This window comes from Phragmites australis, chromosome 6 (genome assembly GCF_958298935.1).
Source record: "Phragmites australis chromosome 6, lpPhrAust1.1, whole genome shotgun sequence".
Taxonomy (NCBI): Eukaryota; Viridiplantae; Streptophyta; class Magnoliopsida; order Poales; family Poaceae; genus Phragmites; species Phragmites australis.
In genome coordinates, this window is record NC_084926.1 from 11,544,190 (window position 1) to 11,616,278 (window position 72,089).

The following is a 72,089-nucleotide window of genomic DNA, read 5'->3' on the forward strand; positions in this document are numbered from 1 at the left end:
ACGATAGAGAATCTGATGGGCGAATGAGTGGTGATTAGAGGACGATGCAACAACAACAAAGGAGCGGGTGGTATGACGCTAGGGTTTGAAAGCAGATATGCAATGCAAGCGTGCGATCATATGGACAGGCGAAAGAGTAGGGTGGGAAGATCGTTGGACAGAAATTTCAAGAGTGTTTCATGGAAGCAAAACGCGAGACATGGCATAGAGGACAAGACATCTTGCTCAGTTAAGAACTGACGACTAAATATTTTTTAAATATTAGAGATTATAATACTACTATCTATCTATATCAAATCGATTACGACCATTGTAATTATGGCCCACAATAATCAACAGCGTAGATTTATATCTTTTTCCACCAATTAACGTGGTACCTTTATCTTTTTAAAAGATAATAGATATTGTCAGCTACTGAATTTCGTGCAACCGCTAACTTAAAACCAAATAAAATTGGCTGCTTACAACTACAAAGATGACTACATGTCAAGTGCTCAGTTTCGAGCAAAAACCCCTGCCCTAGAACGCTAATAAAATTGGCTACCTTACAGCTAGGACCCCAAGCTACACGTGTACAACTATCACCAGAACAAGAGCAAAATGTCCACTAACTACAGCTGTGCTCCTCGATCCATGGATTTTCTAGCAAACACCAAACTGAACTGAAACTGCATCAACCCCTGATTCAAGATTTAGATTTCCAGATCCACAAGGATTACGCCAACATGGTGAGCCAACTGTAACAACACGGGGATGAAACCCAGACCAAAATTCCGCATGGTCACCATTATACTTCACAGTTTCTTGGCGCTTCCATATCCGGCAGCAGCCGGCTAGAGCCTTGGAAGTTCACCAGAAGTCGGGAATCCAGGATTTGTACTGATTCTCTGAGGAGTTGATAGCTGATACATCTCATCCAGTATAAAAAGTCCAGTGTTCAGGCACATCGTCTATGTGAAATTCTCGTCAAGGAACATGGCCTTCTACCCTGGAATATGTACCATAAGGAACCCTTTGCACAGTCCTTGGAAAATCTGGCTTGAAGCGCTTACTAAAATTTTGTGCCAACGACCTGTGGCAATAACATATTCATTCAAATCATTTGAAATAGAAGTTATAGTGGACAGACTAGGGAGACCAAAATCTAATCTGACGTATGGACATGTTTGTGGACATAACAAAAATTGCAAAACTACAACTTAGACTAACAAAAATCCATGTCAAATGGTGATTGGAACATTGCCATTCTATTCGCTATAACTAATACTGCCAAACATAGAACTAATACTGCCAGACTATCATCAAGCTCATGAACACTCCATCTTTCCTGTCCTATCAAATTCGACCACCACTTTGCTATATGGTAAAACTGTGGAAGCAACATAATCTAATGAAACTTGGACTTGGAACTTCTACTTACCAAAGTTGGATCCTACTGTTCAAGAAACATCTTGCAATTTCATTCAGTATAGAAGTTCTACTAAGCAGGTTCAACAAACCAATGTAGTTTTTCCTAGTAATACCAAACAGTTGCAGACCTACAGCACCAAAAGCCAAACAAATAATCACCTCGGAGAACCAGTCCGTTTCTGACCAAGTTGACCGAGCATCGATCTTAAAGTTCCAAGAGCCTCATCAGCAGCCTACAAATTGAAAACCATGTGAAAGTTCAACTCGGAAATATAACATGTAAACTACACCCAATCAAGGAAAGCCCATTAGATGTTTAAAAGTTACATCTACGCAATCTTTTTTCGCTAGTCACAGCTCAAAGCCAAAAATACAAACAGAAGATACTGTTTCTACTCCATAATGCATCCTTAGATATGTTAAATATCCACCAAACTAATGTGTCCACCACAAATGCAATGTTTGAGACATTTGCTTGCCAAAAACCTAGAAGATGGTTTGGTTGAAATAATAAACTACATGTGAACGCAATTGCACTATAACAAAAGGAAAACAAATTGGTACAGTGTGAGACTGCTTATTACCTGGAGCTTGGCCTCTTCCCATGTTATCCCAACTCCTTTGCCTAGAATTTGTCCACCAACTTCTACCTGAGCATAAGATTCTATCCCGGCTGAACCATCTGGAGGAGACGAACGAGCTTGAAAAACCAAGTTATATCCCTCAACCGTGCACTGCAATGCGGTTTCATATATATCATGTGCTTGGTAAAAGAACGCGGAGTCAAACTACTAACAATCAAGTTACTTACAAGTTCCTTGAGAGCAGCAACAGAACCTCCTGTTTTCCTGGAATTATTCTCCTCCATTTTCATAAAGCGAGATTCCTCGGAAGTAGTTGAAACTGGCAACATTTCATCCCTGGTATTTCCAGGGTACCCAAAAAAGTTCTGGTTGCTACCAAAACCATTTTCTTTCATATCAGTCATCTTATTTGGATCAGACGACAGGTATTTATCTGCGAGTAAATTTAAAATGTCAAAGTCAATACAACATGCAGTATTTGCATAAAACGTTGCAGCAATGCACAAAATACAACAAGAGCTGCAATAGGTGCCTCTTTCGGCAACACCAAATGAAACAAAGCTCTACCCAGAGATCGTTGTCAAAGAAACTAAACGTGTAAGCAGAACTATCAAGCACCATGAGGTGGCTATTGCTGAAACATGCTCAGGATGAAAGGTTCCAAGATGTTTGATGATACTGGAAGATAAAATTCAACTGATTCAACTCCAAACAGTATGAGATTTCACACCCCAAAAAACCATGAGTAAGAGTTTCTTGGTTGCCACAACAGTGATGACATAAATGTTATGTTATGTATGTGACAAGAAACTAGAAAGTCAAGTAGCACAAGCATGGACCACAAACTTACTGGCCAAATTTCTTAAAGACATCTCTGCAGCTTGACGCTGTGCTTCTCTCCTGGTCCTACCAATCCCTTCACTAACTTTTTCTCCAACAATCCAAACCTGAAGAAGGGGCGATAAACAAGAAAAAAAGGGAAATAACATAAGCACAGTAACATTATTACAAGCAGACAATAGTGCATTTCGTTCAGCAAAAGGTTTCCTTCAAATAGTCAGTGACAAAGCAAATACAGCAGTAAATTTCGGTTGTTGGTCAGGGTTATTCATCTCCTGTGAGAATTATATTGAGACATTACCAGGGTAGGCAATTTTACCACCAACAGATTCTGAATTTCACATCTGTTATCACAACTTCCAATTATTCTAGAGATGGACTTCTTGGTTTAATGAAATTGCTAATATGAAGAATTAGTCACCAAAAGAAGTTTTAATCTACCTCGATAGAGAACTGTAGTTCTGCAGTATCGCATAATGTTGACCTGTACTCCACCTAAACACAAAAGAAAATATCAATCAAGACTGACTACAAGAACAAGCCTTCTGACACATCTAGTATTGAAAGCTCAACACTACCTTAGATCCACACTTCAATGCAATCTCCTCTAATATGCCAGCAGAGGTCCCTGCATGTTGTGCTAAGTGTCTTCCTGATTCTAACTGGCTGTTTCTCTGGCTTGAGGGAACATGCCGAGCTGCTAGCTCCTCGCCTTCATGGCATAAACAAAGTTAAGCATAATCCATCCAAAAAGAACTAATCTTTATACTCTGCTACACTTGGCAAAAGTGAAATTAAATTTGTAGCCCATCAAATTGCATGCTTTCATAATTCTGCCACCATTAGTGAGAGCATATGTGAAAGAATTAATTATTCACCATTAAGGCATTAACTTTTCATGAAACAATCTGCCTCTTACTAGACATATCCAGTTGCATGATCATTAAAATGACTGATAGAAAGAACGCCTTATACTACAAATTACAGAAAAAGACATTATTTACCCATAAATGCACAGGTGTTATAACATTTTATGATGCCCAAATGCCCATTGAATTGAGTAATGCATTGAAGAAAAAACAACATAGAGGAGAATGAAAAAAAAGAGAGGTACAATGTGAAGCTGGAGCTATGCTCAGTACGTTGTGGACGCTTTCGTCGGCAAAGCTTACATGCGACGCAAGGCAGCTCAGCCCAAATCGACAAATTAGGATTGGCTAAGTCATTTGTTAGCAAGTTAGTTGGTTTGTTAGATAAAGATCAGATTTGATTAGTAATATAAGATTTGGTTGTTAGCTTCTCTTGTTAGGGCCAGCTATAAACAGGCCAGGCATGTCCATTCCAGAGTAAACAAAGAATAAGTTAGTCCACCTAAAATCACTGCTTAGAGCCTACATCAGGAGGGCAAGTACACTTCCCCTTTGCTTACCGATCTCTGCCCATATCATCTAGTATCAGAGACGCGATCTTGCGATCTGCGCCGCTACCTGCTGTTTCCTCCACCGAACCATGGCTATCACCAACGCCGACATTAAGTCTGCACCGGACAACTTGCTCGCCAAAATCACTACGGTGAAGAACGATCTTAACACCGTCAAGGGCGACCAGAGCCGGCTAGCTGTCGCCGTCAATCACCTGCAGACCGAGCAGTTGGAAACAGGTGACCACTCGGGCTCATCGACGACAGACATCAAGATCGGCATCTCCCATACTGTGGCCGCCACCAATACGTCCACACGCGTCCACAAGCTTCACTTCTCAGAATACAACGGCAAGGATGATCCCATCACGTGGCTTCATCGCTGCGAGCAATTTTTTCGCTCGCAGCTGACAACTAAGGAAGAAAAGGTCTGGATGGCTTCCTACTACATGACGAGCATGGCTCAGCAATAGTACTACCGCCTGGAACGCAATCATGGGGTACCGACCTGGCCACAATCCGTTGAGTTCGTCAATCGTAGATTCGGCCCCGCCGTCCGCAGCAATCCCTTCGGCGAGCTCACCCATTCCGTAGCCAAGTACTAGGAGAAATTTCTAAATCTCCTAGCCTGTTGCGACGATGTCTCTGAGCACCATCAGATTGCCATCTTTACAACCGGCCTACGCAATCCATTGAAGACTGACGTTGAGCTGCAAAATCTGGAGACCTTGGACGACGCCATGGGCTTGGCCCATGCTTTTGAGCGCCGCCTGGAGGTCGATGACGACGATTGGCAGGGTGGGCATCCTGCGCCCACATGCCATGTGCCCACAGCACCACAAGTGACGCCACCAGCGATGGTGGTGGCCACGTCGGCACTGAAAGGATCAGGCACATCCTCAACACTGACATCAAGTGTGCATGCTCCAACAGCTGCCGCTCAAACGACACCATCACCAGGACCAGGCACCCACTTCCATCGTCTCACGCAAGCAGAGATGGTGGAACGGCACCTTAACGGGCTTTGTTTCAATTGCCCAGAGAAGTTTTCCAAGGAGCATATGAAGCATTACACCATCAAGGGCATTTACTTGTTAGAGCTTGATGCACCAGATGACCCCGACGATGACGTTGGGACTGACGGTGAGCCGGATGTGGCGATCTCTTTGAATGCCCTCACTGGCGTCTCAACTAGCAGCACCATGCACTTGGAGGCCTCGATGGGCGCGTAGCGACTGCGTGCATTGGTGGATTCAGGATCCACTCATTCCTTCCTGTCGGTCAGCGCAATGCAGTGTCTCGACATTCCTTCCTGTCGGTCAGCGCAATGCAGTGTCTCGGTTTGCCAGCCACGCCGCAACCGAGACTTGGTGTGGGTGTCGCAAACAGAGACTACATCCCTTGCATGGGCATCCGCACGGCCACAACAGTCCTCATCGACAACGAGTTGTTTGTGATTGATTTCTACGTTATACCATTGGAGGGCGTGAGGATGGTGCTCGACGTGCACTGGCTCCGCACGCTCGACCCGATTCTATGGGATTTCGAGCGGCTATCCATGTCGTTCTGGCATGTCGACCATCGTGTGCAATGGGTCGGCGTGAAGGCTACCAATGTTCCTCAGGTGCACGCTTTGACGGCAAAGAATGTCCTTGCTTTGCTGTTGGAAGAATTTGGCGACATTTTCGCCACACCTCGGGGCTTGCCACCGCCTTGGTCCTTTGATCATCACATTCACTTGTTGCCCGGCACCACACCGGTGGTCGTGAGGCCATACAGGTACCATCGATTGCTCAAAGATGAGATCGAGCACTAGTGTGAAGAAATGCTAAAGCAAGGGATCATCCAGGCAAGCACGTCGACGTTCTCTTCCCCTGTGTTGTTAGTGTGAAAACAGGATGGCACATAGCGCTTTTGTGTCGACTACCACGCCCTCAATGCCAAGACGGTGAAAGACAGGTTCCCAATTCCGGTTGTCGATGAGCTTCTTGATGAATTGAAGGGCACTTGCATCTTCACCAAGCTGGATCTCCACAGCAGCTGCCACCAAGTTCGGAGGTACAGTCCGAACATTGAGAAGACGGCGTTTCGAATGCACCACAGCCACTTCGAGTTCCTGGTGATGTCATTCGATCTCACCAATGCGCCGTCAACATTTCAAGCATTGATGAATGACGTCCTCAAGCCCTTCATTCGCCGGTCCGTTCTTGTGTTTTTCGATGACATCTTGATTTATAGTCCTTGGGCGGAGCATCTGCATATTGTCCGGGCCGTATTACAACTCATGCATGACCATCGCCTCTTCCTCAAGCAATCCAAGTGTATTTTCGGGGCGCAGTCTGTGGGGTATCTCGGCCACACCATATCCAGCCAAGGCGTCGCCATGGATCTTGCCAAGGTGGAGGCCATGTGTACATGGCCACAACCTACCACAATGAAGGCAAGTGTGCGGGTTCCTCGGCCTCACAGGCTACTATCGGAAGTTTATCAGGTCCTATGGCGAATTGGCAGCACCATTGACCCAATTGCTTAAGCGGGAGGCCTTCCTCTGGACGCCTGCGACGGACACGATCTTCAACAACCTCAAGATGGCTCTCACTACAGGACCTGTGATGTAGCTTGCTAACTTTGACAAGCCGTTCAAGGTTGATTGCAACACATTCGGTTCAGGCTTCGGTGTTGTGCTACTGTTAGACCAGCGCCTCTCCACCATCCCGCAACACACATGGGTTAGAAAGCTTTTTGGCTACAACTTCACAGTGGAGTTCCGTCCCGGTCATCAAAACGCATCTGTGGATGCTCTGTCTCGCCGTGATGAAGACCGGGTTGTGACCCGTGCAATGTCCATGCCGAACTTTGAGCTGTATGCGTAGTTCAAGCAGGAGGTTGAAAATCTGTCGAAGCTTGTAGAGAAGTGCGCTGAAATCCAAGCCGGCAAGGCAGCAGAGAAGTGGTCCATGGCCGATGGCATGGTTCTCTATGTTGGACGCATTTTTGTGTCGAAGCCCTCATCGTTTTGGCCGCAGCTCTTGGCGATGGCGCACGGTATAGGCCATGAGGGAGTGCAAAAAACTTTGCATCATCTCCGCGCTTCCTTCTACACGCGCGCGCCAATCGGCTGGTCCGCGACGACATCAAATGTTGCACCACCTGCCAACACAACAAGACGGAGCATCTTCACCCTGCCGAACTCCTCCAACCTTTGGACGTGCATCGTGCGGTGTGGGAGGACATCGTGATGGATTTTGTCGAAGGCTTTTCTAAGGTTAGCTGCAAGTCGGTTGTCTTGACTGTCATCGACCGTTTCTCCAAATATGCCCACTTCATAGCATTTGGGCATCCTTACATCGCCATGACAGTCACTCAAGCTTTCTTCGACCAGATCGTGCGCCTACATGGATTTCCTTGCTCCATTATTTGTATTAGTGATCAGGACCCTGTCTTCACCAGCACATTCTGGTCCAAGTTGTTCAAATTGGTCGGTGTGCAGCTTCGCCTCAACTCGGCCTTCCACCCCCAAACAGACGGCCAATCTGAAGTGGTCAATCGCATGCTGGGCGTCTACCTATGATGCTTGCCGGGCAACCGTTCCCAGAGCTGGCTACAATGGCTACCAAGGGTGGAATTCTGCTTCAACTCCTATGAGACAACGCTCAAGGCCACACCGTTCCAAGTGGTTTACGATAGAGAACCACTGACGTTGGTCCCCTATCAAGCAGGCCTTACTCGCATGGCAACGTTGGACAAGCAATTGCAGGAGAGGCATTTGTTCATAGCTGACATCAAAGAACGGCTACTGCAAGCACAAGACCACATGAAGCTGGACCATGATGCGCACCATCGCGATGGTGAGTTTGCTGTTGGTGACTGGGTGTGGCTGCGTCTCCATCAACAATCGACTACCGCCATCAAATCACCAACGACGGCCAAATTGGTTCCTCGCTACTACAATGCGTTAATGGTGGAAGAACGCATTGGAGCGGTGGCGTACAGGCTATGGCTTCCGTCTTCAGCGAAAATTCGCAATGTGTTCCATGTGGTGTTCCTCAAACGTCACCATGGGACGCCTCCAGCAGCTTAAGTCCCTTTGCCACCCATCGTCAACGGTCGCACAGTACCGGCACCAGAGGCAGTGGTTTGCGCTCGGCTAAATCAGGGAGTCTGGGAGCTCCTTGTTCGCTGGGTGGGTTGCAGTGTAGTTGATGCCACATGGGAGCACCTACAGGACTTCACCACCAGTTATCTCGACTTCTAGCTCGAGGACGAGCTGTTTCACCAGGGGGGTAGAAGTGTTATGGACGCTTTTGTCGGCAAAGCTTATAGGCGACGCAAGGCAGCTCAGCCCAAATCGACAGATTAGGACCGGCTAAGTCATTTGTTAGCAAGTTATTTGGTTTGTTAGATAAAGATCAGATTTGGTTAGTTAGATAAGATTTGGTTGTTAGCTTCTCTTGTTAGGGTCGGCTATAAACAGGCTAGGCATCGTCCATTCCAGAGTAAGCAAAAAATAAGTTAGTCCACCTAAAATCACTGCTCAGAGCCTCCATCAAGAGGGCGAGTACGCTTACCCTTTGCTTACCGATCTCTGTCCATATCACAGTAGCACGTAGCAGAGGTGATGAGAACTAAGGGGTGAGCAAGGGGCCAAAGAGGGGGGAAAGGGAGAGTGAGATAGATTGATAACATCTTTCTTAGTGCTCATATGACTTGCATGTTGCATCATCACATTAAGTAGAGAGATAAGCATAAACAGATTGATCTAATCAAACCAACTAAACAATTAATAACCAACCTTATACCTAACTTCTCTTTATCTAACTTGAAAATAAAGCGCATGATATTTGGCTTATCTCTAAGCCTGGCCAATGCACATAATATAGGTGTGGCAACACATCACAAGAAAAGACATGAAAAGTGCCTCCCTCAAGATGAACATTAAAACTCGAATAAGGCGAATAAAACATACCAGAAAAGGATCTGTATTTTGGAGGTGCATGGTTCTGAAGCATGCGGCGATCCTCATTGCGTGGTAGCTGCGTCAAGCAGATGTTTGTCACCAAGTGTCTACGTGTCTACTTAGTAAACACAGACTCCAAAATTTTATTCAAAATCGCATACCTGAGAGGGAAACCTCTGGTTCTGATAGCTAAATCTATCAGAGGACATGGGATTATCCCCACCAAGAAAGAATGAAGAATGAGGTTGTTGCTTTTTCTCATAGAACATAGTATCAGATTCTAAAGAGAAACCTGCTGAACCTCTATTCAGATTACTTGAGTTCATGCTATCATCTGTGGGAAACCAATCTCCATGAGGTTGCACTGGAGGAACTGGAACTTGCACTGGCGGTATAACCGGGAGTGGAGGCGTAGGATCTCTTGTGTCTTGACCATGCTGTAATATGAGAAGCCTTCTCCTTGTGTCAGGATCCAACTCAGACTCAGGAACTTCACCCTCTTCTCTAGCTGGAGAACCTTGAAGTGGATCTGAAAAACCTGGTTGAACAATTGGTTGGTTGAATGGAGGCGGCATCATGCCAAGGGGTGGGGATAAAGGTGCCACTGAAGATGAAACAAAATTATGTGCAGGGGCTACTGGCATCACAAAGTTCGCTGCTGTTGGATGGAATGCTTGAGCATTGCTAGATGCTTCCTGCAAATAGTTAAGATGGATATAAGAGGAAGAAATCATGCAAACTGAAAAACAGATGGATATAAGAGGAGTTCATTTATTCTATACAAAATGCTTCCACAGTTGTTCAGCATCTCATGAGAAAAGTACTTCACGCTGAAATTGTACTGTCATGCATTTCAAATAAACAAAAAATCGCTCGAAGCAGACATCGAAGCCATAATTTTAGCAATTTGTTATCTCTACTGTTTAGTCGTGGAACAAATAGATCTATTTTATGAATTGATTTCATGCACTGCTAGAATCTAGGATGAACTACAAGTGGAAAAAAAAAATCTATAACACTGTTTGCTATGCATATGTGATATGGTGATGTGTGTAGTGCTACAATATAAGATGTTAAAACTTCTCAAATTTTAGCTTCAATTCTCTTAAATGTTATACCCTCTGATACCGCCACTCTTCATTTGTCAAGTGATTTGTAATGCCGTTACTTATAATATAATGGAACGAATTTTGGAAACTGCGCTAATAGTTGCCATGGATTACTCTTGGATGTCTAGCTTTTTGTGATTTAGGCAATTCAGGGAGAAAAAAAGACAGGAAAAGCACAAACCTTCATTCTCCTCTCAACCTCAGCATCTGCCATACCATCAAAAGGCAATGAATCTCTATTTCCATTCACTACTGCAGCATTCTCGTCCTAATGAAGATTAAAGATTTGTTACTTACTGAGAATTTTTTTTTCCGACGAATTACTTACTGAGAAATGAACACAGAAGCATCAAGTTTTCCCAAACTTACTTCTGTTATCAAATAATTGCCAACATCTGGAGCAGATGGGATATCATTTACTTCATCTTCATAAAGAACATAGCTAATCCTGGGCAAGAGACCTTCATCGAAGTCTCTGTCAATCGAGCCATGCAATTCTATGTCAACAAGTCAACTAGTCGTTGTTGCAGTATATGTTAGAGAAAGCAAATACACATAACAGTCTAGAGAAGCATTAGTTTGATAGTGAAAAAAGATGATAATCTTACTTGAAGAAGCTGCCTCTGACATTGCATGCAACATTTCTGGCGACACACAGAACCGGGATAGAACAGTTTGCCTATAAGTTGAAGAGGAATCCTGTTAGCGACAATATGATAATTTTGTATTGGTACAGGCCATGAACTTTCACCTCTGCTTGAGGAGCATAATATGGAGTGAACGCAGGAACCACATGAACTCTAGATTGATCTTTCTCATCCCAAACTTTCAGACGATCATCAATTACTAATGCCATTCCAGGATGGCAAGAACCATCATGGAAAACATTTAGCAAGGACTTCCTTAAACCTAGAAATGATAACTATGGCATTAACTTCAATCGGATGGAACTAGAACAGACCAACAAGAAAATGTGTGTAAAGTGAATTAATAGTTTGAGCTGCAATTTTGACAGCTTCCGATTATGACTAACATTTAGAAGGTTGTATTACGCTATGCCATTTTGTACTTGTTCAGAAACAAGACGAGTTACATACCAGATTTTACACACACCATTCGATCATTAAGTTGAACAGAGTTAATCAATCTTGAATCTGGATCAAGCAACCTCCACATTTCTAAAGCATAGTCTCTCTCAGCCATCGTACACACATAGACCTCAAAACGTTTGCGACCTCTTGCAATTAAGTAGCTGCGAAGGTCCTCCCAGGCTGGCCTTAACCGTACGAGAACGCTGGTATCCCTTATCTACAGAAAGCAGAACAAATCAGTCTAGCCGTTGCGAAATGCAAAAATAAAAGAAGCATGAAGTTTGCTCGCATCCATAGTCCTAACAATGAATCATTATTGTTGGACATTACTCATAGATATGCAGGCACAGGAAATTATAGACAGATCTACATCTCCATAATCTAAGAGCTTTTTCTTTTCTAGAGGACTTCACAAGCTTTTGCTTTGTCAGCATATGATGTGTGCAAATATAAACTATAACACGCGCGCGCGCGCACTAGAGAGAGAGAGAGAGAGAGAGATAGAGAATTTGACACTGCACAGAAACAGGTCCATCACGTTCCAGATAGTACAACTATAACACTCCCTTTGGAGTACTGATGTGCCAGAAAAACCCAAAAAGAAAGCACACCACACTATGTAGTTATAATGTATCTATGTGCTGATAAAGCTATGCTGCCAAGGGCAGATCTAAAGCAAGTTCAGGCAATATAACACATACCAGAGGATTTATTCTTGTCAAGATAATGTTTTTCTCTTGTAGTCTTATAACTGGACGTGTTATTGGTTGATGGTTATCAGACAATGGTGGAACAACCTCAGGTTGCGCTTTATACGCTTTTCCATCATCATAGACCTGATCACCTTCTATATATTGCTTTAGGATGGACTTATCATCTTGATACCTCTTGATCTCTGCTAACATACCACTTATGCGCTGCGGATCAGTCTCATTACTCAGCTTTCTTTGAAGTGCATCAATTCTGTCCTCAAAAGACCGTGATGTATTGGCGACAATCAATGTCTCATCAAGGTCAAAAACGATACCAAGGCACCGGAGATTTAACATGGTCAAGCAAGAATTATACAAACCAAATGGCAATTTATAGCCCCAGAAACATGCATGATTTGCCAAGTTTCTTCTGGAAGTCATTGCAACTAAATGCAGCTCTTCATCTCCTAGTGGAACAACTGCAGTCTGCAAGCACAAGAAATTAAAAAGTTAATATATATATACGGCGAGTCTATTATACGTCACCCTCCAGTTACAACTCAAACAACTGTCAATTACAATCTGCTAAATAGACCATTTACAACCGTGCGTCTAGAAGTATATAATTGCAAAACGAGAAGCTAACGAGTTACGTTTTAGATTGTACTATGATTACAATCGTGTTCCTTAGATTATACATCATTAGGCAAGGAATTCATTAGGAGTTACATTCATCTATAACGCAATTGCAACTCATTTTTTTTTATTTACGTTTGGTTATATCTCTCTGTCTTGCGGATTGTAACTCTATTATGTTTTAGATTATAACTATAGGTGGCGCAACAGTAAATAGAGTTGAGTCTAGGCACATAATATATATACAACACACACACATACATCTATATATATAAATATATATAATGTATATTAGTTTCCAAAACAAAGGCAGGAAAACGGAAGAGTGAGTGGAAGATGAAGATGGATGTTCTTTACATAAGGAATTGAGTCTCCAGGAGGTAACTACTATATGTTTTAACACTAACCATGCATGCCATCGCTATATCTTAAATTCTCGATGATATTTAAGAAATAGGGGGGGGGGGGTTGAAAAAACAGAACAAGGCTAGAACTAAGGTTCAAAATGGTAAAATCAGAATCAGCTGTCATTTCACTTGTGTATATCCTGAATTCTAACACAGCAAAGTATAATAGCGAAATGTTCATATCAAAGCAACAACAGTTCACCTTATGGAATTGCCAAAAAAAAAAATATTTCCCTATGAATTGCGGTACAAGGAAAACATTAGTACAGGTTCTTAACTTCAGTCCAACTGAAATAAATAAGCATTTTTTTCCCTAAAAAAATAAAGAAGCATTTGAGGGTAACAGTAAATTAATGCGACAGACTTAGGTGTCCTAGATTATGTTTATATGTTCCTTGAATTTGTTATCAGAAATCAGGAATCAAAATTCGGCGTCAATTAGAGTGATGAACCAATGCTAGCAATTGGTAATTAATGCTACGTCCAATTATGCAAAGTCCATGAGTATCAAACAAATGTCAATTTTCACAAGTCATCAGAATTGTGTGTCCCAATTCCAAAGCACAAGGCATTAAGACATCCAGTGGCTGATTTGCCTGATTCTGAAAATTTAATCTCTGTTTCTGAAGCCCTCCCAGTTAGCCTCAGTAAAGTCAAGTTGAAATTCAATAGTGCGATTATACAAATGAGTCCAAGTCCACATAACATCAAAGATACAAGTGAACCCTCGTGTAAGTTCGAGTCAGTGTCATCACTGATAAAGTATCAGTGCATTTTTAGTCATCCGTCCACATCCTATCAAAAAATTATCGTCCAAAGTGATTGTTCATGTACAATTAACATAATTATTCCAACACTAAATTAAATATAAGAATTAAGTCCCGGTAAACTTGATCATGTAAGAATAAAAAGATTCCATCCTTCAAACAGTCCATGTAAAATTAGAGATTCCTTCATATGTTCAGGTTATTCCTCTTTTTAGATTGTGTGGATGTGGATCTCTTTTTAGGTTAGGAATAATCTGTATATACCTTGTTGTCCCTGAGGCAAGCAGCGTGCATGGCGACGAGCGGCAGCGGCGCCACGTCGGCGGTGGGCGGCCTGGACTCCATGACGAGGCAACGGGCGCCGACGGCCACGGTGTGCATGACGGCGAGCGGCGGGCACCGCTCGCTGGGAGGGGAAAGGCGGTCAACGCGGATCTCTCGCGCCCACACCGCCACGGCAAGGCCCGCGCTCGCCTCGCCCTTGGGCCACACCTCCACCTCCCCGATCGAGGTGTTCCCGTAATAAACCATCGACTTGAACATTTTCTCTCTAGATCCAACAAAAACAACAACCAGATCCGGAGACGCCAAGCAGATCCTCAACTCAGGTCATGAGTTCGTTCAAGGGCGTCCTGGTTCTCACACAGGTAGATCCGCAAGACGCGCTTGCAGATCTGTTCTTACGAATCGTCCGAAACGAGAGGGAAAAAACACAAAAACAAGTAGGGGAAAGCAGATGTGTGTGGTCTTAGTGAACGATGCTTAAGATCGTGTTCGAATTCTTCACCGTTTCTGACCAGACTTGGTGTGTCAGGTGAGGATTCGCGGGGTGGCCTTGTCAGATCTGGGGGGAGTTCGTGCGCTACCGCGTCAATGGCGGCTGCCTGGTGGAAGGAGGATGGGGAGGAGAGGCGGGGAGGAGGGCAAGAGGCTTGAAACCCTAGCGTTTGATCGGATTGGGGGGACGGGTCTGCAGAGCAGAGGGATTTATTTTGGCAGGCGGCGGGGAGGTCAGGAAGGGTGCGGACGGATAGGTGGCATTATCGCCACGCAATTATTACGGAAATTATTTTTGCGTTTCCGGTTTGATTTTGCGTCTTCTTTTTCTGCTCGACTGAAGCGTTGGGTTCCGGCACGGCTCGTGCGTTATTGGCGGTAGTCAGGAGGGTGGTTGACTTCTTTTACTCTTCTTTTTATGGTTGGGTGGGTGGTTGGCCACTGGCCGTCCAAATTGGTGTCAAGAAACAAGAGAGATCGGCCGTCTTTTTCTCAGTGCATACTACTTTTACAATCCTTATGAAATAAAAGAAAATATAAGTCCTTAATATCAATAGAGAGTTTTGAAAGGATTATCCTTAGTTGCTGATGGGAATCTTATAGACCCGATTCTATATTAAAATTGAGCCGGTGTCGAACTACGATGATTACAAAATAACAACTATCGGATCAGCCAGTGAAAAAAGAACACCATTCGATATTTGTAACGTAGTCATTCCTCGTCCCCTCACTCGATCTCTCTTGATTCCCCCCGATCTCGTGCTTCTGTCGCACCCCGACCACCTCCACCTGGATCTACGCGGCCCCCGCACTGGCTCCTTCATCCATTGGATTCCGCACAAGCGTGCACCTCCGTCTTTCCTCGATGCCACACCTCACGCGTCCGCCGTCAGCCAAGCTCCGCCTACCTGCCCGGAGCCGATGCCTTCCATGAGTCTTAGCCCCCTAAGTGCGTTTGCACGGCCCTCCAACGTGCCCCAGCGTTCACCATCGCCTGTGACGCCTTCGACCGTTGCCTCATCGGATCCCAGCACGTCTTCCCTGGCATCCATTGCTACTAACTCGCCAATGTCAGATCAGGCCAGTGAAGAAAGAGCCCTCTTTCCACGGCCACCGCCATGGTGGCGCTCACTTCCCTCCAGGTACTCCTGTTTGTTCTTCCAATTTTCTCTTCCTCAATTTCATTAGGGGTTCTGTTGGATACTTTCTTTAGGGGTAGCATGAGTCTCTATCTAACAGATTCTTTCACATCTTTTCCTATCTGGTTCTAATCGATTTTCTCTTACCTATTGTCGTTAGTGATCTTCTATGTTTGATTTTCTTGTTCCTCTGCCACAGCAGGGTGGCAGACGGAACGTCTTGATCCTGGCGATGTTATCCCGAGACACACCGGATGATACGGGACGGGACCCGTGCAATTAATAGTCCCACGTCTCTCTGCTAAAACATGGCAGGAACTGACACTGCGAAGGGAGCAGTTGGGGATGTCAGGTCACGCACGCTCATTGAATGCGGTCTCGGACCTCTGACGGATTGACACCCCATCGGCGGGTGCCTCGGGGGTCTTTCTGAGTCGTCGGGGCACCGCGTGCTCGGGGGTACTGTTCACCTCCCCGAGCATTCTCTCCCGAGAATGCCTATCCTTGCCCTCGGGGTACCGGGTGCTCGGGGGTACTGTTCACCTCCCCGAGCATTCTCTTCTGAGCACTCTTGCACGAACCTTCGGGGAACCGAGTGCTCGGGGGCTGCCACGTGCAACCCCGAGCACTCTTTCCCGAGCACTTTTGCACAAATCTTTCGGGGAACCGAGAGCTCGGGGGCTGCCATGTGCAGCTCCGAGCACTCTCTCCCGGGCACTTTCACACTGACCCCTCGGGGAACCGAGCGCTCGGGGGCTACCGCACGCAGTCCCCGAGCACTCTCTCCCGGAACTTAGCTCTTCTGATCGTCGGGGGACTAGGGTGCTCGGGGGTGACCGGGCACTTCCCCGAGCACTTTCTTCCCGGAACTTAAGACTTTACGGATCATCGGGGAACTGGGGTGCTCGGGAACCAGGGACTGTGGCCCTGAGCACCTTCTCCCGGGACTTGAACTTTCCTCACCCCGCAGGAGGGACCTCGCGGGATAGTGACACGTGGCGGATGGCCGGCCTGGCCTCGGGACTCAGGGACCCCCGGTTTCTGATACACCGACAATGTGACTTCTGCCAATGTTTATTAAGTGCTATCATGAAATCTTCCATATCTAGTAGTGGTAGTTGCACATGATGCAAAGAGATCAAACATGTGTTCTATTGGTTTGTCTTTGCAGTAGTTGTAGGTACCTGCTGCCACTCGCTACAAACCTGGATTAGAACACAGGCTTGTCAGTAACCTCTTCTATTTATCTTAGCTAGTAATGATAACGTAAAACTGAATAACTGTACTGGTTGCATATAACAAAGGTTTCATATATTTGTAATTCACTATTATCAGCATTTGTCTCCAACTAAACTGTACAAGAGTAAAATGCTCTGTATTCATGGAGACGAAAATAAAGTTGAGTTTGGCCTCATGGGTTAAGATAGTTGAGTCAACAATATTTCTCATTTGAAAGTATGGTGCAATTTTCATACTAACTGGAAAATTGAAGTTGTTATTCCAACTTAATATGTTAACAATTAGTAATCTGTAAAATTATATTCTTGCATCTTTTTGAATAATAGTGGGTGAACATGATGTGGTGCAATCATCCATGTCTTGTAGTACTAGGTCTGATGGCTCTTCTGATTATAGGTCTAAGTGGATAGAGCTATTCCTTGTACTTTATCTATATCATGTAATATGAATAATAAATTATAATCTTGGTATTTAGATGGATAAACATTTTGAATGACCTATGCAACATTGTGCTATATTACAATTTGATGTTGTCTTTAATCATATCTATGTTGCTCGATGGATCTAAATCTGCAGAATTATTATCAATTGTTTTACTTCAAGTTGTCATTAGAGATTTAGTTCTATTATGTAAATATATCCTAAAACTTTTACATGTATCCAAAGCATCCATAATATCGCAAAATATATTTGTATATATTTGTATATTTGGGTCATGCAAAACATGGTCTTCAAGGCCGCAAAGCATTAACATAGATAAAGAGATAAATAAACTACGAGATAGAATTGATTATAGGCAAAGTATTGATTTATGAATCCAGGTGTAGTATAAGAAGTCAGAAAAGCATTCCCAAACATTCCCATCTTTGTGAAATATAGTTCTACACTTATATTTGCAGATAATTTTGATCTTTGTTGCTCGATGGATCTAAATCTGCAGAATTATCATCCATTGTTTTACTTTAAGTTATCATAATAGACATATTTCAATTATGTATCTATTTATCGAATTATAGAACTACCTCCACAACCATCTAAAGCAAGGTGAAAATCAGCAAGGGAAAAAGGAAGGAGATTCGAAAGGTAATAAAGTAGAATATCTCAAGTATATACAATATTTATTGTTTCTAATTACAATGATATTAATAAAGCAATATATTCTAGCTGTATGTGTTGCGTTTAATTGGTTGTATTAACATGATGCATCAAGTTCAAGCATTCTATTTTCTCGAGACATCCAAGATATGGAGATTGAACAACCAAAGTATCTATTGTTTCACCACAAAGCCATTTACAGTTCGTTTGACAATATACAACAACATAGACTCAACTATTACATCTTCATTGTTTATAGATTCCAAGATTCCAACAGCTTACTTAGTAAGAGAGACTTTGAGAGTATAATGATTGAACCGGAGGCACTACCTGTTTTGATACATACATTTAGCTGTTTCTAATTACACTTATTTCTATTACATCCCATTTGAAAATACACCTAGGTCCCCTATATGGGTTTTGGCTAATTGATGACAAATGATTAAGAGACTAACGTGTTTATTGAGGTTATGAATAGGTTTTACTCTCGATGGAGAAGTTAAACGACGATGATGTCCTTTAAAAGAAAAAAGAAGAAGTGACATGTAGTTACTAGAGCTCCGAGCCGAGCTCTCGGGATAGGTTTTTTGTTTTAACCCGGAGTTTCCGGGCCAACCCGGAAACTCCGGGTGACCGAAGTCTTCGAATTTTTCTCTGGTAGAGAGTCTTGTTTTGCACCTAAATATTTAATTCGGAGTCTCCGAGTTGACCCTGATATTCCGGAATTCTGTGTTCATTCGGACCCTCCGGGTAGGGTTCTGAACAGGCTTGTGACTGTGCGTGGCGTGTCAACCCGGAGTCTCCGGGTTGACCCGAATACTCCGGGTCAGTTCAAAAAGCACAGTAACAGCTAGTTTTTGGAGAGAGGGTATAAATACCTCTCACATTCTCCTTCATTTGCTGCTGAACTAGTCGTAGACAAACTTATTTATAGCCATTCAATAACCCTCATAACTCCTCTAAAGCCTTAAATCTTTGAAGATTTGGAGAGTAGGGTTGGGAGAGTGAGATTAAAGGGCTAGTGAGTTTAAATCCAATCTTGAGCACTTTGAGTTCATCGCCAAGCCGTCGATCCGCGTTCTTTACTCTTGTAACCTTGAGAGCTCCTAGATGGGTAGGCATTATCCAGAGAGCACCCAAGCTTGTGGAGTGCCTCAAAAAGTTTGTATTACCCCAACGATTTGAGTAAGTAACATACCTTGATCTTGGTGGTCGCTTAGGTGAGGAAAGGGTTGAAAGAGACACAACTTTTTGTGAGCTCCTCAACGGAGACGTATGCACTTCTTTGTGGAGTGGACGGACTTCGGGATACAAATTCACGTCTCCTTTACCTTTTTTTCACTCTTTCTTGTTCTAGTTGATTTTGCGCGATTTGCCTTGATCTACTTTCTTGTGAGTGTTTTGTTGCAGGTTGTTGATAAATAGGTCTTTAGACATCTATTAGAGTCTCTGGTAACTCATAGACTAAATTAGGTTTGCTTAAAAGGTCTTAGTTTTTCGATTTCCTAATCAGGCCGGAGTATCCGGGTCTGTATAACCCAGAGTCTCCAGATTTACCCGGAGCATCCAGACGTATTAATCTGCTGTGAAGTTTTTAAATTTCAAGAAACACCTATTCACCCCTCTTCCTCTAGGTGACATCTCGTACATTCATCATTACTGCTTGTAATTCTCCTTTGGATGATGATGAAGAAGATAAAAAAATCAAGCTCCTAGGCTAAAAAAGGAAAATACTAAGCATATACTTCTTACTCTTACCATATAACTACAATGCTGGTAATGGCATTGTCACAGAGAGTGCCTGCTAACCTTGTCAACTGCACATTATCTACTTTTTTTTTTCTTCTAATACGTTAATAATACTTCTACATCATCTCTTTTCCTATTAGAATTGGAGCACTTCGAGAAATAACTAGTATTACAATATGCCAACCTAAATGAAAAATATGATCCTCTCTTTAGCTGCAAATTTACATACTTATTCCCTATATTCAATGCAATAGTGCCATTCCAACAACAGGTATTTGTGGCAGTCACCTGCAGGCACGATATATTGTTTTGCTTTCCTCATCTAGGTCTCACTTGCAGGCACGATGGAGCCATATGCTGCACAATATGATCGGCAAGATCAAAATTTGGTGTATATAAGATCAGCTACACAATCTATGTGGTACAAATGGAACTATCTACCAAGAGCAGATTACGATGAAACTCTATTTGTGACAAAAATATGCATAAAGTTCCGATGAAATCTGTTCTCAAATGATGCACTTCACATAATGCCCTGGATAAGGGATGTCCCTAACATTTTGCTGTAAATATGATCAATATGATACACTTGAGAAGTATGTAGGTACCTATTTTGAAAAGAATTCAATGGAACTATATTTCGCACAAGACTATGTTTAAAGTTCCAATGAAATATGTTATTGCCAATCAAACTTTACGAAAGGCACCGCTATCAAAACGCAGCGTACAAAATCTTTTGCTCTGACATATGATTCATATGCATCATGCTATGTGTCTCAGTATACTGATTTATATTTCCAATGCTCTATGTTTGAGATCACTATCAATTACTTCAAGTGCATCCATGCACTACAAAAATCTCTCCTACATGATAGTGTAGCAGTCTGGATGACCAAGGGTGAATGAATTGAGTCATTCTAGCATATGGAGCCCACTATTAGTGACTTTAGGTGCCCAAACCTGCTACAGAGATGCCTCATTCCAGCATGTCACAAGTCCTTTTTTCCTATAAGATGCTCATATACCACCTTGATTGATCCAAGTTTACTTACAACAGTATTTTTTTTGGAGTTACTTACAACACCATCTAACAAGATTACCACCAACAAAGCCACAGTTCACAACAGATAAGTTAAATTTTGGCAAAAAAAAGTTGAATCCCTCCTAGCCAGAAAAAACCACCAAAGCCATCATTTAAGATGATAACTGACTACAATCAACAAATACACACAAAAGGATAGTACACATGGTTGCATTGAATATACATTCACAAAAAACCCTATTTCTTCTAAGAGAAGAGAAAAAACAAAGAGCCCAATTACCCAGAACGACTGGCCGAGACCTTTATCCTTTTTTCATTGTGAGCAAATAACATCTATAAATATACAATATCATTCCTCCACTGATCACCTATAATATTTACTCATGCTACCATTGCAACGATCCGTCAAAGACACAAGCAGTTCATAAAGATCTTTGTTAAAAAAAAAACCTAAGCTTCGAATACTTTCCTTAGCCCATTTAACTTACAATAATAAAAACACTCTATGGGCTGCGAAAATGATCGGCCACCGCATATGAACAAAATTCCATATAAGATCATGGTATAATAAATAGCACCATTTCACCCCAGGTTACCTACAGAATTAACTCAAGTATGCGTGTCAACAGTGCGCTTCTTTCCTACTCGATATGCAATTTTCACATGATATTGGGGGTAGACTAATCGTGAATCTACACGACTACGCAATTGAAGTATAAAACCAAGAAATTAGCGTGGCGTAAAAGTATCGAACTAATCAGTTGGTAAAGGGTGCAATCGAGCGTTAAGACATTAAGTCTACCTGCACGCCTACATCTTTATTAAGTGAACATCATAGATCTTAGCATAGTTAAAAAAAAAAGAATGGTTTGGCGTAACTAGTAGGCTTTGCATGATTTATCATACTATCGTTATAATCATATATGGTTGAGAGTTGAAGCATGTGAATTTAACCCTATTTTAAATACTATATCCGTTCTCAAATAGATGTCATTTTAGAAACCGGATAGATATCGTTTTAGGTTTTCGAAGTGATATTTTATCAAAATGTCCATATTAAAGGCTATTAGAAAATAAAGTTTTAATTTAATAAGTATGGTGAATTGATGGTTTATATACCATTGCATTGAATATAATAGAAATCGAGAGAGGTAAACATGTAATATATGGAGAAATTATTGCAACATTATTCTATGTGTTAAAAGCTAAAACATCATCTAAAAGAGAATAGATGTAGTAATTAACAGTGTAAAGACATAGATAATTAGCTTTATGAATTATGGAAAGCTTTAAAACCGAGAAGCAATCCTGAGGAATATGTTCAAGGGATTCCGGATTCCCCTTTCTTTTTTAAGCGACTTGTGTGACATATGTTGTAAAGCTGTTATTTCAATTATCAATTTCATCCCTTGCAAAAAAATATCAAGTTTGTAACGCTAAACACCGTTGCAATACAAACTTTAAACTGTACTTATTCACAAGCAGAAAAAACAAAGCCGACCTGATAGAAATGAATGCAAAAGTAGTGTAAGGCTCGCTATTGATTAATTAGATGCACAAAAACTGCATTTGCTAGCATGGTTTATGAGCTCCAGGTCAAAAAATATATTCACCTTTCCTAAATCTACATGAGACCACAAAGCCAGTATGACAAATTCACCACACCATGTAACACTTTTTTTCCTTACTTTTTTCTTGCTGATATTTCTTACAAGAATATGTAATCAAACGGAATTAAAGGGGAAAGAATATGGGGGGCAGTGGAACGAGGTTGAAGCTGATGGATGAAAGATGTCAATCAGCCGATGGCGTTGCTCTTTGTCGGGCCTTCCCATGTACAATTTAAATGAATCTGGCAGACCAAGGTCCGGAGTGCTGGCAGTGTATGTAAGTTGAAGATTCTGATCTCTAGCAGGCGCACCAAGGAGCAATCAAATCCAATCCCTGATTGCTGTGCACTCACCCACTATCTCCTATCTATACACAAACTACAGTTCTGCATGACAATGACTATCATACATATCCAGATTGATGCTATACTTTAACAGGAAAACCGAAGTTTTGAAATGTTCTGATTTGACCTCCACGGCCTGCTGTCACAATTACTAAGCCCCAGGCTGACCGACTCGGAGCTTGATCTCCCTCGTTGGGAAGGCAGATATTAGACTTGTGACTCTGTTTTGCTGGTGTCATGGGTTCTTCAGGCCAAGTCGCAGATGTCCTATCACCATTATGATTCGAATTGTTAGCTGTGATGTTGCTCTGGTGCTGAACATCTGACATTTCCTGTCCTTTAGCAGGTTTAGATTGCTGTACATGGTCATTCTCAGACCCACGATCCAGCTCCTCTTGATTCCTGGAGTTCATTCTAGAAGTCATTGTGGTGGTGGTAAAAGGCCAGGTAACAGCAACTGTCACACTCTCGCAGTGGAAGTGTTCATTGGTATTTGTGAGACAAACGACACCCTTCTTTCTACTTGGTTCGGAATCATCATTATTTCTCCAGATATATACATGGGAATCCTCACTTGCCGAGATAATATATCTCCCATTTCCAGCTAAACAAGCTGAAATTTGGCTGCTGGTGTTTCTGAACCCTGAAATGTGAAAAAAAAAAAACATAAGCACTCTGTAACTGGAATCAACCAGAAGAATAGAAGACACAAATTTAGCATGAGTTCCTTTTTTAATAAGAGACAGCGAGTGACATGCACAGGGAAATAAACTATGTAGAAGTTAACCCATCAATAGGGAGGAGCTATTTTAACATGTTAAGCGAACAATAGAGCCAATCATAGAAGGAAAGTGGAATCTGACATGTTCCAGCACTGTTCTTGAAAGGAAGAACAAGGCAGATACAATTGATCTTCAGTAGTCATAGTCAATAATGATTGCACCATGATCCGAACCCGTGTGGACATAACATAAAGAATGGTCGACAAAAAACTCTTACCTTTAAACCTGTGAACTAGTTCAAACCCATCAAGAACTCGGATCCGTGAATCTGCAGATGTGATAATGACCTTTGAAGAACTCCCTGGGACAAACTATTTGAGAAACCATTATTCAGTTTAAAACAGGAAAATTATCTCAGCTCCGGTGCAGTATGATTCACATCACATCAAAATGACTCTTCAAAGTAAGCACCTGAAATCCTGTGATTTTCTTCTGGCTGGATTTCCTTTTCTTATTTTGCAGATCAATTTGTTTTTTGTAGCAAAGCATATCATCTAGAAAGAGAAAATATAAGTTTAGGTTTGTAAGATTCAACACAGGAACTAAGGTCTCTGTAAGAGAGTTGGGAGAACACTACTAGAACGCAAGCTGGGAGAGAGAGGGGGGGAGAGAGTACCAGATGTATCATACAGATGACAACTGCCCTTGTGGGAGCCAATCAACGCACCCTGAGACAAGGTGTTAGGATGAGCATGCAATTAACTAGTAGCGACTGTAGACCAATTAAAAAATTAGGAGATAGATTGAACTCAAAACCTTTCCATCGGGGGTATAGCAGGCAGCAGTAACCATTTCATGTAGATCAACCCAATCAACAATTTCGCGCTTTGGAATACTCCAGATACGAACCTTTTCATCCAGGGAACCACTAATGAAGTATCTGTCATCAACAGGATTGAACTGGATGCAAGTCACTGAATAAAAAATCGGTATTAGAAAATTAAGTCACTGGATGCAAGGGATAGGGCGATTCTGAAGCAACGTTCTTACCGTAGTCACTGTGGGAGAAGATTTTCAAACAATAAGTGCTTGACATGTGCCACAACCGTACTGTTTTATCCATTGATGATGAAAGCAAGTACTGTAGGAATCGAAAATAGGAGAAAAGGGATGTTGGAATAGCTGGAAACTACAATAAAATCATCACAAAATTATGCTGCCTATTTCACGAATCATCACTTGAATCATTTAAAGTCAATCGAGAAAACATGTTGTAGATATGGATACGTCTTTATCAATAGCAGCAAGAATAATGAAGAGATGTGCAAAAGAAGTGCCTAGAAAAAACTACATGTCCGATCTCCGATGTCTGCATATACTCAGTGTATTTTAGTATATAGTAGCTTCACTAATTATGGGCACCAAATTTTACATAAATACTCAGGGGCAATACTTAATTTGCGCATTTAAAGCCCATTCATAGCATCATGTACATCAATCACGTCATTAATCTATTTAGAACATGGTCCATCTCATCTCATTAAAATAGAATAGCTGATTCACAATTTTGTGTCACTACTAACCAATACAAATATTTGCTTCAAGATTCATGAACTCTTCTAAAAAAGGTGTACCATAGCCAAACCTACAAGTTAATGCTTAATATACAACTCACTTGAAAAGCTTAATTCTCCTTTAATCTGATGCAGAACAGCAACCAAAAATCGATTAACAAATTGGAACCTTACAGCTAAACAACAGTGAAAAAATAAAACACCCTTAACTTGCAGTTTAGTGTCATGGAACTGATCAAATGACATTCAAACGTCTATATTTTGACAACAGACAACAATATCATCCAGATAATAAGTTTGCCAAGAAGTTAATATAATAATAACCTACTCAACTGTCTAGATACATCGAGAAGAAGGAAATTAATACCACCATAAAATAGCAATCTACAAGCGTGTAGGAAACATGCCTTAGTTACAGGTGTTTAGAGAGCAGGTGACACAACATGTTCTTTCTCCTAACAGAAGTTCAGTGGATTGTGCACGTGGCAAAAGCTGGGGCACACGTGTGAGTAATAAAGGCGACTTATTTGTTTCAAAATCAAAATGCCTAAATGTGCAACTGGTCAAGTTCTCCTTTCTAGTCAGATGGTGTACCAGTTGCACTATGCCAGATCTGGATACAAGTTATGTACCCCTAAAATTGGAAAATTTCTATTGTGTAGCGGTTACACAGCAGAATTTCTTCTAAAATTGTTGATCCCAAGCCCAACAACAATAAATAAGGTTAATTGGTACTTGATGTCTCTAATGTTACAATTGTGACATAGCTTTTCCATTTTTAATAGCATGAATTAAGTTGAGATCTAATTTCTGTGACTAATATCCTAGTTTCTGGTGCCGGTCATTCCACATTCCAGCATAGTCCGCACTTTGAGATGGTACTCAAAATTAATATTTAAACAATAGAATTGAAGGGAAACTAGAAAGCAATGTGCACATTACCTGAGATTTGGACCAGCAGAGGTCAAGCACATCCTCTGAATGCCCTGTAAAGGTTATCACAGGCTTCTCGGACAGTGAAAACACATACCCGGGCACCATCAACCTGTCTGAACTCACCAATCTCCCATTGCGCAGCACCTTTGCCCGAAGCTTCTTCTCCCAATGGCTGTCTACTGTAGCAGCTGATGACACCATTGGCTTTGATGACTCATTACACACCATGGCAACAAACGAGTTGCACACCTCATTCTCCTCCGCCTCCCTCTCCTTCCCCACCCTCTCGAACTCCACCACCTCCCAAACATGGATCACACAATCCTCCCCGGCACTGGCAAGGTAACGTCCATCAGGAGTAAACTTGATGCCCCAAATAGAGCCACTGTGCGCCTGTATCTCCTGTGTCATAAACATGCCACTGAGCTCCTTATATGACTTCCCGTACTGCCGCACCTTGACACGGCTCGGGCCGTGGCGTGGAACATTATCCTGGCTGTCATCCGTCGCAGAGCTGGAGTGGTGCCCGCCTTTCTCTGAGGACGTGTCCTTCTCGTCGCTGCTGCGGCGGTCACGAGAGTGGGTGACCATAGAGCCAACAACGCTGCGGATGTTGCGGAGCCAGCTGCTGCGCCGCTTAGAGCGCGCCCGGCCGTTGCTGGAGCCGGAGCTGGACCTCTCGATGGGAGTGGAGGCGCCACTTTGGGAATTGGAGTTGGAGTTTGAGTTGGGGTTGGTGAAATTTTGCCGCCGCATAAGCTCCTGGACGATAGGTGAGCGGCCGATGAAGAGCTCGAACTCCTCCACGCTGAGTTGCCGCCCCGTGCCGACCTCGCGGAGACATAACTCCTCCCGTACCACGAACTCGCTGCCGTCGTCGAGATTCCTGATCAAGCACCTGGGGTCCTCCTCGACCGCCTCTAGCGCGGCAGCCGACGCGTCGGATGACGACGATCGCAAACGGCCGCCACCGAGCGGCGGTTTCGCGGCCGCGCCCTGCGCGGCCCCGCCCGATCTGGACCGCGAGACAGGAGAGGCCGGCGGCGGGCCCACGACGTCGTAGGAGGCGGATCGTCCCGTCTCGAAACGGGCGAGGGGCGGATCCCCGACGAGCCCCATCAGCTGGAGCAGCCGTCGCCGCCGCTCCTGGACGGGCGCCAGCTGGGAGGTCCACAGGTCGAGCGCCGCGGCCGCCGGCGGCGCATCGCAGCAGAGGGGCTGGCGGCGCGGGCTGTCGGCGCCGTCGTCGTCCGAGGCCGAGGTGGAGGAGCCCGAGGAGGAGAGGATGCGGTCGAGAGACTCGTAGAACAGCTCGTCCTCCCCCTCCTGCTCCTCCAAGTCCATCGCGCCGCCGGCATTGGCCGCCGTCGCGGAGACCGAAGCGAGGCGCGCGCGCGCGCGGTGTTGGGCGAATTGAGCAAGAGAGACAAAGATGATGCGCTGTGATGGAGGGAGGTGTGGTGCGGGCGAGGGAGGGATCGGGAAGACGTAGCGGCAAGTGGCGGCGTTAGATGAGATCCACCACTACGCCCCCACGCCTGCTTAATCGCGACCCGCTGCTTCCTCTTCCCGCACCGCGACGCCCCGCCCCGCGCCGCGCGTGTTACTTAAGGGTGGTTGGTGCTGGCTCGCGTCGCCGTCGTCTGTTATCGCGGTAATTGTCTCTTGTCCTGCTAATGGTGGCGGCGCTGCTACTGCTCACTGTCTGTACGGCTGAAGCTGGTGGAGCAAAAGCCGAAGTGGCCGGAGACCATCCACGGAAGTTAAAATCGGGCGTCCTGTCCCTGGGGCCATTGTGTCAGCGGGAGTTACACCGTGGTAGTTTCCATTCCGCGCAACAGCGGGGCGAGGGGCAGCCAACCGCTGATGCGGTAAGCGAAAATTTCACTAGCCTTCCGCAGACTAGTTATTTATTTGTGTTTTGATTTATATAAAGAGATAGATAAAAAGATTATAAAATAAACTAAAGAATTAAAAGATGAATGGATATTTAGTAGGAGGGATGTACGGATGAGATAAACCGTACGTCTATATTATATACTAAGTTTCCTTTTCTATACGGTCATGCCGTTTAGGTCTTTGGAGGATGATGTTTCTATCGGTATCCCGTATCTATGTTTTCAGAGAACATGGATGTAGAGGAGAATGCTATTGTATTGCTTCTAGGTTGTGATTAGTGCAGTTGTCAAAACAATTATCTTTAATTTGGGGCATTTACTTATATGATACTGTAAAAACTCATAAATCTCTAATATATCATCAGTGTGTCTGTGATTGTATGGAATATTAGGGATTTAGATTTTATCTAGTGACATATAAGAAATTATCCTTAATTTTACCCTATTTGGGTTAACATGGCCAAAGTATATGTTTGGCAACCAGATTAATCAGTAGTAATCGGCTAAAATGTTGTTTCATTTAGATTAGGTAGGGGTTAGTTGAGCTATTTCTGACAAGGTATTCCTAGAACCCGAGGGTTTAGCTATAGTGGGTTTGTTTTTAATGGGTGAAATTACTATACTAGGTTAGAGGTTGAAAGACTTTTACTAGATTAAATTAAGAAAATAGTCTATTCTCGATCTCTCAACTATGGACTCCATTCGATTTTTGTCTCTGAATTTCAAAACTAGAAATCTTACATCCCTGATCTATCAAAACCGTTTATAACTCGTCCCTGGGCACTCTAGAAGGCTGTTTTGCACACGTGGCTGGTCCGACATGTGGGGCCCACCCAACGGTCTGAGCTCAAGGATAAGGTCGGCTGGTGGTCTGTGAGTACTCGTGAGGCTAGGGGAGAGAGAGAGAATCAGAGAGTGAGACGGGGAGGGAGAGGGAGGGAGCGGCTCAAGGGGATGAAGGCCAACCAGGGAGGTGGCTCACCGGCGATGGTCCGAGGCTAGGCGAGTAAGAGGAGACGGGGTAGAGGAAGAAGGGAGGGGCGAGGCAGAGAGAAGGGCTCCCAGGTGGAGCTATGCGCGCTCGCAGGATGATACACGCGGGACTTCACGATTGCACGTACGGCGTGGATCGGAGGCGCTCGAGCGAGCGGTGGCACGTGGGACGGCACGAGTGGCCTGCGTCGTGGCATGCTTGTGGCTGAGCAGCAGGTGGCGTGGCTACGTGAGGAAGTGAGGGCGGCGCCTGAGGAGGACAGACCATAGGGCGGTTGTCCAGTGGAGACATCAGTGGCACGCGGGTGGAGAAGCGACGGTGTGTGTTGGACGGCGCACACGACGCGGTGGAGAGGGCTAACTGCAGAAAGAGAGAAGGGGCACGACGACAAAGGTCGGGGTAGCTGGGGCGGCGCACTCACGGTGGCTCATCGAAGAAGGGGCGGCCAGGCTGCATGGTGCGCGTGCTAGCCGGGCTATGAGGCACGGGCCAGTTGTGCTAGGGGCTGCGTGCGGGCGGGCGGCATGATGGTCGAGCTCACCGGTGACCGAGCAGCGAGGCGACAGCGAGGGAGGACACGCAAGTGGCTGTACATGGGTGAGCAGAGGAAGGAGGGAAGAAAGGGGAAGGGGTGCTCACCGAAGATGGCCGGAGCTCACGACGATGATGACAGATGGGGTGCTGTGGCAGCGAAGGTCATGCCACAGTGGCGCGGGCCGGCGGCGCTCGGGACGGCCTGCGCGAGCGGCGCGACATGGACCAACGGCTGGTGGCACGCAGGATGGTGTGACAGAGCAGAGGGAGGTCAGTTTGCGACGGGTGCTGAGTCAGTGTCTAGTTAGCTCGGCCACGTGTGCAAAACAGCCATCTAGAGTGCCTAGGGACGAGTTATAAACGGTTTTGATAAATCAAGGATATAAGATTTCTTGTTTTGAAGTTAAAGGACGAAAATCAAAAGGAAGCCATAGTTGAGGGACCAAAAATAGACTATTTTCTTAAATTAATGCTCCATAGTCCCATATCTGTCATAGATCCTTAGGAGCTCACATATATCAGGTTCCTGTGAGTCCAGATGGAAGTGTGAGGACATGTCGCACACTCACACCTCAAGGGATACTATGTTTGGTGGGACTGATACATATTGTGAGGTAGTAGGACTGAAAGAGGAGAAAAGGTGGTGTTTAATCTTGTTGGGATCATGATCGTAATATAATGAACAATACTTGTAATAGTCAGTGTAATAACTATTCTTCTCTGGTTATTATATCAAACGAGTGAGAGTATTTTTAGGCATACATCAACCACTCACATCACCATTACATTTGTGCATCCACTACTACAGAACAGACTTTTCCCGTGGGTTTGAAACCGCCACAAAAATGATTCTTGTCGACCAAACATCAGGCAAAACCACACACGGAACCAGCACCACAGAAATACATATTTCATGGCGGTTAGCCGCCATGAAAGATTTTCGTAACAGGAGTTCATGAGGGTCACTATCACGAGATGTCATGTGCTGTCAGGTTTTCATAGTAGGATTTGTGAGGGCCAACCTACACGAAAACTCGACAGGAATATAATTCCTAGCGGTACAAAACCGCCAGAGAAAAGGATGTCTCCCTATCCCAATATGAACTTCCAGGAAAAAGACTTCCCATATCCAGTTGCACCGCTAGGAAAATGCTGCTCACCTACATGAAAATGTGTTTTTAGGGAATACATGAACCGCCACCAGGAAAATGATATTTACCCAAATGGAAACTTATTTCCAGGAATTCTTGAATCGGCAGGAAAACAACAAAACATTCATGAACCAACCGGGATACATGAACAACCACAATACAATTTGCAAGTACACCTCAGCCACAATCAATTCACCATGAACAGATGCAACCCATCCATGACTATATGTCCAGCACACTCATTGCAACAATATATTGATCACACAATATACACATCCATGAAATATATTGATCACACAATATCATTCCAGCACCCAAAAGCCATGGATGGCTATGCATCCACAAAGCATAGTAGCCATAGTTTAAGTCTACCAAAAATATCAAAAGGTTCATCGACTCAGTTAACCTGAAGCTAGTCACTAGTTACCAAAAGTAGTCCTTGTGCATTTGTTCCGCTTGAACAAAAAAGAGGCCAAAAGCATCAGGTGCTTCATCCAGTATTGCATCTCCTAGCTGCCACCATTGTCTCTACCATCCATCTCATCACAACCATACATGCCATCACAACTCTCATCACCATAGATCGCCCTCATCACCATTGTATCCACCATCCATGTCATCACAACCGTACATGCCATCATATCCCTCATCACCATAGATGTCATTGTTGCCCTTGTCGTCACCATAGTTAGAGTCCAGGTCATTGCCATTGCTATGCAAGTCGTTTGGGTCAGAGGCTGCATGTGATGAACCTGTCCGTTGCAAAAGGAACACAATGTCAAATTTATGATAAAGATGCATTAGGCACAGCTTTATATGAAACTCCACTTGATACTGTCATGCTAGCTTCAAGTCCGAGACACCACACTGGATAGTCTTTCTATAACCAAAAGAAACACACACACACACACAAGTACCTAAGGCATTCATCTTTTTGCAGAAAATTATCACATGAACATGCTCCTATTGGGCCATCACAACCCTCAAAGAAGGTTGTCTTCTTAGAGTTATTGCAAATCTTTACTAGGATATAGAGGATTCTGCTATTGAACATAAAGCAAGATTCAAATCTTGCCAAAGATGGTTATTCAGAATGTAACAAATTGTAGTTATTGCAAATCTATACTAGCAGATAGATGATTCTGCTATTGAACACAAAGCAAGATTCAGATCAGGGCAAACATGGATTAACATCCTATAAAGAAAAACGATGTACTAATGGTCAATGTCAGCCTTTCCCCCCTTTTGGAGCATATTGCAAATTCTAACGGTTGTTCATACTTTATTGAAGCATAACAAAAAAGCAAATGATGTTGTTTGAGAAAGATCCCTATTTGATGATTATTAGTAATCCCATGCGAGTCATGTACCCCTAAACTTGATTTATTAGGTGAGCAATTTTACCCAATAAACATAAGTACATCAACTGAAAAGCCTAGTTACAAGATGGTTATTGATCTGACCTCATGATGACGGTTATCAATATTGGCTAGATGGTTTAGCAAATCAGTAGGTGGTTCTTTTCCAAAGTCCGCATAGAACCTCTGCAATTAAAAATTAGGCAAATAACCATAGTTGTACATGACTAAAATGATCGTTGCAAGCAAAGAAACAGATATTACCAAAATCAGCTCACGGTTAATACTAGTTTCCTCCATGAGGAGCACATTTGTCTGCTTCAGTTGCTCATTCGAATTTCCATTGCAGCCCACAAGTCCACAAGCACTTCTACCCTTTTGGCTTAAAATAAAATAAGATAAAAGCTCTGGGTGCCTTTGGAATGGACCAATAGAAAAACACAGGTAGAACAAAACACAAGATTTTGGCAAGGATATTAATGTCTTCTAGAAAATGATGTACACTGCAGAAATGATAGAGAAGTAATGCTGTGCAGAGAGACTTATAATCTGTGCAATTTAGCTTGCTACTTGTATACAAAACTGATTGAACAAACATCAATTTTTTAATAGACATAACTTAAAGTAACCCTTATATAAAAAAATGACTAAACAAACAACAATGTTGAGCTACATATATGCACTTACCTAGAACCCTTAGAAATTAGCTAAACCTTCCCATCACTTGGAGGTAATCTCAGTTGTGTCCTACACCTCTTCCCTCTCCCAATTTTTGGAGGATTCTCACTGGCGCATGTAGTACCAATAGCACTATCATTTGAGTCATCACCACCAGCCCCACTGCTCAATTGGGAGTTAACGCCATTAGTACCAACTCTTTGGGAGTCAACATTGTCAGCATCGCTCCTTTGGGAGCTCCCACCAATGGCTGTACGCAGGTTACCCACAAGTTTTCTATGTCGAAGGCCCTGCATCTCCTGCATTACCAAAAAAAATATAAGTTCATTGCAAAGAAAAGATTCAACACATGTAGTTCTGGAGAAATAACAAGAAAAGATTCAGGACATGTAAATAAAGTTTGGAGGAAATTTAGAGCATTACATACATACAACACATTTTTATTTCCATATAAGACAATATAAGTCAAAAATCATTTGGGTCATAAGGCGGGTGTTTAGGCTGACCATCTTGATCCTCTTCATCGGTATCTTGATCATCCATATATTCTTCCACTACAAGAGAAATGATTTGTACAGATGGTTTGGAAACCCCGTGCGGGACACTATTTTGAACCGTCTGTACTAAAAAGTCTGTACAAATTAGATTTGTACATACGAGTTTTGAATTCTATGTATAAATGATTAGTATAGACAATTCCAAATTAGAATCATATGTACTAAGTTTTCTAAAGCTAAAAAAAATCCAAAAAGTTAGAACCATATGTAGGCGCGGTCGCAAGTCACATGATTTTTCATGCGTGTGTTTTTTAGAATCGAACCCACAACCTCTAACCTCACGTGAAGCTTTCTTACCATCTCATCTATCGTTGAATGCTGAATATTACATAAAAAAATCTATATAACTGATACGCTCCAAACGAGTGGGACACTAATAGTACAGACAGTTTCATATTTGGAACTGTCTGTATTGTTCTATTTATACAGATATTTTTAGTTTGTAACTGTTTGTACTGTTCTATTTGTATAGAAGTTTCTAGCTTATAAACGTATGTACTATAGCGTCTCACTTTGTTGGAACTACTCGATGTCATTTTCTCAGACAGTTCTAGTTTGGAGCCATCTGTGGTATCCTTTATATAGATGACTCCATAGATCCGTCTATACTAGAGCGTCCTACTAAATGGATTCTGCAGTAGTGTTCATCTACAGCTTCAATATTCAGTTTGGATAGAAATTTCAAATTATCTGGATTTGTTATCTCGTCTGACACAGTTGAAATTATATTTTCTAGATCTATCCCTAAGTCAATCACAAAAGTTCCCGGCAACCCATCCTCTTGATAGAATGATATTTCTTGTGCTGGCCCATTATGAGGATTTGAATAATCAATGATGTCATTTGAAAGAATATAGTTGCTAGAGAAACATGATATGAAATCCACCATTTCGTTAGATCTATTTTGTCTGTACATATGTAAGGCAAATAATAAACCTGTTTAACTTGACTTGCCATGACAAATGTTTCAAACACCGAAAGCGTAGAAGTACGCTTAATCTCCACCAACCCTAACTTCTCAGTACTCCTAGTTTCTTTTGGTGTTGGATCAAACCAATAACAATAAAATAAAACCATCTCTAGTTGCAAGCCTCCTTCCCATTTTATTCTTATGTTGTCCTTAATAACACCATAATACTCCAGCTCATTGTTGTTATCATCAAGATAAGATACACAAACAACACTATTAACTGTTGTTAACATTTATTTAGTTATCTCATATGCCTCTGAATAAAATCTATACCGTAGCATCCATAGCTGGTTACTATTCTGCGAAAAACATAAGATATTTCACACAAGGCATTATTAACACTACACAACTTCATGCACTGCAAGTTCAAAATGGTATGGTATGTTAGTTTTTGGAGTATTCAGATGGCTACTTTACTTTAATGTGAAAATTTTCAGCAACATACTTATTCTTTGAACCAATCGGAAAAATTAGGCTCGTATTTCCCACGGCTATTTTTCCACCCATGCAACCATAAGTCCTAGAGCTTCTCAAGTTTTGCTTTAATTCAGCTCTTCCATTATTCCTTCTCAAATTTTCTAAGGGAGCATAGTAAGTTAGTATACTACCAACAAATTATATGGAAAATAAATTAGAGTTTGTAGATCAATGTGTGCATACTTCAAGAATTTGTCCATCTCCAGCATGTTTGTCAAAATATATAGAAAACAATCTCATACTCTTCTGTTGAGAGCTCACAAACACCTTGAGGGCTAATGCACCGACTACAGCATTTAAAGATTTCAAGGTTGCATGAACTTTGGAAGGTAGAAGCACCATCATCATACCGAGGAATCTTATTTCTAATTGACCAAGCTTGGGGCTTAAAAAGAGAGAAAGGTAATTTGTGGCCTTCTCAACTAATTCTCAACCATCATCATACCGACCATGAGTGCTCCATCCAGCAAAGTTACCATAAGCAGGGAAATCATGAACTGACCACAGATAGACTGCTCGCATTGTACAGTTTTGCTTGAGTGAAACATCCCATATTTCTACCCCCTCCCACAACCTCATTAGTTCATCAACTAAAGGTTGCATTAGAATGTTTAGTTTCTTTCTAGGATATTCAGGACCCAAGACCACAACGGTAAGGAATATGCACTATGACTTCATAATCGTGCTTGGTGGAAAATTCAATGGAGTAACATACACTAGCCAACAAGAGTATGGAGCTACACTCAAACTGAAGGGCATGAAACCATCTGCTGCAAAAGCAAGCCGTACATTTCTACAGTCACTAGCGAAGTCTGGAAAGTCTTCATCAAATTGTTGCCACGCTTATCCGTCACATGGGTGCACCATCTTACTAAATGCGGACTACTTGTGAGACCGCATTAGCTTTGCCGTCTCCGCATGTGCATATAAACTTTGTAGTCTATCTGTGATGGGAAGTTACCACAACACTTTATGTGAGCCTCGATTATGGCCTTCCTCATATCGAGTGGTACACAAACATCACACTTGTCTTTATTTTCATTATCTTTATAGTAAATCATGCAATTATTATAACAAATATCAATTTTGATATATGGCATATCAAGGCTGTCTAAGAGTTTGTTTAACTGGTAGAAGTCCTTGGGCATCTTAGATTCCGAAGGCAAAAGTTCATGGTTAAATTCAAGTTCGCTTCAAAGTGTGTAATTGACATGTTGTATTGTTATTTCAAAACGAGCAAGTGTGCTACAATAGATAGAGATGAGTGTGTTGTGTTCTCATGGACTGATTGATCAACACTAGCAACCATCCTATAAAAGGCTCAAGCAGACTCTTTTGCCTCCTCATCGATTGGCGGTGAATGGTTGCCGCCAAGTTCAACCAACATATCATCCATGCGGTCAGTTTCTTCAAATTCCTCATCATGTTCATCTTCAAAATGACTATCAGCAAGTCTCTCACCTTGTGTTGTCCATGTTGCATAGTCATCTTTAAACCCAAATTTACACAAGTGTATCTCTATCATAAACCTTTTATGCATAACAAAGTTTCAGCACATAATGCATTAACACTTAATGGTTTCACCTACAACCAGATTAGGTATAGAGAACGCATGGTCTAAGAATCGGTTGATGTTTTCAATCCAAGCATTAGACGAAGCCTGCCCGCAAGACCAACCATCATACATCCACTCATGGTCTACCATTACTTTATTCGGTTAAAAAAAAGATGAGCAATATCGTTCACTCATGTTGTCTGATTGCTCAAATAATTACAGCTAATGGCATGGCACATGAAAAAAAATCATATGAACAAGCATCAACTTGTGAAAAAATTGCTATCTAACACAAGTACTAAACAAGTATGTGTTATGTACATATGAGCAACCATATGAAAAAATTCATATGAACAAGCATCAACTTGTGAAAAAAATGCTACTCTAACATAAGTATTAAACAAGTATGTGTTCTGTACATATAAACAAGCGTGTGAAAAAAATTCATATGAACAAGCATATCCACTGTACTGTACATTTATGACATGCTCGAGAATGAACGCCTTTAGTGTACCTGTAGTTTGGTTTCTCCGCCAAGCGAAACATTGTGAGGTTTAAAAAAATGCAAGGATTCTCCACTACAACTAATCCATAGCATTAGCAGTAAACGCTAGGCCATCATATATTTGATGGCTGAGAAACACTAGACGGAGTAAAGGGTGCAGGAGATGCTCATGAACATAGACCACCTTTTAATTATCACTTATCAGCAAACCAAATAAATCTAAGCAAGAGTTGAAAAATTAAATTTACCATTTTCATATGAGACTCTAGCTATTCTAACATTTTGTCAGCAAAGGGTTGACTATATAGAGCCGTGCTGTTGATTTTTGGGGCCCTGTTCTAATCTATACACTTGCATTTTTTTCTCTTCCACTAACGCTTTGTTTTGTGTGCGGTGTGCATTACTGAAATGACCATCATGTGCAAAATATGACAACAAAAATGCTAGAGTGTAGACTAGTTACTTCCATTAATAAGTTATGACTTGTAATACAAGAACTTGACAATAGAAAAGGCAAATTTAGCATAATGTTGCTGTACATAATTGTTAGGTTTGTCTCATTAATAATCAAACCAAAAGAAATGATTAAAAAAGTAGAACATTTTGTATTTATTGTAGAAGCTTACTGCAGCTAGGAAATAATAATAAAAGATAGCATGGGAAACAAATATTAAGTTGGTCCTCTTGTTTGTATGGACACAAATGTATTAGTGTAAATAATTTGAGATGTGTCAAAGAGTTTCTCTCCTCTCAGAAGTCTTTCTAATTTTTTCTTCTTCAATACTGTATACTTCTCAATTCAATGTTTACCAACTCATCCACACACTAATCACAAAATTAGGGGCCCCTAGTCCAGTTGGGGCCCTGTGCCATCACTCATCTCGCACACCCCAAGATACGGCCCTGGCACTCTATCAAATTATCTCGGGTGGCTACATTTAGCAAGTAACACCTTGTTTTCATTCGTTACCTGAATCAGACTGGAGGCGGTGCAGGGGCCTCCTCGCCTGGACTCGTCCGGCGTCCATGTAGGGAGCTCCTTGCATGGTCTCATCCGATGTTCGTGCGGCAGGCTCCTCGTGTGGCCTCCTCTAGCGTTAGTGCAGCGGCCACCTCATGCGTCCTTGTTCGGTGTCGGTGAAGCGGTCTCATCCAAAGGTTGATGTTGGGCTCCAAGCATGATGCAGTGATGGGTCGAAGGAGATCAGGAGGAGGCGGCGGATTTGGGGGCATAGCTCGATAGATTCGACAGAATTGGGGGCTCCACGACAATGGATCTGGACGGGCAGCAGTGCCAGGGGCTCAAACTGGACAGGGGTGACGTGAATTCGGCAGGTGGACAGAGGAGGTGAGTTGAAGCGCGTGTTTGGGGGTGAAGGTTGGAGGCCGTGGCGGGGTTCGAGGTGGGTTGCGTGTGTGAATCTATTGATGCAGTCATGAGCCGAAGGAGATCGGGAGGAGACGGTGGATTTGGGGGCGCAACTCGACAAATTTGACAGAATTGGGGGCTCCACAAGGATGGATTTGGACGGGCAACAGCACCAGGGGCTCGAATTGGAGGGGGCGGCACGAATTCAGTAGGTGGACTGAGGGGGTTTGAAGCCCACATTTGGGGGTGAAGGCTGGAGTGGTGGCGACGGGGGTCAGGGTGCGTCGCGTTTGGGGGTGAAGGCTGATTTGTTTAGAGAGAGGACCATGGTGGTGTAAAAAAATAGAGAGAGGACCAGGGTGGCGTGAGTTCAATGCATGATGCTAAAAAAATAGCGTTTTCAGGCCTACGCGAGGCGCTAGTGGAGACTTATGCGCGGGAAGCCAATTTTCGTGGAACTGTACTGATGTCCCGCCATGAAAAAGTATTTTGTGGGGGTTTAACGCTTCCGCCATGAAAATACATGGTTTTTGTGGGGGGGGGGGGGGGTTAATTCCTCTCCCAAAAATTTGTCACCCTCACAAAAGACCCGTTACATGGTAATGATCTTATCAACATGGATATTCTTTGAGAGTGTCTAGCTATATGGTGACAAATTGTGTCCCACAAAATCCATCAAATTTCCAACCACTCGTAAGCTGCCACGTTACTTTGACCTAATTTGTGACAGAAATAGCCAATGAAATTTGTCAACAGATTTGTAACAAATTGGGTATGCAGAAAATTATCCAAAACCCTATAAGAAAAGGTCCACTTATTATAAAACGAATAGAGCATGAAAAGAACTAGAAAAGACTAAACCAATAAGTTGGCCAATATGCAACCCAATATATTAGCTTGTTAGTTGACAAACACAAACCAACATGGATCAACTTGGAAAAGAAGATATATCTAATAAAAAGATCAGGAAAAAAAAGAAAGAAGAACATCTGCCGACGGTGGAGAAATCGGGAGAGGAGGCAAATGGGGTGGCGTTGAAGAAATAACATCTGCCGTCGGCATGATGGAGAAACATGGAATTCACTAACCGCCACCAAAGTAATTTCCCCTGGGCACAAAAAACTTCTGCTTCCTCTAATGAATTCGATGCTTCTATCCCTGTTCACAAGCTAGAATTTCATATGAATTCTCGAATATTGGATTAGGCACAATAACAGTAATAAGACAAAATTGTACTTCCGAACAAATGCATGTAGTTTAACATTACAATCCACACATGCAAAAACATCCACATATGTGCTCTTGCATTAAAATGATAAACTGTTCAATTCAAGAATCGAAATAAAAAAGGAGTAGCACACAAACCGCATGACCATCCATAAAAAAACTAGTTCACACTGCACATGATTGCATTGGCACATTCTGTAGGCATGTAGAGAGCAAATTGAAAAAAATGATGCATACCACGTGTTTGATTCATATAAGTATTGATTCACTATTAAATTAATAACAAATCCTACAGATTACCATGATTGAAAAGAAGATGCAACTGAAGATAAAAAAATAGATGCAAAATGCAACTGAACATACATGCATGCAGATACCGATTGTATCAAAGTAGAAAATGTCAACAACAACACATGCAAGGAATTTTGACACTCAAAATTTGGTTGAAGCACATAGTATTGATAGAAAAAATAACATCAATATGTTTATTTTGCAGGAACAACTAATTAGCTACAAAGCAACAAAAGATAGCATCATGTTGCCAAAATAAAATTGCATGGTTGAAAAATTAGAAAAATGAATTAATTTTGCAGAATAGCATATTTATGACCATAAGCAGAATAGAAGAAGGCTCCGGCTCCTTGCCTCAACAAATTTATCAGGTAACATGTTTTCATACTGTAAAAAACAAAAATATCAAGACAATATTAATGAACTTTGATACCATGCAGCAATCAAATTAAAAACATGGCATTTACAATGGAGTAGTCGAGATACATTCATAAAATAACAACTATCACAAGGTATGGGTATATTACTCAACAACTTTGTAGCAAAAAACATATATCTAAGTTATTAGCTAGCCATTATATGCGCAGAATCAAACATCACAAGCCAAATCAGCACCAGAAGAAGATGGACACTACAACATCAACCTCTTTAGAGAAATTAATCAAAGTTAGGTGAGTGGAAAATAAACCATATAAGGAAACATGCATGAGTGGGGAAAAATAGAGATAGAAAAAGAGAGGACACATGCACCCAGAGAGAGAGGGAGAGTACAAATTCAGATATATATATATAGAGAGAGAAAGAAATCTAGACATAAGAGAGAGAGAGAGAGAGAGAGAGAGAGAGAGAGAGAGAGAGAGAGAGAGAGAGAGAGGAAAGTAGAGAAATATAGACAAAGATAGAAACAAGCAGAGATAGAGATACACACAGAGAGAAACAAAGATAGAGAGATAGTGGTAGAGACAGAGAGGGGAATACATAGAGAGAGGCAGAGATAGAGACAGAGAGAGGGAGAGAGATCAATAGAAAGCTACACATAAATAGTGAGTTAGAGACATAGATAAAGAAATGTAGAGAGAGAGACAGAGGAAGAGAGATACAGAGAATATAGAGAAACATAGAGAGAGAGAGGGAGGGAGAGAGAAATAAATGGAGAGCTACACATAAACAAAGAGTTAGAGACATAGATATAGGAAGAGAGAGAGAGAGGACAGAGGAAGAAAGATACATAGAGAGAGAGGGATGTAGAGAAAGAGATATAGAGAGAGACACAATATATATACATATATATGTAGAGAGAGAGGGAGGGAGAAACTACAGAAAGACAAAGAGGAAGAAAGATAGTCATGTCTTCTCTCTTGGTCTCTAAAAAAGATAGCCAAATGTAGCTATCTGCTTCAATCCTTAATTTTGAATTGGAGCAAGCTTGGCACCTTGTCGAGTTTCTGTGAATTGTGATCATGTCAAGTGAATCTTCTCTCTTGATCCAATTTGTTGAGTTTTTCTCATCCTGGTTTTGGAACAATATTTACTCAGAAATCTCAAACTCTCTCTCTCTCTCCAAAATAAGTTAGCGTGAGTATGACTTGAGGAGTGGTGGCCACTTACTAATCTATGAGTAGTACTAAATACTAGTCGAGTGTCCCACTACTTTAGTCGTAACATAAATAGTTGGATGCTCAAAATCAAAATGCAGGCCAACACCTGTATATGCACTTGCACTTTAGCTCACTTGGACATACAGATGCATCATGGTGGTTGGGATTGTGTGTGTCCATGAACTGAATTGTGCCACAAGTTCTCTCCCAATACTAATAGTCCCATCCATAATTTTCCCCTACCTACCCCCTACTATTTCTTTCTTTGTTGCTTTTATTCATCAAGCATATTCCCCTGTTAACTCATGCAATTTCTCTCGTCGTGAAATAGATCAAACAAAAAAAAAACCAAGAACCTATCACAAACTACATTAAATCAAACCAAACTCACCGGACAATAAGTTCTGGAGGCTAATATATTCCTGTGGCGGGCACCTTGCTCCAACACGCCCCCCCCCCTAAATCAACAATATAATAGAAAAACACTGCAAAAATCATCAATAAATCACACAAATGAAGCATTTGAACACATCGAACTGCGAAAAAACCCAACCTAGATCCTTCTCCTCAAGGCCTTGATTCCCAATCACAGTTCAAACCCTAAAATAGAGGAACACAAAAAATGGAGATCAGAAATGGATGCCTTGGTTCCACATAATAGTGCAAGACAAAGCGAATCGAATCAAACAAACCTTCAATTGATGAAAAATGCTAGAGATTAGAAGGGAATCATAGCGTGATGGTGAAGATTGAGAGTGGGAACTGAAGGGATATAGATGAGGAGTACAAGAGAGGAGATAAATACGTCAGTTATAGAGAGAGTGGGGAGAGAAATGAAAACTAAGAGAGATAGCGGGTTGCGGGCGAGGTTCTGGAGACCTATTGCTTGATAATGGAAACAGTCCATTAGATCTTAATCAAAACCAGCACAATTTTCAATGCAAATTAGAGGGCCATAAATTAGATAGATATTGGATCAAGAAATCTGTCAACAGATAAATGGCAAAATTCATATTCTTTTTAACACTAAGGAATTCATGAGGCTTTCCAGTCATTGCACATCTATGGTGCCCTATGCAGTCTAAACCCGATACGTGTTCTAGAGGGGCTCACATCGAGCCCTCCTTCAGGTCTGCTGGCGATCTAACTCTGGCCATCTTCTAGTCAGGTTCTGGTTAACTCGCAGGCTCCTTCTCAGATGAGCCTTCGCTCTATTACCGAAGGTCCTCGTGCCGTCTCCCTTCGTCCTCAGGGCTTCATTATACCTTTCGTCCTTTGGGCTTCGTCGTGTCCCTTCGTCCTTTGGTCCTCATGTTCAGGCTTTGTCCATGGGCTTCGCTACCGCTTCCGCCCTTCAGTCCTCGTGTTTGAGCTTTGCCCCCTGGGCTTCATTGTACCTTCTTAAGCCTAATTCGTGCAGAGCATAGAGGAAAACATCTTTGTCTTGACATTAGCCTCGCTACTTTGCCTTTTGGATTGACTGTTATAGCTAAAGTCAGCGAACGGGGCCCAAGTGGCATCATTCCCCCAACAAATCTATTGAAAGATAAAATTTGTTAGTACCTTCAAAACTTTCAACTTTTACAATTACTATGATAGGACTTCTTTTTTTTATTTGCGAGGATACTATCAAAGGATGTCGATGCCCAAATGAACCCTAACACCGCCCATGACACGATGTTGCTATAATGTTCTTGATGGAGAAGATGTAGGAATGAGATTGACGACTAGAGGGGGGGGGTGAATAGGCACCTTAATAAATTTCTTGCGAAATCGATGACCTTCTCCTATTTGGATCACCCAACGCACCTCAAAACACAAGCGGAAGCAAAAATTAAGAGAATTTTTAACAAGAGAAAATCAAGCAACACGACTCCACAGTTGATATATGAACCATAGGTTCCATTTAAGATTAATCCATGTGTCTTAGCATTTGAAAGATCACTTCTAGTAAAGAAACAGAAAAAGATGAACACTGAGCAACGGAACTCTCGAAGTTGATTGTCTAGAGGCAAGGGAATTCAAGAACCTGTCACATAAGTGTGTGTATGCGAATTTTATGCCTCTAGTAACAAGAAGCATGACCTCACAAGGTGCTGAAATTTTGGCCCAAAAACTAAACGAAAATCAAAACCGAAAAGGAAGAACTTGCACACAAGGCAAGAGAACCAAGAGAGGAAAACTAGAAGGAGGGAAATTCAAGCATACAGAACAGAATAAACTTTATAACTCAAAAAGATCAGCCCTATTTTAGACAGATTACAAAAAAAATTCTCTCAAAAATCTCACATATTACATAGGCTAAGTACTCATCATTCTCTCCACTAAAACCCTAGCACAATGCTCTCATATGGGTGACACAATGGGCTCAAATGGCTGGTTCGACCTCTCCCATAGTCATACCCATCTATTTATAGATCTAGAAAACTTGACTCCCAAGTTTTCTAGCTTTTTTCCCAAATACCCTTCTCTTGTAGTACACTTCTACCTACCACCGAGGGGATTTTAGTCCATTTTCTTCTCCATTCATCGGACGATCGCGGCGCTTTTACAACTTAGTTTCACCTCGACACAAGCTTCATGATGGTGCCACTTACTCCTTCAGTCCTCCCATGGTTTTGAGGCCAAACCGCGAAACCCTAGCATGCTTCTCAGAGCGTGACTAGCCGCCACTTGCTTCCACCTAAAGCTAACGCTCCGATGATAACGTATGTCTTGACTACCGATAAGTCTCTCTCACTCTCGATCTCTCGGGCCGCCTTGTCACCTGCACCGACATCCCCTTCACTTGACTTTATCAACATGCCATCTCCATCCTCCGTTTCATGCTTTGTTTGACCTTTATGTGTATAGCTAAGATCACCCTTGACTCTGCTCGACCTTTCTTAATCGTCTAGCACTAAGCACCATCTTAGCCCCGATCACCTGTCGTCGACTGCCAAGTTGCATCTGTCACCTGCACACTTTGAAACAAGTAAACACATTTCTCCACACTCCAAAATATCTCCAAGTTAGTATTAAATAAAAAAAACTTCAACTTAGAGTATATCCTGCAGAAAACGTGAACACCGGATGTTCCAGTGTATTCTGCTCCTGAACACCAGACCATCCGGTGAGCGTAACACTATCCGTTCTTGAAAAACTTTGCTCTCTCTCTAAGAAAAGGTCCGGCGAAAGCTTCTGGTGATCTCATATCCATCACCGGGTAATCCGTTGTGTGCCAATTCATCGAACCACCCTTCTGCAACCTCTCTGTAACAAAAGATCCGGTGCATTCTCTGGAGTTCACAATCTCAGCACCAGACTATCCTGTGTACATAATCAAACTTGGTGCCAAAAATCTTCTTTGTGCAGAAAATACTATGGCACTCTCGAAGTCCATCATTGGACCATCTGGTGTTTTCTTTCATTTATGCTTTAACATTAAAAATGCTTCGGTGATACCCTCCGGTGTAGCCACCACACTCACCGAACCTTTCGGTGCATTGATCTCCAATTTCGCCTGAAAATTTTTTCTCTGCAAGAAATAGTCCTTCGAGTATACACTGCCCACACCGGAACTTCCGGTGTGTATAATTTTTCTATGTACAGAGAATAATTCGCCAATTCCAAACACCGCCAACTCGAGTTAGACATGAACAAGAACAAACATCCATAAGCACATGCTAACCAAGTTCAAGACACATAAACTATTATCAATGCCTCATCACATGCAAACCAAGGCACTTCTCCAATTGGTTTCTCAATCCTCCCGTTGATAAGTGCATTGACAACTCTCAAAGCACAATGACTTAGGATAGAAGAAGTGAAGCACATCCTAGTGACCAAAAACTCAAAAAAGAGCAAACACAAATCACTTGGCATAAGACAGATTACCAAAGGCTGAAGATAGGCAAAGAGAAGCCAAAACCTCAAAAGAGCAAGAAAAGATCAAAAACTCAAACAAATGCTCCCCTGATGAATGCACTTTTTTTTTAGATTTGTTGCAATTTTTCTCATTTCTCCTCCTTTGTAGCATATTCTCTTCTTTGTGTATATGTGCTCCCCCTTTGGCAATGCAAACATAAAACAAAATATTATGCAATGCATGAACATGCAAACCTAGTGAGCTTTCATAAGTATACCACAAAGCATAAAGGCTCAAAAAGAGATAGTGACACAAGAAAATGAAGTTTGACAAGCTAAACTTGTAGAGTTGGTTGGCAAATTTAATTTCACATTGCTGAATCATGTGCAAGATGACCACCATGTAAGCATCCACTCGTGCCAATGCAATACAAGCATTAAGAAGTAGCTAACTTCAATTTCAAACTAGGCAAACAAGCATTCATGACAGTAGGCTTTACAAATGCTCATATATGAAACCAAGACTTAGTTAGATCAAATGATTAAAACAAAATTGATCATTTAGACACATTTCTTTAATTCTTTAATCGTCAAGTTGACTCTTATCCAAGCAAAGTGTCGCATGACTATGTACGGCAAATACTTTGAGGCTTCAAGACAACCATAATTGATCATGTTTGAGCACAAGATACTTGAATTCACCAGAATATTCACATTTTCACAACAAAACATGTTTTCACATGATCAAGTCAAGTAGTGTATTTACGACACAAGGAACACATGTTTTCCAAGGTTCTATCATGGCTAAATATTTGACAAAGACAAAAAAATATAGTGCAATATTCCTCAATCCACAATCTTGAATCAAGAAGCTTAGAGTAAGATATCCATCAAGCTAGCTTGCTTGAAATGTATCATGTTAAAGAATCAAAAATAGCCTAAGATTAAGAGCTTGCTCCACACAACTACTCAACTTAGTCCGAATTCAAGTCTACCAACCAAAAATACTAAAGACATAAAAGTCAAAGCTCAACTACTATAATTATCTTACATAATAAAATGTAATGCAAAGGACAACTCCCCCTCATACAATGCCATAGGGATGGCACACACCAAACTCTCCTCTCAGATAGTCAAAATTTATAGCATCTAGAGGCTTGGTGAATATATCGGCTAATTAGTGTTGGGTATCTATGTAGCTCAACTCAATATCTTCCTTCTCATTGTGATCTCTTAGAAAGTGAAATCTCACATCTATGTATTTGGTTCTGGAGTGTTGAATTAGGTTATTGGCTAAGCTTATAACACTGATGTTGTTACACAAAAGTGTCACATTCCTAAAATTAAACATAAAATCCCTCAAAATAGCAATCATCCATAAAATCTGTGAGTAACAGCTAGCAGCAACTACATATTCGGCTTCAGCAATAGACTGCACAACGCTAGACTATTTGTGAAAAAGCCAACACACAAGAGAAGTACCCAAGAAGTGACAATTACCAGAGGTACTTTTCCTGTCAATTCTACAACTAGCAAAATCCGTATCCGAAAAACCTCGAAGAGAAAGCGAAAAGGAAGCACAGAACCAAAGCCCATACACAAGAGTGTGCTTGAGGTACCTCAGAATATGTTTCACCGCTTGGAGGTGAGACGTCCTTGGTGAAGCCTGGAAGCGAGCACACAAACAGAAGGTGAAGTGGATGTCGGGTCTTGTTGCCGTCAAGTACAGGAGAGAGCCGATCATGCTCCTGTACTCCCGCTTGTCCACCTTCTCGCTATTTTACCCTGGATCAAGCACGATTGAGGTAGCCATCGGTGTTTCCAAGGGCTTCGCATCATTCATGTCAAACTTCTTCAGCAAATCTTTGGTGTACTTCATTTGGTGGACGAATGTAACTTGCTTTCATTGCTTGATTTGTAGCCCAAGGAAGAAGGTGAGCCCGCCCATTATCGACATCTCAAACTCCCCGCTCATAGTTTCTACAAACTTTGTCACAAGTGCATGAGAAGAGCCACAAGAAATGATATCATCCACATGTATCTGAACAAGTAAGAAATCATTGCCATACCTAAGAGTGAACAAAGTTTTATCAGCTGACCCTATCACATACCCATGCTCTAGCAAGAATGACGTAAGCCTATCATACCAAGCTCTAGGTGCCTGCTTAAGCCCACACAAAGCCTTTCTAAGCTTTTAAACTCTATGTGGGTATTTAGGGTGCTCAAAGCCCGGGGGTTACCTAATATAGATCTCTTCCTGAATGAAACTATTTAGGAAAGCACTCTTGACATCTATTTGATACAACTTAAAACCCTTGGATGCCGTGAATGCAAGAAGGATCCTAATAGCTTCTAGCCTAGCTACAGCTGCAAAGGTCTCTCCAAAGTATATCCCCTCAATCTGAGTGAAACCCTGAGCCACTAGTCTAGCCTTGTTTCTCACTACAGACCCATCCTCCCCCTGTTTATTTTTGAAAACCCATTTTGTGACTATAGTGTGCACATTAGGGGGGTGGCTCTACAAGGATCCAAACTTGGCTTCTCTAAAAAATTTCAAGCTCTTCATGCATGGTATTGACCCAACTTGAATAAGAAAAGGCATGTCTAGCACCATGGGGCTCAAAAGAAGTACCGAATGCAGAACCAGTAAAATAAGTATGAGAAGTGATCTTGGACCTCGTTACTCTCTCATCAAGATCTCCGATCATCATGTGTGGAGGGTGTCACCGCTGAATGTGTTGAGGGGCCTCATGCCTAGAGGTGAACTCCCCCTCAACCTGTGCTGGCGCAGGCTCGAGAGCAACTGAAATGGAAGTAGACGCTGTAGGACCCTCTGCTAGAGTAGAAGAAGCAGGTGCCAGCTCTGGAGTAGGTGTGGTCGAGGAAAGTAGTGAATCATCCTCGTCCTTACCGAGAGCTGAAAGGTTGTCATCTACAAAGATGCTCTCGCTCATCTCCTTATCATATTCACACTCAAAGATATAACTAGTATAGGGGGTTGATTCATCAAAGGTCATATCACAGGATTTTATGATGGTGTTGGTGTCAAGAATAAAGATTATGTAAGAATGACCATGAAGAGAATACCCTAAGAAAATACCATCGGAACAACACGACTCAAACTTGTCAAGGTTGTCATGCTTTAGGATGAAGCAACGACAACCGAAAACTCTCAAATGTGAAACCTTCGACTAACTCTCAAAGCGCAACTCATAAGAAGTCAAATTCAAGATCGAGTGCAGGAAAATCTGATTCAAGATGTAGCGTATTGTGCTAATGGTCTCAACCCAAAAGCTCCTAGGAGTCCTATGCTCATCGAGCATCATCCTAGCCATCCCCACCAACGATTCTTGTTGTCATAATAGGTCAAAACACTAGTTGATCAAAGATTACTAACAATCCCATTAAAGAGAGGAAACATCGCATCTAAAGACTCTCCGGGGCCTTACATAAATGTTGGGGATGATCTCCCCCCCCCCCCCACTTCAGAGGGAACCGCGAAGTCTACTGGAAATACTGCGTGCTAGCCGTTGTGGTTTTGTTCCAGGGACTTCATCTGCAAGCGGCGAAGATCGTAGAGCTACGTCGATCGAAGGGTGTAGGCGCGCCCGCACCTTCGATCTCCCATACCGGCGAAGTTGGAGACCTTCGACTGATGAGCGAAGCCCGGACCCGCAGTTCGCAGCGGGCAAAGATGCAAGCCAACCTTCGCTCGAGGGATAAAGGCTATCCGACGGACATTCGAGCGGAGGAGGCTTCGATGCCCTTCGGAGACAGGAATCGCCTCGAGACAGTGGGCCCAATTTCGGTCGCCCGGGGTACTGCTGTAATTATGTGATTATGCTCATTTGTACCGTAATGCCTCCGGATATTCCGGAAATGTAGCAGGTGAGGGGGTAAGATTTGTAAACCGCACCTGTGGTTGCTGGGTATGGGCTATAAATAGAGCCACAGTGTACCCGGAAGAGGTATCGAAAAACTGTTCCTCCTCCAATACGTGTTGCTCTGAGAGCCCTTCGATATCTCCGTATCCAAAAGCTCACATTGTCTAGGATTCCGGTCCCAACAATAAATATTTGGTATTCTTGGTTGTATGTGCTTTGGCATCTGGCCTTAATCTGATTATGCCTTCATGAAAGACACTCAGAGTATATCAGATCTCCCGGGCAGTATGGAGGTGATGGACCCTGTCAAACTTATTTCGACTCAGGCTAGCGAACAAAATATTTCTAGCCTTATTGATGGCCTCATTCTGTTTGATTTGAACTTGAGTCGTGCAAGCAGCAGTGATCTCATAATTGGAGTCAAATATTTCTCATATTGCACTTTCTTGGCTAAGAAGATAAGCCTCCATACGCACCTTCCAGTACGAAAAATCACAGCTATCAAACATCGGAGTCTTGTCACTTCTCTCCATGTCGCCTACGGATCATAAAGTCGGCTAAGGTCAACAAGTGATTAATCCGGTTCTGATACCAATTGTAGGAACGAGATTGATGATTAGAGGTAGTGAATAGGTGCCTCAATAATGTCTTGCGAAATCGATAGCATTCTCCTATTTGGATCACCCAACGCACCTCAAAACTCAAGCAGAAGCAAAAATCGAGAGAAGTTTTAATAAGAGAAAATCAAGGCAACACGACTCCACGGCTGATATATGAATATAGGTTCTATTTAAGATCAATCCATATGTCTTAGCACTCAAAGATCACAACTAGCAAAGAAATAAGAAAAAATAAACACCAAGCAACAAGACTCTCCAAAGTTGATTGTCTAAAGGCAAGGGAATTCAAGACTCCATCACATAAGCGTGTATATATGAATTTTATGCCTCTAGAAACAAGAAGAATGACCTCGAAAGGTGCTGAAATTTCAGCAAAAAACTAAAACGAAAATCAAAATTGGAAAGGAAACACTTGCACACAAGGCGAGAGAACCAAGAGAGGAAAACTAGAAGGAGGGGAATTGAAGTATATGGAACAAAATAAACTTCATTACTCAAAGGTTAGCCCTATTTTAGGCAGATTATAATAATTTTCCTCTCAAAACTCTCACATATTACATAGTCTACGCACTCATCATCCTCTCCACTAAAATCCTAGCATAATACTCTCATATGGATGGCATAAGGGGCTCAAATATCTGGTTCAACCTCTCTATTTATATGCATAGGAAATTTGATCCCCAAGTTTCCTACCTTTTTTCTAAAATACCATTCTCTTATAGTACACTTCTACCTACCATCGAGAACATTTTAGTTCATTTTCTTTTCTATTCATTGGACCGTCGTGGCGCCTTTATGACTTAGCTTCTCCTCGATGCAAGCTTTGCGATGGTTCCACGTACTCCTCCAGTCTTCCCACGATTTTAATGTCAAACCATGAAACTCTAGCACGCTTCTTAAAGTGTGACTAGCCATCACTTGCTTTCACTTGAAGCTAGTGCTCCAATGATAATGCGTGTCCTTCATGTTGTGATCTTGACCACTGACAAGTCTCTCCCGCTCTTGATCCCTCGGACTGCCTTATTACTTGCACCGGTATCCCTTTCGCTTGACTTTGTCAACACGCCATCTTCATCCTCTATTTCATGCTTTGCTTGATCTTCATGGTACAGCTAAGATCACCCTTGACTCTGTCCGGCCCTCCTTGATCGTCCAGCACCAAACATCAGCTTAACCCCGATCACCCGTCGTCGATCGTCAAGTTGCATCTGTCACCTGCATATCTTGAAACAAGTAAACAAATTTCTCCACACACCAAAATATCTCTAAGTTACCGTTAAATCAAAAACTTCAACTCAGAGTACACCGTGCAGAAAACGTAAACACTGGATGTTCCGGAGAGTTCTGCTCATGATCACCTGACCATCCGGTGAGTATAACACTAGAAAAACTTTGCTCTCTATATGAAAAGGTCCGGTAAAAGATTCCAGTGATCTCATATCCATCACCGGATAATACGGTGTGTACCAATCCATCGAACCACCCTTCTGTAACCTCTCTGCAACAAAAGGTTCGATGCATTCTCCGATGTTCACAATCTCAATATCGGACTATCAGGTGTACATAAGCAAACTTAGCGCCAAAAATCTTCTATCTGCAGAAAATACTCATGCGCTCTCAAAGTCCATTACCAGATCATCCGGTGTTTGCTTTCATTTCTTCTTCAACACTAAAAATCCTTCGATGATACTCTCATGTGTAGCCACAACACTCACCGGACCTTCCGTTGCATTAATCTCCAACTTCGCTTGAAAAATTGTTCTCTGCAAGAAATAGTCCGGCGAGTATATACTGCCTATATCAGATCTTTCGGTGAACACCAGAATATTCGATGTTCACACCGAAACTTCCGGTGTGTGTAATTTTCTGCGTATAGAGAAGAATTCATTAATTCTAAACACCGCCAACTTGAATTAAACATGAACAAAAATAAGTATCCACAAATATATGCTAACCAAATTTAAGACACATCAAATATTATCAATATCTGTCACATATAACGTAAGATATTTCTTACATTTAGTTTCTCATAAGACTTACCAAAATCCCAGGAAAAGAAAAGATTCACCGTGCTGTAACATGCAATAATTAGGTATCCACTTGTACAAATTTCGACCCCAGCCCAGAAAACCAGAAAAAGATCAGCGGATGAGATCTAGATCAGCCGCAAAGCAAGGGGATGGAAGCCGTGCTACACCCAGGCACGTAAAGAGTACCGCGTCATCCGTACGCGCACATGCGCGACAAACATACAGGACCACAGCAGGGAAAACCCCCTCCGATCGGGAACCCATCAGCATGTTCCGCAACGGCGAAGAGGGCTTCGGATCCGCCTAGAGGCCCAAGAGCCGGCGCCAGCCCCCATGCGGCCCCGCGCGACGAAACAGACGCGGGCACGCGCGAAACACACGCGCCGCGGGATCCGGCGCCAGCTCCCCGGCCGCGCATGCACGCTGGACCACGACGGTGTACGCCCTCCTGCGGGATCGGTCGACGAACCACGAACGTGCCGAGGTAGGTTGGGCTGGAAGCAAGGCACAAACCGGCAGCCCCTGCCTGTCACGGGGGACGACGCTTTGCGTCTGCCCGTAGGAGGGCCGGAGATCCTAGTGGCAGTAGGCGATCGGTGGAATCGGCGGGATCGATTTATGGACCACGACGGGCCGCGGGGTCCCCGGCCATTACGCACCCTGTCGGAGCTCGCGTGGGCAGCTGGGCGATCTCCGAAGACGCGAAGACGCCTGCCTCGCTAATAGCCTCCGGGCGAGCTCGCACGATCACCGCGTATGGATCGTGCGCGCGCGGAATGAGATCTGCCAAGCAGTGGCGGATTCCTGATCTGTGTGCCCGTACGTATGTGAGGTAACCGATCGGTCGGGTGAACTGTCTGTCGGTACTCGGTACAGAGATTATACGACGAGAACCGCAACGCGTACAAGGGTGGACGGCATCATATGGCCGGTTTCGCATCTCAAGGGACGGGCAAAAGTTATATCATGTGTCGAGTAAAAAAGAGCACAAAGGAATGGAAAAATGGAGCAGGATCAGTAAAAAGCGACCATTTCTCTGGCATATACAGCATGTACATACACAAACACCTGGCACGTATCTACGTAGACAAAGACCAAGCAGCAAAAAGTCCTTTTCTGCTCCCCCCCCCCCCCTCTAACCATTGATATCACTTGAGCTGCTCTCTCTGCTTCATTTCTCTTCGCTAATGCTGATCCCTTCCGCGTATAAAATGAAGCTCGCTAATTTAAGCTGTGGTCAGCAAGTGTGTCATCAGCACCAGCAAAGTGCGCCGTCTCAGCTTTTGTTAGCCCTGTGAATCGCTGAACCAAAATTTAATAATTCAGCAAATTGCACACATGGATGTAGGATAATGCTGAATAGATTAGTTCTAAAGCACTGTCCAACCTCCTTAAGATGCCCTTTAGGTCGGGCCTCCAGGCAATTGCATCTTGTATATTTTCTTGTGTACACAGGAGTTTTTTTTTTGACAAAATGGCAGGTAAGAACGATCAAACAGTATATATATATATATATATATATATATATATATATATATATATATATATATATATATATATATATATATATATATATAACACGAGTTAGTTCTTGTGTGTCTTTTTTTCTTACCCTCCTCCTATCTAATAAAAACATATAAAATTTAAATAATTTAACTACTTATATCATCCATCCTCATCCTTCAACCTCCGTTGCCTCGTTAACAGCTACAGATATGAGATTTATTTTACTAATGAAAATAAATAAATAAAATAGGAGGAAAATTAGTGGATAATTTTTTTTCAGATCTCATCTGAAATCAAATTACGATATCGTTTTTAACGTATTTTTTTCAACGACGCTTCTACGTCGTATTCATATCTTCGCACCTTGAATTTATAATTAATATTACCGCATCTAATATTTATTTTTTATTGCAACACACGTCAGGGTGCAGTGCATTAACACCAATAAACAACATGTATATATGACCCATTTGTGACCCGTGAGCGAGAGTTTCTGGATCCCAAACTGTAAGGGATGACGAATGGATAGCGGGTGGTACTGCTAGCAGTGATCTCCGTTTTGTCAGCCGATCGATCTGCCGAACGTAACCGTCATGACTATCTGCGTCAATCCAAATCATTTTTTTTTTGCCTACTGGTTACTAGCGATCACGTTAGGTGCACTCGTGGTGTCAGCATCGTTGATGAATCGACAACAACGTTGTCGCACATGAAGTTATGCTGGAGAGTGCTGCTGCTGTGAAGCGCGACGTGCTCAAAGGATATGCACGTACGCACATCAGGAGTAGTTCGTGACAAGCAGGCGAGGACACATATATCAATAGCTCTGAGGGCTCTGCTACTGTAGCTATTGTAGCAGTAGCCTATGTATATATACGTATATATATGTATATGGTATATGTATATATATATGTATATCGTATACATACCTATGTAGTTTTTTAAAAAAAATCTAGAAAAATATCGAAATAAATATTAGTTACATTAATAAATCAGCTGAAACAATCTAAAATGTAAAGAAAAATATCTAAAATTCAAAAAAAAAATGAAACAAAATTTTTTAGGTTAGTATTACTTTCACCTACATGTTAAAACTATATATATGCATAAAAATACTATTGTTTTCTCTATAATTAATTGAATGTGTTTAACATTAATAATTTTATAAATAAATATTAAAATGTATAAAATCTATTAACATAATTTTTAGTCTTCTTTTATTATGCTCTATACAGAAAAAAAAAAACGAACGTGACATAGACACGCCAATCAAACTAGTTCACTTCAAAGAGAAGCGGATCGGAGGCGCATCGAGGTATAGTCATGCTTCGTGAGTGGTGCCGTGGTGGTGGTCTAGTGTATCCGTGGATCGGTCTCATACACTAGTACGTAGCCTGCGAGTACCGCGAGGGTCACGACGACGTACGGCCATCACGCGCTGTTTCACGCAGGGTTCACATTACCGACCGGAGCTCGGTTACCGGGTAACCGAAATCTCGCGGTAACCGCGGTTACCGGTTAAAAATTCAAAAAAATTCGGAGAAAATTCATTCGGCAAAATTTGAATTTTTGCGAAAAAATCGTGTTTTTGCCCTCTCGGTAACCGCTCGGTTTTGGTCGGTTACCGAGAGGTTTGGGTCGGTTACCGAGCGATTTTCTCGTATTTTTGATTTGGTCGGTTACCGAGCGGTTTGGGTTGGTAACCGCTCGGTTTTCTCGATTTATCGAGCGGTTTTATCGAATTTCAGCGCAGTTCAACAAAAAACCTAAAAAATGGCTCAATCTTGTAAAATCAATAACTAATTCATCTGAGATTCAAATCAAGTGAAACAAAATTTTTTGGCTTCCTTATAACATGATCTACATGATAAAAGTATTTATACTCATAAAAAAGTTCAAACTTTTCTGTGAGAAATTTTATTTGTTAAACCAAGTTAAATGCATAGTTTACTCTTTGCTAATCCAAAAATCATGAAACTAATTTTGTTAGTATTCTTACATGATCCTATATCTTTTAAAAATACATGAACTCATGAATTAGTTATTGTAACATGCATGATTGTGTAAATGTGTTGCGACTAGATTAATTCATAACTGACCCATCACACCTCAAAAATTAGTGAAACCACTTTCATTAGCTTATTTATACTATGATTTACATAGAAAAAATAATAGTAGACATGAAAAAGTTAATTACAGTGCTGTTTCTTAACATATTCACTTTATACTTGTGAACTTTGTAAAAATCATAGAGAATTTAATAAAACTCTAAGTAAAGTGAAATTAATTTTAAAGATTCTCTTAAAATACGTTTTATACAAGAAAAATATGTGTTTGCATGTTACACTTTTCCTTAACCTGAGTTAATAACTGAGCCGCACGCTTTGTTTTTTTCATTTTTTCAAACTTTATCCCTATAGAATATGATGCAAACGACATTTTTTTTGAAAAAAAATTTTCACAGAAGGTCTTAGAATTGTGTCTAGTTTTTTTAAAGATTTTTTGAATTTTGTTTAAATTTTTTTATTTTTTCGAATTTTTTAAATTCAAATTTCGGTTACCGTTCGGTTTCTGAAACCGGACCGGACCGAGAAGATCGGTAACAGCGATTTTTGGACGGTTACCGACGATTTTGGTTTCACGCAGCGAAAGCGACCTCCTGGCTCTCAGCGCTCTATCTAGCTTTTACCTAGCTACACCTACACCGCGACGTGCGTCCACGATTCGCCTCTCATAGATTCAAGCCTCAGCTAGCCACACTTAAAGCCCTATTTATTTTTATTATAAATTGTTATAATTTAGAATTTGTGAAGATATTTATTCTCACAAGATTTCGTTGTACAATATGGTTTGTAAAGTGTGAGAATTAGTTTTTAGGTTCTGATTATTTGTTTTTTCTTATTATTTTTAAAACTAGAATTTATAATAAGAATAAAAAACAAATAGGACCTTACTCCGGCCGTTGTGCGAGTGTTTCGCTTGGGGCCACCACGAACGTACGCAGTAGTAGTACGCACGCAGGAACGTCGTCACTGGCCATATGCATGTGAAAACAGAAAACAACAACGTCGTAAATAAAAAACGAGCTGGGCATGCGGTGAGATTCAAGCTATGCGTGTATATATACGCAAAATATAATTTTGTTTGATCGATGGACAAGGAGGGGAACACAATTCAGGAACGCGAAATTGCGTTTCCCTGCAATTCAGGGATTTGGGGAGGACACATAATGCGTGTGCACGGTTCGCGGCGACGGCATCTAAATCATCTTTCGATCTCTCTCGGCTGTTATCATGTCTCATGTGCGGTTTGATGGTGAGCGTACTCCTCCAGCTTGGCTGACACAGTCGCTGATTGATTGGCTGAGCCGCTGAGCTATCAGAAACCACACCGAGATGAACTGAAGCGTGAGGTGAGCCTCTGCTATTTCAGTTGATTTATATTCTGCCGCTGCTCATGTGTTGTATGGAACAGCTAGCGACCATCAAGATCAACGGGACAAATCAGTACCAGATGATGGTAACTGGGAGGCAAATTCTATGGGGTCCGACCTCACGCGGAGACCCCTGCCGCGCGTCGACACATGTCCTCGTGTGCACAGAGGTAGACTTGCGTGTGCCGTCGGATCTCCCGTGAAGGGCTCAGATGAGGGTCTCACGAGCGTTCTATAGGGCCGGGCCTTATAGAATTTGCCTCCTGGTAACTGCCGACCGGTGATGATTTGACAGGTAAAAAGCCCGCTGATTTTGCGCTGGTGGCTCAGCAGTAAAAAACAAAAGGCTTGGGATGCCATGATCAGAAACGAGCAGTGGCGGATCTTCCGGAGGGGCTGTGGGGGCTTGAGCCTCCTACTGTGCCGGCGCACGTGGGAGCCCCCAAGCTCCCCCTCGATATTTTTTGCAGGTCAGTGAAGAGCTAGGCGCCTGGGCGGCGGTCGGCGGACGTCCCTGCTTCTGCTTGTGGGAAGAAGATGACTCAGTGCCTAACTGAGCCTGGAGGCTGGAGACTGGAGTGGGTGGGTGGGCCACCGGGCCGGTATTTCTCTCTCAACATGCCTGTTTGTCTGTTCTCACGGCAATCGGTCTACTCCAATCGGCCAATCCCTCTCGGTCTCTCCGGCTCGCCCAGCGCCTCTGCTCCCGCAAATCCCAAATCGGCAAGCACTAGCAGGCAAGTGAGTGGCGCGGCGCAGACAGGCGAGCGGCACGGCGCGGGTCGCCTGCATTGCTACAGGGCATGGGCGACTCCAGCGACCTTGTTCAGCGCGCCCCTCTCTCGATGCCCTCTTCTTCCTCATCCGGCGGAGGAGAGTAGGGGACGAAGCGGCTGGGCCTGACGGCCCTGCGCGTGCTCAGTGGCGTCGGTTGAGCTGCCGATGCCTGATGGGAATGGTAAGACACGTCATCATTTATTTTTACCCTGTCACCTTGCTAGCACTATGCAGTTCTATGCAATAATAGCCAATCTACATTGTTATTTGTGGCCGTAATCGGTGTTCTTCTCTGATATTCAATCTGATATGTGATGCATTACGGATATAAGATACTAATTCGTTTCATTTCATCGCCACTTTGGTGTTCTTGAATCTTGCGTGAGGTACGGCATACTTTCCATTGTCTGATTATGGACTTTGTCTGCGCTTTAGATTAGATACCACTGTTGGGGATTATAGCTCAACTAGCCCTGTTATCGGATACCATTTCTGTTATATAAGTAACACTTAATAAGAAAAAAATGCTGATAAACACTAAAAATAAAGTACAAACCGAGACTTGATCTCATTATCACTTTATTGTAATGAAGCTTACAAGCTTATGTTATAAGGGAGGCATACAAGACCTTTTACATGCCCTTGTGCACCGACTCTGCTGCTTTCAACCATCTTAGGCCATTCACTGACTTATATGCTGCAACCACATTCTAGTACTGGTACAGACTGGGTGTCTAGCTAATTTCTCACCTTTCAGCTAATGCAAAATTCCTAATTCTCTTCATCTATTTCAATGAGGACAATGACTTCTTCCTGACAGCCAATGGAAGCCCCAAGGCTAACAATTAGACATAGAAATCTTTACCGCCATTGTATCTTGTCTTGCCATTGTTTAACTTGTATGACTAGAATCATTTTGTTAAGCACTTGAGCATCAGCCCCACTAAAAGTTTTTACTGGATCCGCCCCTAGAAACGAGCCTTTCTGCACGCTGCATGTTCCTGAGATTGTTCTGTATTTAGCCACCGTACAAAGTGCGGGATCGGTGAATACGAGGGACGACGATGTGTTCAAAGTTCAAACTGGACGCAAGTTGGTTGATCCAGGAAGGAGAATGTTCTCTGCAGAACTGACGAGATGACTGGTGACGCAGGATGGGACATGGGAGGATATCGAAGAAAGCCAGGCCCCGACATTACCGTTTATTAAAAAGAATATTGTTTGATTAATTCTTTCTATCTAGATAGATTAGATTGTATTTTTATTTGATTCATCGAAATTAAGGCCGAATAAATAAATATAAAAAGTTAAGATTATAATTAGTTGTTCACATGAATATAATTTTATAACACTCAAGTTACAAATATAGTATCTATCAAACCAAATTAAAATAGTACATGTGAATAACCAAACATCTAAGAATAAACACGTCCACCAAACCAAATTATTTGGTTGCATTCTCTCCAAAAATATAGACACCCACCAGGCCATATTACTTCGGTGCAGGACAACGAGACCCTACACAACGCTCCTCTCATTCCAATCTTGAAACACTCAGACGAGACCAGGCTCCACTGCGACCTTGTCTGGTACCGTGTCACTTCGGGCTGGTTGTGTTCCTTCGTGGATCGATCTAGAGCAGCTTTTTCTGCATCCCATGCATCCAGCTCTGATATTGTACCATGGGCCCGTACTGGTCGAATCAAGTCACTGTTCCATCAATGCCGGCCTTCCCGACTCACGAACCATGTATAGCCTCCTCTGCTTAAACGCCCTTTTACGACCCAAAAAAAAAAAATCTTACCAGAACCATCTATACAAGATCTGAACACAAAGTCGTCTGGAGAAACAAGAAGCGTGGTGCAGATCATATGCAGATTCCAACCGACAAATTTTGGCTTCTGCTATATGTGAGTAGAGATCCAACGACTTCTGCAACTGCGCGTTGCATCACCACGGAACGTAATCAACCAACAAAACGGAAGGGAGCCAGCATAATCATGGCACCACCGAGACACGGCACATGATCATTGCACAGTCCATCTGCCAGAAAACGTCTTGGACTCCACATCGGAGGGAGATCTGGACATAATTGCACGCGTAACATCGTTGCTGTTGTTGTCGAACTGTTCCCTCTGCACCACAGGTCACTAAACTAGTATCCCGTACCGGTTGACCCTAGCAGAATCACAACTCCCCAACAACATTGCAAGCTCCAGTGCCACTTCAAAAGAATATAAGGGTCACCATAATATTTATTATCCAACTAGATAGTAAGGTGGGCCGTGTATCAGTGGACAGTGATTGTTGTAATTGGCACAATGTATATTGCTAAAGAGGGAAGATTTGTCCAGTTGCCACTATTTGTATCGGTGTTTCAACAAAATGTTACCCCTCCCTCACTGACATATGAAACCACATGTGTCAATGACATATGGACCATAATGATAAATCTTCAAAACGCGACTAAATTAGTGACATACAAACAATTTCCTGTTAAAAGAATGTCTTAAGGTGGGACTCACATCATAATAAAAAATTTGTAGTGCCCACCGACGCCATCCACTCCGGTCATCCCCTTCCCACTTGCAATGCCTCCTCATGTTCATCTCCAGCGACACCACCCCGCCCTTCCCCTCCCCAATGACCAAAGCAAAGCCACCGCCTACCGGATTGAGCCCCTAGCGACTAGGTCGAGCTACTCATCGCTAGATTGACCTCTCCTCCTACCCAATTGAGCCCCAGTAGCTCGGATCTGGAGGTGGCAATGTTTCCCATGGGGTCCCGACAATAGGACCAGGCAGCGGTGCACCTCCATGGTGACAGGGATTCCTGCAAGGTTTCGGCGGTTGGATCAAGCTACTGATGGCCAATCTTCCTCGTCCTCACAGGTGGCTCCTTGCGTGGGGAAGGGGCTTACCGGAGGGCAGTGCAAATCGGGAATGGACGGGGTGGCAAATGGTTGTCATAGGTAGAGGCAACGATGATCTCCCCGTCAACCGGTGGAGATGGAGTCTCTCACACCTCACTTCCTTCCTGTTGGCCAAGGTAGCCATCGATGGTGACCCATAGTGCACCAACAAAGTCTCCTGCATCGATATCCTCACCCTCGTGCCCGTGATGCCAGCGTCCGACATCCCATGAGCTCAGCTTGTCTCACATCTGTAGAACCCATGACGGACACAATGAGCTCGAGTCCAGCCTTATCAGGGTTTTAGTTATAGGTAGTGGAAATTTATCGAGGGCCACCGATAAATGAGATTTTCGAATTTATCAGAATTCTATCAACGATAGATAAATTTTTTGATCAAAATTTAGAAAAAAATAACTCGATTTCTCTAGAAAATAACACCGATAGTCTTCAAACCACTTAACATAAAAAACTACATATAATAATATAGAAATAAGATAGTATCACTGATTCAAAGATACAACAGTAGTTGTGTACGGGTGTGCTGCTGGTGGAAATTTAAAAAATGAAAATTTCAAACGCTAAAAAAAATTTACTGAGCCCAATCGATAAAATGAAAATATCAAATTCTATCACCGATAAAATTTTCCCTGCCTAAAATGGCGTCAAGAGCAACATCATCTGTGCGGAGAGAGAGCAGAAGGAGATGGGAGAGAAATGATTATTTAATTGTTTAGGGCCCGTAATAACACAACTGCCAACAGTAAGTTTTTTATGCCTCCACAATGTATAATATCAGTAGTAACTAGTAAGGTCCTACTACCTTCTCTTATTTTTTTTCCATTACCGCTGCTCTAAGCCTCTAATGGCAGGATTCGACCGGAGCTTGCAGGCAGTGGATTGTTTAACTGCCTTGCTCTGATGGTGCGTGCAGCTTGTGCGAGTAGATCTGGTGAGGCAGCACATGAGCGCGGATGAAGCAGAGGTGAGTCAGGCAGTACCTGATCGAAAAGACGTACGGCGCAGGAAAATGGTGGGAAACATCGGACGCATCTTGCTGCTCTAGAAAAAGGGAAGAAGGACGAGAGGGGAGAGACATATACTAGTAAATGCGCCAACTGATGCAGGTGTCAGGAGGCCATCACATGCGCCATCCGAGCTTTGGTGCGGCCGGAGCCGGCCCCCCTCCGACGCTTTCGCCTTTTGATAAAACGGTGCGAGTAGGAAGGAGCATTATAGAATATGACGGAACGGTAGTTATGAAAGATTGACTAGCTGAGGTCGCGAGACGGAACGAGAGATCCAAGCATTTTGCCGATGAATAGAAATCCTCGCCCGTGATCCGCTTTGATTGCTGCTATCTGCTATAGTGCCAGAATGCCAGGACCCATGCACGGTGCACATATATGCATCTACATCGCTACAGCAAGTTAGTTTGCAAGGGCGCAGCAGTACCACCAGTACGCCAGGACGTACCAATCGCGAGGCGAGATCGAACGAAGCAGATAGATGTACGTGCCTCCGACGTCCGTAGCATGGCATGGTGGCTCACAGCCATGCCGCCGATCGAGCGAGGGGACCATGCGATGCGTTCATGGCACAGAAGACTCGTGCTAGCTAGCACCAACCGCACGTCCCGGATCCGGCCGTCCCCGTGCACCGGACACCTCCGGCCGTGTCCTCCTTTTCCCTTTCGCCTTCCCACTCCGTGGTGCCGCCGTGCGCCCGAATCGGCTGGTTGGTGGGCATCATGTGTACGTCCGCGTCCGCGGCCATTAGTTATTCCCAAACTGGAGTACTGTTGCTGGCTTATCAAGCTACCGGCACGATGAACCGGGGAATCAACTAGCAGCTACTACTGCTGATAAGAAGATCTGGCCTTCAATCTCCACAAGATCTTATATGCGCGTTACAGCCTTTACATGCATGCTAGAAAGTACCACACCGATCTTTGCCCACATGGAGATCCAGAGGCTGTAGCTGCATCAGAAACGGACGCATAAGTGATGCGCCTTCTTGCATTTCGTTGCTGCTTGCATGTCACCGATGATAAAGATGAAAGTACCACACGTGTACCTGGACGCCGATAATCTTTCATATTGGCCTGTAAATTAAGCAAAGCAAGCAGACATCGATCGATCGACCGTACCTTTCAGCATAAACTAGTATCTAGTAAGCGTGGGCGGATCGAATTAATCCATACATTCTGATGCCTGATGCACCTAAAAAGTTCCAAAGCGTGTGGTTGTTGCGTGCTGTAGCACTGTAGCGTATAATTGACAAGTTTGAGGCACCAGCGGGAGCTCGTCTGCACATGCAGCCACCAAGGGGAACGCATGCTAGCTGCAGGGGAGGCGGACACGGACGTATAGTAGGTGAGGGAACCTCAGTTCACGAGGAGAGAGGCATGCTCTATCATATATCGTTGCCTCATTTATGGAGTAGCAATCGAATTGTGGTGTTTGGTTGCTCAGATTTGTTGATATAGATAAATGATCTTGCACCACTATTTAAAAAAAAGATGATCTTGCACGCGCGTGCATCCATAGAATAGAACTATACGGATCTCTGAATTATACCTTTTTGAAGCGAGTTCTGAAGCCGCAATAACCAACAGAAGTGCATTGCGACCCACCTGTAACTAGCACAGATCCAAGACATTATACATGCACCCAGCACGTTCGTGGTGTTGCATTTCGAGGTCCATCTCCTTCTTGATCCAGTCAATAATAGTGCTGCTCCGTTGACGCGCGTTACATAGCTAGTTAGCTAGCAAAAGTCAGACTCATGGGGTTGTGCTGCTGTGCAAGTGTGGATGTATATATACTTTCAGTGGTCCAGTTGAACTGTACATACGTTCTCGCTCGGTGTATGATCACTTCGTCCTGCTCCCATCCACGATCCATACCATACTTGCATGTCGCACACTCGCACTGCCAGTGTGCGCTCATCTCCTGAAAGCTACACACCACCTGCTGGCTGCTGCCACGGCCCTCTGAAAGCATTAGAGTAAATTGCATATAACTATAAGTATTATACTATTTATAATACAAAATTACAAGTATTGTGTCAAGTAATATAAAAATACAAGTATTATGCACTAATTTCACACAAAACCCGATTTTAATTAGTTTTATCTAAAAAATAGTATTATGTTTTCTTCAAAACATTTAGAACTTTTTGTATGTGTTCCATAATCTATATGCAACCTATTTTAATTGGATTCATCCAAAAAATCATGTGTAGAATTTAAACTAAAATTCTCAAAAAGACTATTTTTATAACTCCTAACAATTTTTAAGACCTCGAATAAAAGCCCAAAAATATAGGGAAAACACTAATATTCTTCTTATATGATTGACTAATTTCTAAAATTATTTCCAGACCTAGGTTATATGATGAAAAATTGAGTTCCTTTGTAAGTATATAAATGAAGCATATAAATAGAGCATTATAAAAGACATCACTTTTTCACCATATAACCTAGGGCTGAAAATAATTTTAGAAATTAGCTCATCATATAATAAAAATATTAGTGATTTTTTCATATTTTTGAGATTTTATTTAAGATCATAAAAAATGTTAGAAGTTATAAAAGTAGCATTTTTTAGAGAATTTTAGTTTAAATTCTACATAAGATTTTTTTGATTTAATTAAAATGGTTTATACATGGATTATAAAACACGTACAAAATTTTTAGAATTTTTAGATAAACATAAAACTATTTTTAGGTAAATCTAATTAAAATAATATTTTATATGAAATTAGTGCACTATATTTGTAGTTTTGTGTTAATATTTATAATACTTATAGTTTTGTATTATAAATAGTATAATACTTATAGTTTATACAATTCACTCAAAACATTATTGCAGACTCAGAGAAATGGTGCGCCCGTGCAACCTTTCCCTGCCCACGCCGTCCGCGTCTCGCCAAAGCCCGGGCCTTTCGCCCTCGCGGCTTCCCCGGTCGCCTATTTTCCCTGCAGCTCTGGACACCGTGCCGCACGCGTCGTGCAGGCCCGCAAAGCACGCATCGCAGTTGCCCCGGGCTGGTTCACTGTAACCTTGGACGCTCTTTTCCTCCTTTTCGATCTGAAGCGGTGAAAAGTGAAACGTGAAATGCTATGAGAGAAGTTTTGTGGTGTATTTCGGTCGCTTTGCACATTGATTTGCTCTCCGATACGACTCCATCTCGGATCCATCCTGCTTTGCCTTGACGTGCCAGCCGATGTACTCTATATTGTTCGATAATTAGCTCACACAGCAATATAGATCTATCAAGGCAAACGGTGTAAGATCACAGACAACACACCGAAGACACGATTTTTTTATGAGATTAACCGAAGCTTACATTCCAGGGCAATGACTATAAACGCTCTTTCTCTAATCGTGACACTGGCCACTTGGGTCCTACCAAATCACCAGGCGCTAGGACCCTGTGAGTATGTCGCTACAGTTATAATGGTTACAACATCAGTTCTCATACGATGGTCCTATCAAATCACGAGGCGCCAGGACACCTGTGAGTATGTGGCTACACCGTTATGATGGTTATAACGTCAGTTCTCATATTTACGAGGAGATCAGATTATAAGAGTCTGATATTAACTCTATCCTATACTATTGATACAACTTCAAAATCTTATATGTAACATTTACTTGTACAAATATTTGATGTAATATTTAACATACATCCATCGACTGAGCGGGCATGGACCTCCGCAGGGTGGAGCTTGTGTGGTTCTCAAACGAGCTGGACCGCTGCGCCACCGATTAATGGCCACTCGCTATGGATGTCGTGAGGAAGAACAACTTGGATAGACTGATAGAGTGGGAAGGTGATGTGACGTTAGGGACTTGCATTGTATTCTTTTCGGTCATAAATACTTGTCATTTTAATTATGATCTGATCAAGTTTTTAAAATTTTGATCGTCAATAGCTTTTAAAATACTTAATTTGAAAAAAAATCACACATGTAGATTTGTCTTAAAAATACTTTCATAATATTATATTTTTATTAGATATTATAACTATATTTTAATAAAAAATAATGGTTAAAGCTGCACATCGAAGACCGTAAAAAATCAAAATTGATAAGTATTTATAACCGGAGGGAATATCCATTTTGACCAAGAGTACTGCATGTCGCCGAGATCATGTCGTCCCCATACTTTGATAGAGGGACGGGTGGCTCTTTAGCACCGATCAGCGAGACGTTTGCATGATAGCTAGAGAGTATTGCAAGGAGGTCGAGAGGTAAACAAGATCTAACTTTTATGCTACACGCTATGCTCTCTTTGTGCTTAAAAAAAGAATGTTAAATTGATTGCATATTTCTAGCCAGATTAAGTAGAGTTTCTATTTATATGTTAGGTGGCCGAATCTATCTAACTTATGAGCCCACTAGTACATATAGATGCAATGCAATCGCATCCGCTAGGCTAGCCTCGGGAGCAAAGGGCCTCATGGGCTTCTTTACCGAGATAGGCAAGGTGGATATTTTTGCATACACTAGAACAAGCCACTCAGGTTTACGTATGTAACTGTAGGAACAAGAATGACGACTAGAGGGGGGTGAATAGGCGGCTCAACAAATTTCTTTCGAAATAGATGATATTTTCCTATTTTTCACCTAATGCATCTCAAAACGCTCAAACGGAAGCAAAAGAATTAGAGAGATAAAGCGAGAAGACTAGTTCTATGGAAACATGACTCCACGGATGGAATATGAACCATAGGTTACATTCAAGACCATTCCATGTGTCTTTGTCCACAAAACTCATAACTTTTAAAGAAACTAGAGAAGATGGACACCGGAGAAAGTTATCCTCCAAGATGATAGTCTAGTGGCAAGGGGACTCAAGACCCACTCAAATACATGAGTATGTGAGTGTTTAAGCCACTAGCATCAAGAAAAACAACCCCGCAAAGGTAAAAAACTGCAGCTCAAAGAAAATATCTCTAGGCAAGGAACCTCTCCAAGTTGATGATCTAGAGGCAAGGGTACTCAAGACTTATGAATATACACTCTTATGTGAGTTTTATACCTCTACAATAAGAAGAATGATCTCACAAGGCGCTGAAATTTCAGCCCAAAAACCAAAACGAAAATCAAAACCGAAAACCGAAAACCGAAAAACTTGCAAACTTGTAAGGGAACCAATAGAGAGAAACTAGAAGGAAAGGACATTCAAGCATATGCAAAAATATAAATTTAATTACTCAAAGAGATCAGCCATATTTTAGACGAATTACAAAGATTTATCTCTCAAAACTCTCATCTATTACATAGGCTAAGTACTCATCCTTCTCTCCTCTAAAACCCTAGCTCTAAGGCTCTCAAATGAGTGGCACAAGGGGGCTCGAGTGGCTGGTTCAAAGCTCTCTCTAGCCCTACCCCTCTATTTATAGGCCTAGGAAACTTGGCCTTTAAGTTTCCTATCTTTTCCCAAAAATACCCTTCTCTTGTAATGCACTACTACATACCACTGAGGGTATTTTGGACCATTTTCTTTTTCATTCATCGGACACCCGCGATGCATTCATGACTTAGCTTCACCTCGATGCAAGCTTCACGATAGTGCCACGTACTCCTCCAATCCTCATACGGTTTTGAGACCAAACTGCGAAACCGCTTGCACGCTTCTCAAAGTGTGACTCACCGCCTTGCTAACACCTTAAGCAAGCGCTTCGATGTTGACGCGTGTACTCCGTCATGTGATCCTGACCACCGGCAAGTCTCTCCCGTTCCCGATACCTCGGACCGTCTTGTCACTTGCACCGGCATCCCATTCGCTTGACTTTATCAATACGTCGTCTCCATCCGCCTTCAATGCTTTGCTTGACCTCCACGTGTTCAGCTAGGATCACCCTTGACTCCGCCCGGCCTCCTTGATCGTCTGACACCAAGCACTCCGCTTGGTCCCGATCATCCCGCCATCGACAGTCAAGTTGCATCCATCACCTGCACACCATGAGATAAGCAAACACATATCTTCAACTCCAATTCCAATTAGTCCATAATCAATATGCTCAAATGAAATATCAAATCAATTCAAATCACATCAAAGTTCATGCAAAACCGAAGATCATTAAACCAAATAAATGACAATATCAATCACTCATCACAAGAAAACCAATGCACATTGCAACTTAGTTTCGCAGTAACTAATCATCCTTCTCTTCAAAATTGTATGCACTGAGTTGATCTAGTTGAGGTAGATGCACTGTATTCTTTTTAGGATTATACTGGCTTCCAGGAGACGTGTCACCCAGCACGGACTATATTCATGGAAGACGACGACGATGTTCTGAGACACAACATGAGATGGGTTTTTTTCTGCCCTCCCTGAGTAGCAGCAGGAAACCCGTGCTTGGAGTATATCAAATATGTGATCCTCTTGGGTTGGGAAGTTTGAGGTGGCTCAGGAGGAGGACGGCGGTGACAGGACGTTTGCGAGCATGGACGAGCTTGTTGCTTGCTATGAAGGTGGTGGCCTTGATTTGACTCGTTAAGCTGGCTTTTGAGAAGGCGTTGAACGAGATTTTTAAACCTGTTCATGACCACTTTTGAATGCCCAGTTCTATTTAAAGCTATTGTGAAATTTCAAAGTGCCAGATGAGCAATATGATTTTTTAACGTAAATGGGAAGATCTTTCAATTAAGACAAAGAAGGGTTAAGCATTGCAAGGTACGCAAGCGTCGGTACCTCTTGGTGGCGGCACTAATGCGCACACACCGCACATATGAGAAGGATTCGAACCAGGTTGGGATAGTTGGGGAACAGATGTGATTTCTATTCTTCATTTGCAAGTTTGGAACAATTATGTACTCTGTTTGAACGGATGCATTTCTTGGTCAAGCCTGAGAAAACGTTACCCATATTCTATATGTCGCAATCTATCTATGAAATCAAACCATTCTCCATATCCCCTTACTTTTATAGATTTCAATTGTTCCCCAATCTTTCATTGAACTAAACAGCTTCCCATGAAACTTCGACGAAATTCCATCAAATTTTCTGAATTTCAAAGTAGGCCTGAAAATGAAAATGATACTAGCTATGTTGCCATTTTCCCTAAATCTTTCATTGAACTAAACAGCTTCTGAGAAATCAAGTTGCGAAGTGTCTTAGTTTGTTTGTGATGAGTCATTGATAACGTTGGTCTTAAGTAGAATTTGGTTGGTTTAGGTGTGTTTATGCATGATTTTACTTATGGCTAATCATTGTTAGAAAGTACAATAGAGTTGGTGTGAGTCTATGAAAAATTACCTTATCGGATCATCCGGTGCTTGAGATTTTACACTTACCGGATTGTTCAGTGTTAAGGTGAAACATGTTTGCTTGTTTTATGGTGTACATATGATAGATGTAACTTGGCGGTCAATGACGGAATGATTGGAGCTGAGCGGGAGGCTTGGTGCCAGAGATCAAGGACTTCGGGCGGAATCAAGGGTAATCCTAGCAGTACACGTGGAGGTCAAATAAAGTGTGGATGGAAAAGGATGAAAATGGCGTGTTGATAAAGTCAAGCAAAGGAGATGCCGGTGCAATAGCAAGGCGACCCAATGGATCTGTAGCAGGAGAGACTTACCGATGGTCAATATCGGAAGACAGAGTACACGCGTCGATATCAGAGCACCTGCTTAAGGCAAAGCAAGTTGTGACTAGTCACACTATGAAAAACGTACTAGGGTTTCGTGGTTTAGCCACAAAACCACGGGAGGACTATAGGGTCATGTGACATCATCACGAGACTTGCATCGAGACGAAGCTAAGTTGTGAAGAAGCTATGACCGTTCGACGGACGGAGCAAAAAAAAGACAAAAATGTCCCTGTGGTAGGTAGGAGTGTATTATCGATGAGGGATATTTTGGGAACAAGGAACTTAAGAGTCAAGACGCCTCCCTAGGCCTATAAATAGAGGGGTAGGGTTGTATAGAAGGTGTAGCGAAAATGACGTTATTAGGCTATGATTGTGATTTTGGTGATTAATGATAATATAGTCAATGTGACTAATATGTTTGTTAAAAATATATGTTAGTAAGTCTCATAGATATAATATAGTCGGGACAAAATTTGGTTAAATTAGAGAAGTCCTAGGAGATTTGTTCTCACCGGATGATCTGGTGTGCTAAAGGCTATAATCACCAGAGTATTCTCAATAGAGGAGAAAGAAGGCAACGAATATTCCGATGTTAAGATCCGTGTGCTCACCGGAGTGTTTCTACTCAGAAAGTAAAATGAAACAATCCACCGGATGATCCGGTGATCAGCGGAAGATATACACTGGAGTAATTCTTGCAGAGAGGATTGCAAGTGCTGAAGAGCGATAATTAGTTGATCGGATGGTATGGTGTTTGACTTGTGCACACTGGATGATCTCACCGGAGCATTCCTACCAGAGAGGATGTAGTCGTTGAAGAAGAAGAAGGATGAAGTCATTGGATAGTCCGACGATCACAGAGATAGTTGCACCGGAACATTTTCAGAGAAAAGAAGAGAATGTTTAACTCACCAGATGATCCGGCGTAAATGGAATGAACATTGGATAAATGCACTGAAGCATTTTACACAGAGAGGCTGCAAAGGCGCGGTTGGCTTAGGATAACCCACCGGATGGTCTAGTGATGAAGAGATGCACACTCGAGGCTTCACTGGAGCAATTTACATAGAGAAGATGCAATGGCTCGGATGGCTTAAGGTAACTCACCGGAAGGTCTGGTGATAAATTTGAGTATACATAAGAGAATCCGGTATTTAGAAGAAGTTTGAGTGTAGTTCCAACGGCTAATATCCAACGATGTACACACCGAATGGTCTGGTGCTTATACTACTGTTGTCATCGGATCATTCGGTGTTCACAATAAAGTTGAGATGTTAGAGCAACGACTAGTCTACGAGTTTGAGGCTATAAATACCCTTCCACCTAGTTATTTGATGGTGTGGCATGCTGTTGGAGTCTAGAGAAACCCCATATACATTTGAGAAGACATCCAAGCCATCAAAGTACTTAAAATGATCATTCAAGTTGATTAAGCACAAGACTAATGAGTGATTAATGCTTATAGGACTAGAGAGAGTGTTGCTAGCTGATTGCTGCCTAGAGAGTGGATCAAGAAGTGATTCAACTGTGTACCGAGAGGTACGTAGACACCTTGGAGTCTGGGTGACTCGACGACAACTTATTAACCCTCCGACTTGGTGTAGAGCAGCGACAAAACATTTGTACGGGAACGCGAAGACTCTTGTCTTAGTGGCTCAAGCTTCGAAGTGATCGCGGCGGTAAGTGATCGGAAGAGAGGTTAGTGGTGAGACCTTGTCTTGGTGGCTTAGTAGCTCATTATGCTTGAGACCTTGTTTTGGTAACTTGGTAGCTCAAGAGCCGTGACCGGAAGAGTCGTGCCGACTGAGAGCATATCTTTTGTGGAGCTCTAATATAGACTAGAAGTGGCATTCATGCTATTGATACTATGAGATAAAATCTCTTGTGCCAAGTTTGTCTCTACCTTATTTATATTTCCGCATTTACATACTTGTAACTTACCTTGTTAGAGTAGGTTGCAATCCTCTTAAGCGGTAGAGTAGACACACTAGATAAAGCTAGATCATATTTAGATAAAAATAAAGATAGATTTATATTGTGAAGTTTTTGTAGCCAAATAGATTCTAAAGTTCCTAATTCACCCTGCCTCTTAGGACGTCACCAATCATCACAAAAGGTTAGCTATATATTTGAGAGCCTAGTGATAGGTTTTGGAGGAGCGGAGATGATAGACTTAGTATTTGTAATAGATTAGAGCTTTTGTGAGAAAATAACTTTGTAATCAGTCTAAATAAGGCTGATTTATTTGAGTAATGAAGTTTATATTTTTGTATATATTTGAATTCCTCTCCTTCTAGTCTCTATCTATTGATTCCTTGCAAGTTTACAAAATTTTCCTTTTTGGTTGTGATTTACGTTTTTCTTTTGAGCTACAGTTTTTTCGGTTTTGTAAAGTAATTTTTCTTATTGTTAGAGGTATAAACGTTCATATGCTCATGTATTTGAGGGAGTCTTGAATCCTACTGTGTCTAGATCGTCAACTTAGAAAGTTGTTTCTTTCGGTAACGGTTTTTTTCCTCTGTTCTTTATAAAAGTTTTAAACTTTTATGCATAAAGACACATGTAAATGTTTTGAATAGAACATATGGTTTCTATTCTATCCGTGGAGTCATGTTGTTTTGGAATTTTTTTTCTCGTTTTTTCTCGCTAAAGTTTATACTTCTGTTATGTGTTTTTAGGAACGTTAGATGAACCAAGAATAAGCAATCTATTTCGTAAAAAATCTATAAAACACTTATTTACCTCTTTTAATCGTGTATCTCGATCCTACATCTTACCATGAAACTTCCACGAAATTCCTTCGAATATACCGAGTTCCAAACAGGCCTGAATAAAACGGATGGTACCTGCTGCTTGTAATTCAGAGGAATGGTAAACTACTAAACTGGAAGAAGGAAACTGACCTCACCATTGTTGGAGGAGGCCTTATAGTTAAGCCCACAGTTGGGAGGCCTTCCTTGGCAGTCAGGCGTAATGACGTCAGCAATTGAAGCCCGCTAAGAACATGCAGACATCACATAGCCCAGAAGAAAAGCCTGAACTGAACGGGACCACTATGAAATGGCTCTTTCCTGTGATGCATCTTAAACTAGGCATTGTGATGTTGAGTGCTCATTGGTCTTTTGCCTCCAGCAGGTTCCGATGGATCGCAGAACCAGACACTACCACTT

At 42.4% G+C, this 72,089-nt stretch overlaps 2 protein-coding genes across 2 annotated transcripts; both read right to left on the reverse strand.

Moving 5' to 3' along the window:
- Positions 1 to 329: 329 nt before the first annotated feature.
- LOC133921680 (RNA polymerase II C-terminal domain phosphatase-like 1) lies at positions 330 to 14,940 on the reverse strand. Its single transcript, XM_062366658.1, has 16 exons — positions 14,178 to 14,940; positions 12,113 to 12,589; positions 11,418 to 11,628; positions 11,072 to 11,229; positions 10,929 to 10,999; positions 10,690 to 10,795; positions 10,502 to 10,588; positions 9,373 to 9,906; positions 9,221 to 9,287; positions 3,413 to 3,546; positions 3,276 to 3,329; positions 2,845 to 2,941; positions 2,222 to 2,427; positions 1,995 to 2,144; positions 1,570 to 1,643; positions 330 to 1,072 (listed from the first exon to the last, which is right to left on the reverse strand). Exons 1-16 carry the CDS (start codon positions 14,454 to 14,456, stop codon positions 967 to 969), a joined length of 2,811 nt encoding a protein of 936 aa, XP_062222642.1. The 5' UTR covers positions 14,457 to 14,940; the 3' UTR covers positions 330 to 966.
- Positions 14,941 to 22,621: 7,681 nt separating this feature from the next.
- LOC133921681 (uncharacterized) lies at positions 22,622 to 27,851 on the reverse strand. The gene is made up of 7 exons (XM_062366659.1): positions 26,147 to 27,851; positions 24,681 to 24,771; positions 24,447 to 24,604; positions 24,307 to 24,358; positions 24,102 to 24,184; positions 23,908 to 24,001; positions 22,622 to 23,551 (listed from the first exon to the last, which is right to left on the reverse strand). The coding sequence occupies exons 1-7, from the start codon at positions 27,482 to 27,484 to the stop codon at positions 22,989 to 22,991; spliced, it is 2,379 nt and encodes a 792-aa protein (XP_062222643.1). The 5' UTR covers positions 27,485 to 27,851; the 3' UTR covers positions 22,622 to 22,988.
- Between the last annotated feature and the right edge of the window lie 44,238 nt (positions 27,852 to 72,089).

Bases quoted from the DNA above. Each gene is read 5' to 3' on its own strand.
- LOC133921680 (XM_062366658.1), bottom strand. From the start codon at position 14,456: ATGTTCAAGTCGATGGTTTATTACGGGAACACCTCGATCGGGGAGGTG. The intron at 9,907-10,501 runs GTTTGTGCTTTT...AACTATTTGCAG, and splicing joins AGGTTGAGAGGAGAATGAAG to GAAGCATCTAGCAATGCTCA. The intron at 3,547-9,220 runs GTATGTTTTATT...TATGCCATGAAG, and splicing joins AAAATACAGATCCTTTTCTG to GCGAGGAGCTAGCAGCTCGG.
- LOC133921681 (XM_062366659.1), bottom strand. From the start codon at position 27,484: ATGGACTTGGAGGAGCAGGAGGGGGAGGACGAGCTGTTCTACGAGTCT. The intron at 24,605-24,680 runs GTAAGAACGTTG...TTTTTTATTCAG, and splicing joins CTTCTCCCACAGTGACTACG to TGACTTGCATCCAGTTCAAT. The intron at 24,002-24,101 runs GTGCTTACTTTG...TTTCTCAAATAG, and splicing joins AGAAAATCACAGGATTTCAG to TTTGTCCCAGGGAGTTCTTC.